The following is a 72,089-nucleotide window of genomic DNA, read 5'->3' on the forward strand; positions in this document are numbered from 1 at the left end:
CCTTGCATCTTGGATCCATGGATTTGGATGGATGAAAAGGTTTCTCCAAGTTCCCAAAATTGAGAACCTCTAAGTCTCCACACCAAGGTATATTGTAGAAGAAATGAGTGACCTAGAGGAAGTAAGATTGCTAGCTATTCCCCTCTAGATTGGCCAAAATTTTAGAGAGAAAGGAGAGCTTGTGTTCTCATCCTTTCCCCCAAAAAATAACCCTTAGTAAATTTTAGGCTATAAAGTCCTTTATATAGTCCCTTCAAATAAGTGACCTAATGGACCAAAAGCCCTATTCTTTTACACAAGGCTAGCCTATAGGTTTATTGGGCTTTCAAGCCCTTTGTTTTATTCAAGTTGTCATACAACTTGAGTTAATGGGCTTGACATTCAAATCCCATTGGGCCTTGCGGCCCAAAACTAACCCGAGGTCTTTAACGAACTTATTCGTTTGATTAATTAACATATTAATTAATCCTAGCCTTAGATAAATAATTAAACCATTTAATTATTCTTACTCATCTCCGTTGAATCTTCAATCTCTACCTTACACGGTGTACGATCCATTAGGTTCCTTTTAGCGAGGCAGTGGGCGATTCAAACTCTTTCAAATCGATTGTGAATTGAAACTTACTTTCAATTCTCCCGTTAGTGATAATACACTTTTAGGGCTTCCACAAACCATGAGTGACACCTAGCAGCATATCATGGTTACCCAAGCTAATCAGAAGAGGTGGAGAACCTATTCAGTTTAGGATTACAAATGCAATACGGTCTTTCTCTAATACAATACTCTTGACCACATTGTTTGGTTTGATAGTTTATTCATGTCTACTATCCAATGTGAATCTTGTGCTTATATGATTACCTTGAATGTGATCTGGAACGCATTCCAACATCTCATTCATACTCTGGCCAGAGATTCCAAATCATATCATAGAGTATTCTCCCTCAAACAGTTTGAAGGTTAGAGATCCCTTGTTGCGCATTCACTTGCCTCCATGGCTAAGTGGCTTAACCCCGACGATGCCGTGGACACCCTGATAGAGTGACTTTGACATAATCAAAGATTAAGGACCTAACCACAAGACAACTGTGATGCCTCAGGTCAAAAGACTAATTTGCATTATCCCAACCATGAGTTCTCATGTGACATGAATATGAGAACTCTTCGTTGATCGTGTTCAGTGAACTCATTCTCTATTGAGCACCTACGTACTTGTCTTGATGTCACACACACCAATGACTCGAGACTAGTCACTCTCCCTGAGAGAAGACATAGCACGTACTGATCTTAACGGACTGTCAATGCCCAATTGACAATCCTATGATCAGGAACGTTTAGGATGTGTCAACGAAAGAATGGTCTCATGAATCTAACTTCTTTAGATCGCATTCTTCCAATCACATATTCCTTGGACTTATCGTTTAAGCATATAACATTTATATGAGACGGCTCAAACAATAATGTTTGCCCTTTAAACTACATTAGTTTGAAATGTCCGTAAAGTATCATCATATGATTGGTTTTAGGGCACATTTCCAACAGAAACCCGGGGGTTGTCGGAATCCACTTTGTTGGGCAGGTTGTTGTGCATCTCTCCATCTGAAATTTGGGTGGTCACGCCATCCTTGATTGTAAGTATTGGAGAAAGGATCACCCCTTGGTTGGTTTTGATTCCCATAACCCACGGCATTGGCAGATTCCCACCCTCCATTCTCAATTAATTGAGGGCATTGATCAGATTGGTATCCTTGAATGGAGCATACACCACAGATTGTAGCTCCTTGCGCTTTGGGGCCTTCAACAAACTGCGACAACATAGACGTAAGGTTAGCCATTTGGGATTGTAACTCAGAAATAGAACTTACCTCATTTACATGATGTGGCCGTGGGGTGTCTCTCTGCCCAACACCTTCATATTGTTGTGCATTGAGTGCTCGATTAGCAATGAGAGTTTTGGCATCCCTGGGTGTCTTGTCCACTAGAGCTCCTCCCGCGGATGCATCCAACATTTGCCGTTCAAGTGGTAAAAGACCTTCGTAAAAATATTGAAGAAGTAGCTCCTCCTTCATTTGGTGCTGTGGACATGAAGCAACAAGAGTTTTAAAACGTTCATAATAAGTTGGAAAAGATTCACCTTGGTTTTGTTGAATTCCACTAATCTTCTTGCGAAGAAGAATGACTCGTGATGTTAGAAAGAACTTCTCCAAGAAGGCTCGCTTCATACTCTCCCATGATGTGACAGTTCCGGGAGCCAACTCATACAACCAATCTTTGGCCTTCTCCAACAAAGAAAAAGGAAAAGCCTTCATCTTCAATATGTTGCTGTCCACATTCACCGGTGTCATACTTGAGCATACTACTTCGAACTCCTTTAAATGCTTATTGGGGTCCTCCATTGATAACCCATGGAACTTGGGTATATGATGTAGCAAACTGGACTTCAACTCAAACTCATCGGTCTTCTCAGGGGCTGCCCTAGGGTATTGGATGCAAAGAGGGGCTGCATTGGCCAAACCCGAGGCAGAAAGCTCCTTGATGGTTCGATTGTCCGCTGCCATGGTTGGTACTTCCTCTTCAAACCTTGACTTGGCCTCCTCTTCAACCTCAACTTCTTGCTCTTCTACTTCAGGTTCGGGATTAGGAGGATTAGACTCTTGCAATTTCTTGTTCCTTCTCAAAGTCCTCTCGAAATCGCCGTCAAAGTCGGAGATATGCTCACGAACAGGTTGTGAGCTACGGGTCATAAACTAGTACCTACACACAAGAGCAAACAAGATAAATAACCAACTTAATAGACTCGGCACAAGTAAGAAAATAAGTTGCCACACACGGCACAAAAACAAAACACTTACATATGGTGCGAAAATTAAAACAAAACAGAAACCAAACAAGACTCAAGATAAGGGATTAGCAACTTTGTTAATCCCCGGCAACGGCGCCAAAATTTGGTGCGTTACGAATGTGACACACAAATTAAACCCTATTTGTGACAATTGTAGTAATGATGTAAGTAGGGATCGTTCTAACCGGGGATTAACTAGGGATTGCAAAATCACTTGGAAACTGACTCAGAAACGTAAAATAAAGTTTAAAACACTAAACTAGACTCAAAGAATGCAAACTAAACACTTAAAACACTAAAACAAACCAAAAGACTTAAACAGCACCCAAAACACTCAAAACTGCCTTAAAAACACTTTCTGGGCAGTTTTGAGCACTTTGACTACTTTGGACGAAATTGGGTAATAAAATGAATCAAAATACTTAGAAACACAAACTAAGACACTTTCTAACTAAGTTGGACACTAAAGCAAAGGGGGATTGAGTTCTCAACGCCCCAGATTAACCGTGAATTGCACTAATTAACCCTCAGATTTTACTAACGTTATTGAATTGGATGATTGCATACGACAACCCAAAGCATTCCCCACAAGTTCCCTACATGAATTGCATAATAAAGATACAAGCAAGAATCATTAAGTTCTTTGAAAACCATAAGCATTGACGAAGCATTCGTTACTATGAATTGCATGAAACTTATGCCAAGAATTTACTTAACGCAATTGAGGTCATCAACTTTTACTACTTGTGAATATAAGTTTGTAACGATTATGAGAAACTTCCTTATATCCTAGCATTAGATTTACGCATGATAATTAAGCGTGTACTCTCAACCAACACACACAAATCAGTTTAATTCAAATAGATAAGTAAATTGAATTCACAACTTATGAAACGCAATTAGAGGTAATCAAATCATATAGCAAGCATGATCATGGTTTCGAATCCCCCCTAGCCAAGGGGGGTTTAGTTCCTCATACGTACAAGACAAAGATAAGTAAATTTAACCATTGAAATCAAGGAGAGGAAACACCTAAAAATTCAAGCAACTCAAACTTGAATTGTATGAATGTTTAAGCCCTCTTCTCCTCCTCTTTGTTGCGGCACAAGGGTTTGTTGTGAGTTTTGGGGGTTATGGATGGTGTAGAATGATGTGTTTAGGATAGGGATGGATGTAGGGGACGGCAAGGCTTATTTCTGGGCAGAAAATATGAAGAATGGTGAAGTATGGATGTGTTAGAGAGAGGGGATGAATTTCTGGCGTGAATGGTGAATGAATGGATCCTTTGTGGCTGCAACAAGGATGTTTATTTATAGGTGGCTGAATGATTAAAGAGGGAATATGAATGGAATGACAGCTAGGTTGGTTGGTGGCTGCAATAATGAAGGGGGAAAGCTGGAATGTGTATGAATGCTGCGGCACAAAAGGGAAGTGGCTGGAATTGGTATGAATGCACGGCAAAGGATAGATTTAAGAGAGAATGTGGCTGATTGTTTTTGGAAGAATGATATTGAAATGGGAAAGCATGTGGCTGCCAACTAGGGTGAATGATTGAAATGGGAAAGCATGTGGCTGAATGATTAAAGAGTGAATGGAAGTGTCGGCTAGGGAGAGAATGTGGTTGATTGTTTATGGGAGAATATGTATGATGGTGGCTGAAATAATGAAGGGAATGAATGGAAAAACAGCTAGGGAGTGAATGATTAAAGGGTGAATGGAAGAATGTGCTGCAGTGATGAAGAGGGAAAGCTGGAAATGGAAGGGGAATGCACGGCACAAAGGGAGAGCATGTGGCTGATGAATGAATAATGTCATGGTGGCTGAAATAATGGGAGTTAATGAATGTGACAGCTAGGGAATATGGAAGTGTGCAGCTGCAATATGAAAAGAATGACTAAATAATGCATGTAGAGTGTGGCTAAGGTTGGAAAGGTGTGAAAGATGGCTGGAATTAGGAAAGGTTTAAATGTCCTAAAACTAAAGGAAACAAGGATCCCTTGCACGGCAAGGGATGATGATAAAGGGAAAGTTTGACATGGTGCACGACAAGGAAGAGGAAAGGTCAAGGGACCTTTGTTTTGTGTCCTAGAATGCATATGAAGTCTTCAAAGTGTTTGGGACATAAGGTCAATTAGAATTTAGGAAATGTCACACCAAGATAGTAAACCCTGGGCTTAACTTTCCTACTTCAAGTAGGAAACCTTCTTTGACTAGGATTCCTCATTTGATTAGGAATCCTCTTGTGATTAGGAATCCTCTTCAATTTCGTCCATTCCTTTTGCTCCAAACATAAGCTATCCATTCCAAGCCCAATTTTGCTCCAAAATGCACCTTTTTGCTTCCTTAGCCATATGAACCTAAAAACACACGAAAATGGCATAAATGACTAAAATAACTAAGGAAACACAACGTAATGCACGAGAACAAGCCAATTAAGTCGCATAAATATGCTCCTATCAATTTCATTCTTCCTCAAGTCCGGATAATAATGTTTTATTTCCATATAAGATTTCTTATGCATGTAATTCATGTTTTATTACTTCTATCTGAATCTAATTGAAACATGTTGTATGGTCGCATAGGATGGCGGTAATGTGAGTTCAATGGACGACTCCAGGGGCACCTTCAAGTTTCTAGGGTCTTTGGAGATTGCCAGTGGCCCTCCAAGAAATTAATATTTTAATGAACAATGCATGTATTTCTTACCATCTCCAACCAAGGAGCCAGAGGACCATAGGCCAAACATAGCTTTGTGATAAAAAATCATCTCCAACCGAGGGTCATAGGGCCAAACATAATTTATTATTTAAATTTAAAAACTACAACTACAGAAAATTTCATGTAATATAATTAAATATTTAAAATAAATTGTAAAAGGAACATGCTTATGGAAGGAACTACAACTACACCCATTATAATTGTCCCACATTGGTCATGGGAGATGAATGACCAAGGAAACATGCTTATAAAATGAATACCCCAACTTTGACCAAATCATGCTGACATCAGCTAGCTGTTGGTTTTGAATCTGTGGCCTAGCCCGGGGCTGGCTAGCTGGTTCCCTTGGGCCAGCTGGTTGGCCCTTTAGCCTAGCCCTCGATTGGAGATGGTTTTCGAGCTATTTTCTGCCCTCTGGTCCTCTGGACCCTTCAGTTGGAGATGGCCTAATGCTTTCCACTCTCGTTATTTGTTTCCTTTGTTTTGAATGTAACATAAAACAATTATAGCTTTATATTGAAAATATCAAATTTGTATAACTTGTGCTATTATTAATAAATATAGCTCAAGTTATTATAAATTGGGAATCTTATTCTTAGAAAGAAACCTATGTAAATGATTTTTTTATTTTACTTTACTCTGCAAAAGATGGTTGAATTGAATGTTAATGTACTAGATGCTTTGATTGTATTATCTCTGTTTTTCCATTGAATGAATTAACTGCTCAGTAACTTTAGTTGAATGCGTTGGGTTGTGACAACCATAAATTATCAACAACTACTATATTGTTAAGCAATGTAATATGGTTGTGCAATGTATTTGCTAACTATTATATGATGAGAAACATGAAGACTATGTATCCTTGTTATCTTGAGCACCTACCATGTCCGAAACTACCTTAATGCGAAGAGTACCAAATATGTAAATACGCACTATATATACTGTATGCACACGACATGCATACCATGTGTACTACGTGCACATGATATATATACACTATATGCTTAGTTTCCTGTCAAAACATACGTTTTCAGTGATTCTGCTTTGTTTTGGTTTTACTATGTATAACTGACCTTTCAACTTCCATATACATGTTAGGTCTTGGATTTGTAACTTCGATTACATTCATATTTCTCGTTTGGGTGCATCTGTCCTGGTTTGGAGAAATGATATTTTGTAACTTGATTATGTAACGTCCAGTGTTGAAAGTTGAAAGTATGATTAGGCTGGTAAAATGAGAACGTGCATTTGACAAGAAAACGTTGTTTGCATTTGTAAGGCAAGTATTTTGTGAATTCGAGTGTTGCATTTGTCATTCTTGTGTCTCTAGTGTATCTAACAAATTTTATTTGATTGCTTTAGGCAAACTAAGATCCACAGTATTGGGGCAAGACTTGCAGGTGTTGATAGTGTTGGCAATAAATATTATGGGAAGCTTGGCACTCAATATGCTTAGCGTTATCTACATTTCCCCCCTTCAAATTCACTACAATTCCAATGACATTTTTCTTATTCAAATTCTGTTGCAGCTTTTGATGCTAAAACCAAAGAGGTACGACATTGAACACACAGAAAATTTCACCGAGGGAAGGTAATGAATTTATTTACCATTCCAAGGGGCACAACCTCAATCCAGGGCAGAGAGACTGGACCACGTACTAACCTTGGGAACCAGCCAAGAAGAAGCAAGTAATTTCTAAGATACGTGCGTGCACAAACTTGAAAAAATTCGGCTGTATTGTGCTGTTATTTCATTCAGTTAACAAATGGAATATGATAACATTCCTAAACTCGATATGTAAATAACATTCCTAAACTCGATAGTTTAATGAAATGCTGGTATTTTGATTTGTCAAGGGTAAATTATCTCAGTTCAAGTCAAAAGGGTTGTGTTTCACACTTCAGTGTTTATACTAAGCGGATCGGTATTTGTCTTGCAATGTGCATGTTTACAGTATGCAGTGTACATGAGCAGTTATATATCTTTTTCGAATGATTATGAAACGACTCACTAAACATTGCGCATTTACCGGGTCGTGATTGCAATCACAGTGGCTTGAAAAGTTACAGAAATATTTTTTGGCGAACCAACATGGAAGGGGCAATAACCCATTTATATGGGAGGAGGCAATTTGGCCGTTGGCTTATGTTTTTCAAAATAAAGGATCTAACAAACCAACTTTTGAAGAAATTTTTTGGAAAAACTTACATTTGGATTATAAAAGATTAACTAATAAATGCACGCTTCATTACACCAACAACTTGCAATTAAATTCCAAATGCAAAGAACAGGGGAAAAAAAAGGTTTTCAAGGAAGAAGGCAATTAGTACCCTCAACTATGAGATAGTCAGTAAGTAATCCTTTTGATTTAAGCTTTCTTTGAAATATGAAACACATAAAGTATAACCCGCTTAGCAATGTAACTCCTTCAACCTGAAAGAAAAAAAAAAAAAAAAATATGAATTCTACCTTTTGCCTTTAAGAATTGCCATATAGAATTCATTTGGCCCAAGGTTAAGAGTTAGCTTTAGCATGGTGCATATGTTTCACTAGTAGGCCACCAGGAAGATAACAGTGATCAGAAACACATACCGAAAGGGTATTTCATTGGTCGGGATGCCTAATTATTCTCTGCAAAATCATTGTCCTTGCCTTCCTTATATTCCGGCTACACTTATCGGCATGTTGGCTCACATTATCAATGGTTTCCACAAACACATCAAGCTTTTTCTTGATCTCATCTATCCCTAGCTTCACAGCTACGCTCTCTTCTCTAATAGCAAAATCAGCATTGTGCAAAAGCGATTCAATCCCAATTTCAAATTTGTCAACAAGCACCCGGATGTTGTCCAGGTCCTTCATTGTGTGAACGTTCCAATCTGCATTGAGCTGATTATTGCCCTCTGTCCTTTCAGTCCCCTCTTGTAGTTATTCCAAAGCATATTACACCATTTTCCAACTAAACCTATTGGAACAGGCAATGCTCCTGCCAAGGCCGTTACAAGTAGTGGTGTAGCAATGGCAGCTGCCACTACAGAGAAACCAATACAGAGACGAATGTGGCAACAAAAATAACATTTGACACCCTCTTCCGAGCTTTCACTGATTTCAACTTCTTATCAAGTTCTCTTACGAAGTTGCAGTTTCTCAAACATTGATGCCTGGTTCTTATAAACAGCCTGAAACAGTACAAAGAACTCAACCGTGAAAAGATCCCCAGCTGCTTTAAATGCCCTCAATTCTTTTAAGGTTCTCGCACATCCGTTCTCATCTGCCCTGCCCCTACTTTTTCCTCAAACTGCCCAATTGCAGCTTGAATTATCAACTGGTTATTGAGCGCACGCTCAAGACATTGCTTGAGGGAAGTACAAAAGTTCAACATTTGAAGACTTCTCAAAGTATTCCTCCACAAGAGAGAACATTTGTTTACTGTTTCCATATATCCTTCTTGCATTCTAGAATCACATTGACACCACTTCCTGGTGTCCTTGAGCGAGTCAAGGGATGGAGACCAAACTTCTAGCCCAGCTGAAAGCGAGTTAATGACACGACTTGTGCGCTGCTGGAGATTGACATCAAACAATTGCGAGCCCGGATCGAGCTTACAAGCTACCACAACGAGATTTAAATTTAGCTAATTTAACATAATTTAAATGCACAATGGAAACTGGATCAATCTCTTATCGAAAATCAAAGACATCAAAGCTACTGAGGGCACAATAGAACACAGACATCCGAACATTGCACAATTCCAAACTGTTTATTCAAGAAAATCAAATGAAAAAAGTTAAACTCACAAACTTCAAGATCGCTGCTACAGAACTGATCGCAAGGAGGCTAGAGTCCCACTGAGCCGGACCCATAGGCTCACCCATCATGCTTCCGTACCCTAACGACAGCCCATCGGTGGTCCACGCGCACCCATTACCACCTTCATTCGCATGCCGCGATTTCTCCGGCGAGGCCTTGGCGGGCTTCTTAGGATCCTTCTGGTGCTCCTCAAATTGCTTGCTCAGAAGCAGGTTCGATTCCTCCTGGACATTGCTCACAGATTTTAGCTCAACCTAAAAATCCAGACTTTCTCTCTGTCGACGTCCCTCCTTTCTAACCCTAAAATGACCTCATCACCTGTGAAGTTTTACTAAATATATGTGGGTATTTTAATAATTTCAGTTTTATGCATAATGTATGCATGGTCGGTTTGTCTTATTTATGTTTCAAAGTTAGGAAAATATCCTATTTTTGGGTATTTCCCCCTTTTTACGTATAAATAAGCATTTATATATACGATATATAATAAATTTACTTAAATTCATCTGGTCCGTTTGAACACTAAGGCCTAGGCCGCCGCCTGACTAGCGCCTAGTGTCTTTTAGAATCTTGACAATAATATGTCAAAGTTCTAATATAAACAATTATATCAGTTATAAACATACCAAGTATAACATATATTTCACAAAGCCTAAACAAGACAAGTACCCCAATGATGATAAGTTTCTTAAGAAACCCCTACCTGAATTCTAAAGCTAAAATGATGGCCCATGTCACTATTGCAATAGCAAATTTCACATGCTTGAGCAAGCTCCTTAATTACTCCTAAATCACCATGTATTTCTTCTACTTAATTTCTTTTCCAATCCCTCTCCACATAAATATACATACATACATATATATATATATATATATATATATGTAGAGTAGGACTTTTTTCCTGTTACTATTGAAACTGTGGTTAGCATTTCCAAATTTTGGAGTGTTAACGCCGGGTTTCGCGCGAGCCTTCATACTTTTTAGGGCTAAGTAGCACCAACATCACCTCCTTAATGTGTCTAGTACCATTCCTAGTTTCAATTACCAGAGTTCCTTTTGCAGTAGCTTGCACAATTTGACCATTTCCCATTTTGATCCTTGTTGACACATTTCTTCCACATTAATCAGCAACAACTAATGAGAGGTCATGTGATTGCAAACCACTGTCAGTAAACCATACATGTTCATTCGTGATCATTGATGCTGAATTCCAGAATAAAAACACGAAGGCTTCTTCAACTTCCTTGGCATAATGCACTTGCTATATTGCTTTACTTCTGCAGTCCTTGGCAATATGTCCAAACACTTATGGCATTTTGGTTTGCCCTTGAACCAACGTTCTCCAAAGTGCAGATTACCACATATCCTGCAACTCTCCTTACTCCCAGTGCTTTTTACAACAACATTGTTCTTCTCACTTTCACAAACATTTTATTCTCCTTGTTCTTCCAAGGTTTCTTCCCTTTATATCCCCCAGCATGTGAGCCAAATTTTCCTTCGCAAGCCAAGATCACTGAAAGCCCTTTCAGACACCTCATTATCCTCAGAATGTCTAATCAACCTTTGTTCAAATCCTTTGAGTGTAGCTGCTACCTCAGTGGGATCTATTTCACTAATTTTTTTTGTTCCTTCCATCACATACACTATATTATCATAGGTAGGAGTTAAGCTAATCAACAATTTCTCTACTATCTTAAATCAAGCCATCCAATTGGCCTGCATTGAATGGTTGGAATTTGTGTTCGATTATTATGATTCAGCTTGATTAGTTGATATTTTTTCGGTTAACGATGTGTAACATTTTAGTTGGGTTAAAGCTATGGCATGGAATGTTGGGGGGAAGGGGGGGTTGAAGCATCAACACGTACACAGAATGAGTGTAGCGGAGATAAGAATGCTTTTTGGGATGTGTGGGAACACGAGAAAGGACAAGACTAAGAACATGGATATCCAAGGTAAATTAGGAGTAGCCGAAATTGAAGATAAGTAAGAGAAAACCAGTTAAGGTGGTTTGAACATGTGAAACAAAGACGTAAAGACGCTTCGGTTATAAGATGCGATTACGAGATAGAGGCTCAGGGCCAAAGGGATGTAGGAAGACTTAGAAAAATTAGGAAAGAGACTCTTAAGAAAAGACTTGGACTACTTGGATCTAAAGAAAGACATGACACAAAACTGAGCGCAATGGCGTTCTAGTATTCATACAGCTAACCCCACATAGTGGGATATGGCTTTGTTCTTGCTATTCTTGTTGTAAAGTTTTGGCATTTTCCCTGTCTCTGACTTGTAAGAAGTAACTGGTTTATTTTTACCTGAAAACTACCCTCTTTTGTCTCTCATCTCAACTCTCAACTGCTGGCGGAGAGAATCAACTGACTTGTCAAAAAATGCAATGATTTTTGTGGGATGCTTTTAATAACCGGATCCATCCAGCATGTTGCTGATACATAACGGCCGAGAGAATCAACTTGTTTTGTTTCGAAGTTGGTGATACATAACGGCAGCACTGTTCTTAGTTCGGCTCCATTCATCCTTCAAGATATTTCATAACCGGATCCATCCAGCATGTTGCTTCATTAGTTTCTTCTCAAGGGATATGCCGGATGTCATTTGCAACTTTTGATTGGCATCCCTTTTGTCATCCTATGTCACGTATCCGTTATTTGTTAACTGAAATTAGTTGGAAATCACTTTAGACTTGCGATTTTTTATTATTTTTTTTCACTTTGAAATGTTAACAAAATCTTAGGCTGATCATCAATGCCTCATAGACTGGCTTATTGTTAAAATCTTAGGTTTATATTATCTTTCCTACAAACTATTGTTTTTTGCCTACATCCATGAAATGGTTATGCAACGAGTTTTTTTTGTATCATGTTGCAGGGAATAGCTGTCAAAATGCTTGGTGCTGGTGCTGAACATACTGCAGCTGTCACAGAAGATGGGTCGCTCTATGGATGGGGCTGGGGCTGGGGCCGATATGGAAACTTGGGCCTAGGTGATAGGAATGATCGCTTGGTTCCGGAGAAGGTTTCTATGGCTAATGTAAGTCTTAAGATCTGGTGCTGTTTACTTTATTTTGATTTTAGCCATCATTCATGGTATTAAGTAAATGTAATCTGAAACCAAATATTGTTAACAGAAGGGTAAACTTCCGTTCTGCCCCTTGAACCCCCAACATCTCTAAGTATGGCTTATGCTGTCTAAAATTAGGGCAAAAATGAAGGGAAGAAAAAGAGGGAATTTGGAGATTTGGGGGTTGGGCAAGTTGGTGAGTAGTCAAATATTTGTCAAAAGTGAGTCTTGTGCCCATCATGCGACAGTAACTAACAGAATATTGGATGGTACTGTTAGAAATCTGACGGTAAGCCATACCTTGGAGTATTGTAATATAGTTTATGACCTTAAGGTACATCTAGAATATGCATAGGTTCATTAGATTGTTTTCCTTTCTTTCTGCATCTGTACTAAGTTGAAATTACAGAAGAGAGTTGAATCTTTCAAAGTGGCTTTGTCTTGAAAGTAGCCGGGGAGGTTTGTAAAGGATTAGAGACTAGGCATTGGAAGAGAGATAATGTGGTGCTTCAGCATCCGTGCTAGGGCTCCATCTAACGGATGTGGGTTGTTGTTTAGAATTGTCAAAGCAGGCTCTGCTTTTATAGGCAACAGAAACGTGAGTTGCCCCTTTAACTGGAAAGCTATATGATTTGGGATGGAGTCATTAGTGAGTATTGTTCCAGGCAGATTTCAACTGGATATCTTGTTTTGGAAGGTGACAACATGCCTTAGAATATACCCGATCACTGTACTCTACTCTATTCTTAAAAGGATTTGCTTATCAAAAAGTACACAACATTGAGGGTTTATTTTGAATTTATGCTACAATAGAGTGACCAAAAGATATGCTTGAGCCTATAACTTATATGAGGTGGCAGGCAATCGGTGAACTTCCTTTGGTTGGCCATTTCTCCGTTTTCTCTCTGCTGAAATCCACACGAACTAGAACTAAACTGTTTGCAGCTTTAGTATTGTAAAGGTTTAGCTTGAACTTGTAAAACTTTAATTTGATTTAGAGGAGTGCTTGATGCGAAATATATTAAGCACACAAATTAAACCCTCTTCTGACAATTGTAGCAAAGTATGTAAGTAGGGATCGTTCAAAACCGGGGATTAGGAGGGATTGCTAAACTCTTGAAAACTGACCTAAGAACTCCAAAACAAAGTTAAAAACACTAATTTGGACTCAAAGAATGAAAAACCAAAGTTAAAACACTAAAACAAAACAAAAACTCAAAACAGCAACTAGAAGACTCAAAACTGCCTAAAAACCACTTTCTGGGCAGTTTTGAGCACCTACACTAATTTGGACGAAATTGGTGGAAAACTTGACTCAAAACACTTAAAAACATGAACCAAAACAATTTCTAACTAAATTGAGACTTCAAAGTAAAGGGGGATTTGATTTGGACGAAATTAAAGTTGAGAAAACAGATTGCAAAGTAAAACTGATTTTGAAACGTTTTTGGGGTTTTTAATGGATGATGGACTAGTTAGGGGTTCTTTCTCCACACATGACAAGTATGCAAATGACTCGATTTCCAGTTATTCCTTCATAGAATTATGAATGACAATGCCCCAAATTAACCGTGACATCACTAGTTAATTCTCAAGTTTTCCTTGTGTTATTGAATTGGATGACATCATACAACAACCCAAAACATTCTTCAAAAGTTCCTTACATGACATCATAATAAAGATACAATCAAAGATCATTACGTTCAATGAAAACTATAAGCATTGACAAAGTACTTGTGACTATGACATCATGACACTTATGCTAGGAATTGCACTTAACGCGATTGTGACTAGCAACCTTCACTACTTGTGAATATAAGTGTGTGACAATTATGTGAAACAAACTTATATTCTAGCATCATATTCATGCAAGCCAATTAAGTGTCGACCCCTAATTAACAAACACAAATATGTTATTACTCGCACAGTTAAGCCAATTGCATTCACGATTCAAGAACTCTTAACTGGAATTTATCAAATCATCTTGCACACATAGTTATGGCTTCGAAATCACCCATAACCAATAGGGGTTTAGCCACTCATGTTCATAGCAAAATGAAAGGAAAATAAATTAAACATTGAAATCATAAAACGAATTACACCTAGAATGCACCAACGACGAAGCTTGAGCATCCAAGAGTCCTTCCTTCTTTCTCCTTGCTACGGCACAAAGGTGGATGGGATGGTTGGGATGTGTTTTAGGATCAGGGATTATGGAATTGGATGGAGGATAGGCACGGCAAGGTGTAGTGTTTGGTTGGAATTGTGTTTCTAGGATTTTAGGATGTGTAGAGTGGTGTGGCTAGATGAATGGACGAAAATTGGGTGAATGAGTGATCCCCTTAGTGCCTTGCTGCAAAGCCTTATTTATAGGGCTAGGAAAGGTTTAGAACTTAGTTGAAACCAAAAGGTTTTGTACCAGAAATTCTATACATGAAACACTTAAAGGATATATGTGTGTAGTTTGGACAAGGTAGGACGGCTTGGACAAGGTAGGAGACAAGATAGGACGGCTAGGAGACAAGGTAGGACGGCTAGGAGACAAGGTAGGACGGCTAGTGACAAGCTAGGACGGCTAGGAGACAAGCTAGGACGGCTGGGAGACAAGGTAGGACGGCTAGGAGACAAGGTAGGATGGCTAGGGGCAAGCTAGGACGGCTAGGAGACAAGGTAGGACGGCTAGTGACAAGCTAGGACGGCTTGTTCTTCCAATACAGAAATTAGGCACCATGTGTGAATAGATAAAGCCTTCTAGAAATAAGGTTTTTAGGCCCCCTTGCAGCTCCCTAACTGAATTCAAGCCTTCAAATTCGTCCATCCTCATGCCTCCATGCTTGCACTATCCAATCTTGGCCCAAAAATGCTCTAGAATGCTCCAAATTGCTTCTTTTTGCATACTTTGACACTAAAACCTGAAATTGCACGAAAATGACTTTAAACACTAAACTAACTAAGGAAAAACAACATAAATGCATGAGAACAAGCCAATTAAGTCGCATAAAAATGCTCCTATCAAATTCCCCCACACTTAGCTTTTGCTAGTCCTCGAGCAAAACAAAGAAATAAAACAAGACAAAACAAACAAACATAATCTAAACCTTCCAACGTTTGCCTCAGGGATTTCCAATGCACATGACATGTTAAAGATTATCATTCCCACATATTTGAGTCAATTTAACATTTAAGCACATGCTTAATCATAGTCACTACTTACTAGTTCACAATTAACCAATTAAAACAATGTTTTGAATGTAGTAACATGCCTTAGAGAATTCCCTCAATCCTTAATAGATTTGCACTCTATTTTCACTCAGATTTTCTAACTACACACCCTATACTAGTTATATGTGAGAGAATTGATGTAGATATAAAAACGAATGCTCACATATATGTATCACAAAGAACGCAATTTCAGGAGTTAATAGGCATGTTTAGATATGATCTCATGAATGGAATGCTACTACTTAGATGCGAGAACCAGTGACACCATATGCTCATACCAAATTCAAACTCAACAAATTGAAACACATAACACTCAAGATAGAAGTTTAAGGGTTGCAACGGGGCTTGGGGTATTGGTTAACAAAGAAAGGATAGGGAAAACAAACGTTCTTCAAGCATTAGTAAGCAAATTAATGAAATTAAGACTTAGAATTCACTTAGTTTGCAGAAATTAACTTAAAAACACAAGGGGAAGACTTTAAACAACTTCTTGGGGCCGAATTCAACTTTTTGGACCCTTTCTTCAACAAACAACACCTTGGAATTCTTTTTCTCATGTTGTTCAACTCTTTTCATACTTTTTTTTTTTTCATTTTTTTTTTCTTTTCTTTTTTCACGAATTTTTCTTTTCTTTTCTTTCTACCCGTGCTTATGGCTCATAATTCTCAAAATAAAAACTTCCCCCACACTTGGTTTCTGCCATAAAGGAATTCCATTTGAATCATGCTTACTATACTTTAAGAACGAGGGTATGGATAGTCCTAATCTAGGCTAGGTGAGGGTAATGTGGGTTAACAAAGAAAAGGCTAAACAAGGCTCAATGGGGTTAACACCTAAACATATAATGGAGTAGGGCACACGGCTTTTTGGCTAAAGTGGTGGTCACTACACAACTTCATCTTGAATATGTGTTATGCTAATCAATACCATGCTTTGAATGAAATGGGCATGACTTCTAGTGTTTGGAACTAAATGATGAAACGCCTTCTAAGTAGCAACCAAGCAAAGAATAATGAGATCATGCAACGATTTTAGAAAACAAAGAATGCACAGATTTTAACTCTCCAAATAAACGTTTAGGCTCAAGTCTCACAAGGTTGTAGCGTTAATTTGAGTTCCTTCCTTCAAGCATGTTACAAAAACTGATTTTTTTCTTTTATGATTGCATGTGAATTCATAAGTTATAACCACAACCAAGCATAAACATAGAGTAAATCAAACTTTCATCCATGTTAATCACTCTCTTTAACAGCCATGTATTTAAAAACCAAATCCTCATCATTGTGTTGGAAGGTACCTTAAGACACAAACACACACACAAAAACAACTCTTTTTTGGGTTTTTTTTTTTAAAAACAAATTTTTCAAATTTTTCTTTGATTTTCGGATTTTTACTTCAAAACATACTAAAACACACCAAAACTGCTTAAAAACACTTAAAAACAGCAAGGAACAAGTTTTGAAATAATGGGTGATAAAATCCCACGAATTTGCATGAAAAACACTTAGTTACCCCCCCACACTTAAATCAAACATTGTCCTCAATGTTTTAAGCATAGAATCACACAAAGAAACACACAAACAACAAGTAAAACAACTAAATAGGCAGATTAGAAAGAATCAACAAAGAGAAGGGTTTAGGAACGCAAATCTGGAATTGGAGTGCTTTCTAGGTCTTCCTTTGTTGAATGGCATGGGTTGCCTCCCAAGTAGCGCTTTCTTTAACGTCTTGCAGCCGGACGAAGAACACGTTCAGGCACCATTGGTGCCCACGGCATGGAGTGAGATCTCCTCCACAACCTGCCCCACGGCATTCTCATAGTATGGCTTCAATCTATGTCCGTTGACCTTGAATTCCACCCCATTCCTTAAGCTTTGGACTTGAACTGCACCATGTGGAAAAACATTAGTAACAACAAAAGGTCCAATCCATTTAGAACGTAACTTTCCAGGAAATAAACGTAAACGAGAATTAAAAAGTAAAACTTTCTGCCCAATTGTGAAGGTTTTGCCCCTAATCATCTTGTCATGAAACGCCTTCGTCTTTTCCTTGTAAATGCGGGCATTCTCGTAGGCTTCATTCCTTAGTTCCTTAAGCTCATTCAATTGGAGCTTCCGATGCATTCCAGCAGCATCTAAGTCCAAATTGAACGTTTTGATGGCCCAATGTGCCTTATGCTCTAGCTCCACGGGTAAGTGACAAGGTTTTCCATAAACTAGCCGAAATGGAGACATCCCTAGGGGTGTTTTGTAGGCAGTGCGATATGCCCATAGTGCATCGTCTAAACGCATGCTCCAATCCTTCCGGTTAGGCCCCACGGTCTTCTCCAAGATTTGCTTGACCTCTCTATTTGATACTTCGGCTTGGCCACTTGTTTGTGGGTGATAAGGTGTTGAAACCTTATGCTTGACATTGTACTTCTTGAAGAGTGCCTCAATGGTCCTATTGCAGAAATGTGAACCTCCATCACTTATAAATACCCGCGGCATCCCAAATCTAGAGAAAATGTTAGTCTTGATGAAATCTGAAACCACTCTAGAATCGTTAGTACGGGTAGCTTTTGCTTCTACCCATTTAGAAACATAATCAACCGCAAGCAAAATATAAGTGAAACCAAATGAAGAAGGAAAAGGACCCATGAAATCAATACCCCAAACATCAAAGATTTCAACATTGAAGATGGGTGTTTGCGGCATTTGGTCTTTTGCACCAATAGAACCTGTTCTTTGACATCTATCACATGTTAAGCAAAACATTCTAGCATCTTTGAACAATGTAGGCCAATAAAAACCAGATTCTAACACTTTACGAGCTGTCCTTTGGGTACCAAAATGGCCTCCACATGCATAAGAATGACAAAATGCTAGAATTGAGTTAAAATCAGAAGTTGGCACACATCTTCTAATAATCTGATCTGGGCAATATTTCCATAGATATGGATCATCCCACACATAAAATCTTGCATCATGTATCAATTTATCACGTTGGACCTTGCTTAGGGTATTAGGAACTTGCTTAGTCACCAAGAAATTGACCAAATCGGCATACCAAGGGGTACTTACCTCAATGGACAGAAGTTGTTCATCCGGAAACGTCTCAGAAATGGGGAGGGACTCTTCTTCACGCACCAATCTACTCAAGTGGTCAGCCACCACGTTTTCACAACCTTTCTTGTCCCTAATTTCAATATCGAACTCTTGAAGTAGGAGCATCCAACGAATGAGCCTTGGTTTGGCCTCCTTTTTGGTGAAAAGATACTTCAAGGCTGCATGGTCAGTGAAAACAATTACTTTAGTGCCAATAAGATATGATCTAAACTTATCTAAAGCAAATACAACCGCCAAGAGTTCTTTTTCGGTTGTAGAATAATTCAATTGAGCATCATTTAAAGTGCGGGAAGCATAATAAATAACATGTGACTGTTTATTTTTCCTTTGACCCAAAACAGCCCCAAGTGCATAATCCGAGGCATCACACATCAATTCAAATGGAATGGACCAATCCGGGGGAGTTATGATGGGTGCCGTGGTTAGGAGCTCTTTGAGATGCTTGAATGACTTCTCGCATGCCTCATTGAACTCAAAAGACACATCTTTTTGGAGGAGGCGGCATAGGGGTTGTGCAATCTTGGAAAAGTCTTTGATAAATCGTCTATAGAATCCTGCATGACCAAGAAAAGAACGAACCTCTCTAACCGAAGTAGGAGAGGGTAAGTAGCGTACAAGATCTACTTTAGACTTATCAACTTCAATTCCTTTTTCAGAGATTATATGACCCAAAACAATACCTTGTTTAACCATAAAATGGCATTTTTCCCAATTTAAAACAAGGTTTGTTTCAACACAACGTTTCAAGATTAAAGTGAGATTATCCAAGCATTTATCAAAAGAATCACCAAAAACACTAAAGTCATCCATGAATATCTCAATAATCCTTTCAACATAATCAGAAAATATGCTTACCATACACCTTTGAAACGTGGCAGGGGCATTGCACAAACCAAATGGCATGCGTCGATATGCAAATGTTCCAAAGGGACAAGTAAAAGTGGTCTTTTCTTGATCATCCGGGGCAATGACAATTTGATTATAACCTGAATATCCATCAAGAAAGCAATAAAAAGAATGACCCGCTAACCTTTCCAACATTTGATCTAGGAACGGCAATGGGAAGTGGTCCTTCCTTGTGGTGGCATTTATCTTCCTATAATCGATGCATACACGCCAACCGGTTTGGATTCTCATGGGTACAAGCTCATTCTCGGCATTCTCCACAACCGTCACTCCGGATTTCTTAGGCACACATTGGATAGGTGAAACCCAACGACTATCGGAGATAGGATAAATGACTCCACAATCAAGAAGTTTGATTATCTCCTTTTTCACAACTTCCATCATTGGAGGGTTAAGACGGCGTTGAGCCTCTCTAGTTGGTTTGGTCCCCTCCTCAAGAAATATGTGATGCATACAAGTTGTGGGGCTTATACCTTTGATATCGGCCAATGTCCATCCTAGGGCAGATTTGTACTCCTTCAACACATGCATGAGTTTTTCTTCCTCTTGTGCCGTGAGGGATGATGATATGATGGCAGGCAGTGTCTCATTTTCTCCCAAGAAAATGTACTTCAAATGGCTTGGCAAAGGTTTGAGTTCAAGGATAGGGGCCTAAATTATGGATGGAAGCAACTTGTTAGTCAAAATGGGAATGGACTCTTTGTTAGGAAACTTACCATCATGTATTGGTGATGACTCAAGGGCAGCAACTACTTCAAGAAAATCCTCACTAGGATGCACGGCATAGGATAGTGTATTTGTGTCGTGGGGTTGCATGGATGTTGCTCCCTTGGTTTTGACTTCTACACCACTTGTAATGACTTTTTCAAGCATATCATCATTCAAATCTTCAAGGTATCCCTGCGCCAAAGAGTCAACAGTATCAATAGAGAAACATGAATGATCTTCACTAGGATACTTAATAGAATCGGAAAGATTGAAATTAACAACTTCCCCATCAAATTCCATGGACAAAGTTCCATTAAACACGTCAATCTTAGTCCGGGCCGTTTTCATGAATGGCCTTCCAAGTAGAATGGGCAGCGAGGGTGCATGATCCGATTCATCCATCTCAAGGATATAGAAATCCGCCGGAAAGATCAAATGATTAACCTGCACCAAAACATCTTCCAAAACTCCCTTTGGATAGGCATTAGATCTATCGGCCAATTGTATGATAACACCATCCTTTTTCAATGCTCCTAGGTTCATAGATGCATATATGGAATATGGCATAACATTTATAGAGGCACCTAAGTCAAGCATGGCAGATTCAAATCTAGTGTTACCTATGACACAAGGAATGGTGAAACTACCCGGATCTTTGCATTTGGGAGGTAGTTTGCGTTGCAAGATGGCGGACACATTCTCACCTACTTTTACCACTTCCTTGGTCGACATCCTCTTCCTAGTGGTGCACAACTCCTTCAAAAACTTGGCGTATCTAGGGACTTGCTTGATTGCATCCAACAAGGGTATGTTCACTTGAACTTTCCTAAATGTCTCAAGGATGTCCTTTTCAGCTTCTTCCTTCCTTGTTTGCATAAACCTACTAGGAAAAGGAGCATTCGAAGGAAAAGCATTAGTAGAAACCGAATTAGACAGTTTTGGGGCACTAGGAACTTGTGGCAAAGACTCTCCCACCTTTGCCGTGGGTTTGCTTGATTCTTCCTCTTCAATTTGCAAGTTTTCATCACCTTTGGGACCTGATTGTGATGGTGTAGGATCTGCCCCAATCTCTTTTCCAATTCTCAAGGTTATGGCCTTTGCACTTTCGAAACCTCCCTTTGGATTTGGAACGGTGGAACTAGGGAGCTTTCCTTGTTCACGAAACTGCCCCATAAACTCGGCAATTTGTCCCATTTGTTTCTCCAATTGTTCCACCCTTTTGTCTTGGTTTTGCATAGCCTTAGCTTGATCGTCCTGCCCATTAGACAACTTAGTTAGTATCTTAAGAAGTGCATCATTGTCAAGAGACGTACCTGAGGCACTTGGGCCGGATTGGGCTTGATTTTGGGGTGGGCCGTAGGTTTTGGGAAAGAACCCAGGGGGTTGTTGCCTAAAGCCTCCTTGGTTTTGAGATTGTTGGGGCTCCCTCCATTTGAAATTTGGGTGGTCTCTCCAACCGGGATTATATGTGTTGGAATAAGGATCGTTCCTTGGTTGGTTTTGGCCTTGAAACCCAATTGCATTGGCGCTTTCCCATCCACCATTTTCAATCAACTGTGGACATTTTTCAGAGGCATGTCCATGCATAGAACATACGCCACATACAATTGGTCCTTGCATCTTCATGCCCTCGGCCAACTGAGACACAATAGAAGTAAGATTAGCCAATTGTGAATTAATGTCGGAAGTAGAACTTACCTCATGAACATGTTGCCGTGGGGGTCCTCTTTGGCCTACTCCTTCGTATTGTTGAGCGTTCAACGCTCGATTAGAAATCAAGGTCTTGGCAGCCATAGGTGTTTTGTCCACTAATGCTCCACCTGCCGAGGCATCGAGCATTTGACGTTCTAATGGTAGGAGGCCCTCGTAGAAGTATTGCAAAAGTAGCTCCTCCTTCATCTGATGCTGTGGACAAGAAGCAACAAGTGATTTAAAACGTTCATAGTATGCAGGAAAAGACTCACCTTCATCTTGTTGAATTCCACTTATTTTTTTACGAAGAAGAATGATGCGAGAAGTTGGGAAAAACTTCTCCAAAAACGCTCTTTTAATACTCTCCCATGAAGTGACAGTGCCAAGAGCCAACTCGTATAACCAATCCTTAGCTTTATCCATTAAAGAGAACGGAAAAGCTTTCATCTTCAAAATACTTCCGTCAACATTGACGGGAGTCATGCTTGAACAAACTACTTCAAACTCTTTAAGATGCTTGTTTGGATCTTCCATGGAAAGCCCATGGTATTTAGGAATGTGGTGCAACAAGCTTGACTTCAACTCGAATTCATCGGTCTTGCCTTGGGCAGCCGCGGGGTATTGAATGCATAATGGTGCGGCATTGGCCAATCCTGAGGCCGAAAGCTCTTTAATGGTCCGATTGTCCGCTGCCATAACTTCTTCTTCCACTTCTTCAAACTTAGATTCGACCTCTGAACTTGAACTAGGTTCACTACGTTCGGGATGCCTCCTCTTTCTTCTCAAATCACGTTCAAAATCGTCGTTAAAGTCTAAGATATGTGCATGCACAGTTTGAGAACTCCGCGTCATGCACTAGTACCTAAAAAACAAGAAACAAAAATAGGTCAGAAACTAAAACAAAATCAGAAACAAAGTGAAATAAATGAAACAAAAACAATACAAGGGATTAGCAAAGTTGCTAATCCCCGGCAACGGCGCCAAAAATTTGATGCGAAATATATTAAGCACACAAATTAAACCCTCTTCTGACAATTGTAGCAAAGTATGTAAGTAGGGATCGTTCAAAACCGGGGATTAGGAGGGATTGCTAAACTCTTGAAAACTGACCTAAGAACTCCAAAACAAAGTTAAAAACACTAATTTGGACTCAAAGAATGAAAAACCAAAGTTAAAACACTAAAACAAAACAAAAACTCAAAACAGCAACTAGAAGACTCAAAACTGCCTAAAAACCACTTTCTGGGCAGTTTTGAGCACCTACACTAATTTGGACGAAATTGGTGGAAAACTTGACTCAAAACACTTAAAAACATGAACCAAAACAATTTCTAACTAAATTGAGACTTCAAAGTAAAGGGGGATTTGATTTGGACGAAATTAAAGTTGAGAAAACAGATTGCAAAGTAAAACTGATTTTGAAACGTTTTTGGGGTTTTTAATGGATGATGGACTAGTTAGGGGTTCTTTCTCCACACATGACAAGTATGCAAATGACTCGATTTCCAGTTATTCCTTCATAGAATTATGAATGACAATGCCCCAAATTAACCGTGACATCACTAGTTAATTCTCAAGTTTTCCTTGTGTTATTGAATTGGATGACATCATACAACAACCCAAAACATTCTTCAAAAGTTCCTTACATGACATCATAATAAAGATACAATCAAAGATCATTACGTTCAATGAAAACTATAAGCATTGACAAAGTACTTGTGACTATGACATCATGACACTTATGCTAGGAATTGCACTTAACGCGATTGTGACTAGCAACCTTCACTACTTGTGAATATAAGTGTGTGACAATTATGTGAAACAAACTTATATTCTAGCATCATATTCATGCAAGCCAATTAAGTGTCGACCCCTAATTAACAAACACAAATATGTTATTACTCGCACAGTTAAGCCAATTGCATTCACGATTCAAGAACTCTTAACTGGAATTTATCAAATCATCTTGCACACATAGTTATGGCTTCGAAATCACCCATAACCAATAGGGGTTTAGCCACTCATGTTCATAGCAAAATGAAAGGAAAATAAATTAAACATTGAAATCATAAAACGAATTACACCTAGAATGCACCAACGACGAAGCTTGAGCATCCAAGAGTCCTTCCTTCTTTCTCCTTGCTACGGCACAAAGGTGGATGGGATGGTTGGGATGTGTTTTAGGATCAGGGATTATGGAATTGGATGGAGGATAGGCACGGCAAGGTGTAGTGTTTGGTTGGAATTGTGTTTCTAGGATTTTAGGATGTGTAGAGTGGTGTGGCTAGATGAATGGACGAAAATTGGGTGAATGAGTGATCCCCTTAGTGCCTTGCTGCAAAGCCTTATTTATAGGGCTAGGAAAGGTTTAGAACTTAGTTGAAACCAAAAGGTTTTGTACCAGAAATTCTATACATGAAACACTTAAAGGATATATGTGTGTAGTTTGGACAAGGTAGGACGGCTTGGACAAGGTAGGAGACAAGATAGGACGGCTAGGAGACAAGGTAGGACGGCTAGGAGACAAGGTAGGACGGCTAGTGACAAGCTAGGACGGCTAGGAGACAAGCTAGGACGGCTGGGAGACAAGGTAGGACGGCTAGGAGACAAGGTAGGATGGCTAGGGGCAAGCTAGGACGGCTAGGAGACAAGGTAGGACGGCTAGTGACAAGCTAGGACGGCTTGTTCTTCCAATACAGAAATTAGGCACCATGTGTGAATAGATAAAGCCTTCTAGAAATAAGGTTTTTAGGCCCCCTTGCAGCTCCCTAACTGAATTCAAGCCTTCAAATTCGTCCATCCTCATGCCTCCATGCTTGCACTATCCAATCTTGGCCCAAAAATGCTCTAGAATGCTCCAAATTGCTTCTTTTTGCATACTTTGACACTAAAACCTGAAATTGCACGAAAATGACTTTAAACACTAAACTAACTAAGGAAAAACAACATAAATGCATGAGAACAAGCCAATTAAGTCGCATAAAAATGCTCCTATCAGTGCTATAGATTGAGCCTTGAGTGTTGATGTAGGTGCAGGCAAGTAGTCAAACCACATACAAAGTTTCGTTTTCACGTGCTTTGATTGGACTCCTAACGGGACCATTATCGAATGTTTAGGTTTTTGGTTTTTAGTTTCCCTTTCTAGTTAACAAGGGGAAACACTCAAGAGAAAGGGAATTTGAGGGTGGGGAAAATAGAAATGAGGGAGGATAGTAATCTCACAGCTTTTTAGGTCACATACATTTTCTCCTCTCTCAATGACATCCGTCATCCTTATTCCCTCTCTCCTCTCACAGGTTGTAGTTGGAGGCTTCTATTCAGTATTTCTTTGACTAAACTCTAATGAAGCGACATGTAAAAATCCTCTCATCAAACCATAGGTGTTTTTTTTATGCTAGATTCTTATATTATAAAGTTAATATTAGCAAATGTCCTATTATCGATTGCATAAAAGATCAATTTGTTACTTCAAAAAATGCAGAGTGGGAAGATGGTTATGGTTGCGTGTGGGTGGAGGCACACAATATCTGTTTCCTCATCGGGTCGCTTGTACACATATGGTTGGAGCAAATACTGTCAACTTGGACATGGGAATTTTGAGGATCACCTTGTTCCTCACAAGCTAGAAGCTTTGAGTGACAAATTTATTCGTGAGGTGATCTCTTAGCTTTTAGGCTCTAATATAATTCTTTTTTGATTTGCATAAGATATAAGCAACTTTGGTATAGTTTTGAGTTAAGTTTCCTGCCTTGTCATATGTTAGCTTGATAGAATTGTTTTCTTATTCCTTTTTGGCATCTGTGGTTGTCTCGTATGGTATAGAGGGTCCAATAATTGTCTAATAGTCAATCTAACATAACAAATCCAGTATTACTAAAAGCTATCCCATTATACTTTAAGGAATAAACAAAAAACCTGCTCGAAAATATGTCCAGCGATGAATTCTAGCGCATTCAAACGAGTCCGATTGCCTTGAGGACATTTTTTTTCAGACTGGTTGGCATGGACATGTACTCAATTGAGCCGACATCTTTGCCCAATCGCAGATTTGAGACAACTCATTAGAAAGCAGGACGTAATTTTATCATCTATGTTGATCTGTATTATTTGATCACACTGCATGGAGCTTACTGAACAAATATATAATGCAGAGTAATGAAATGGTTTGGGCAGCAAGAGTTGAATAGGTGAAAGTTAAATCTGCAGGATGCTGCTGTAAAAGTAAACAATTCTTCTATATTCTAGTTTCTCCAAAAATAGGTATTTAGTAAAGAGGTGTCAGTTCTGCTGTAGAAGATATTCAATTTCATTTTTGGTTTTTGAAGGTCGATGGGTCTATGAGCTACTGACGGGAAGTATAAACCATTTAGTCCATTTCCCACAAGAAGATACTTCGCAGCTGGTTCGGCTAACATCTTCATTAAAGATATGCCTTCATGAGACTTCTTTGTGGTTTGTATCACAATCTAGCAGGATACCCTGTGTTGGTTTCAGATCAAGAGATCTGAACATGCCATTCAACATTATGAACCTTTTATAAATAAGAAAATCGAAACATTTCCAAGCTCCTTATAGGAAATAGGCTATTGGGCTCATTGCCAAATATTATTCTCTTATTGATCTTCATCTTTTTGGTAGGATCGAGCATGACACTAATCAACAACCTTCTTGTTTTAGATTTATCATTAACTGATAGAACATATCTAAACCCATTACTACGACTTGTATAGATGATTGAGCAGTTTCTTTCAAAAAAGTTAATGATACAACCAAATAAACTCTACATCCAGACAGGAGCCCCTTCTTTTAGGATGTTTGGGGACCTGACCACTCCGCAATAGTGCCCAACACATGCATCTCAAGCTGTATCTGTCCCTGGTGCAACTGCAGGAGAGGAGGGTCACAACGTTTAGGTTCCACAACCACTGCCCACCTCTTGTTCCTTGCTACCTAAAGAAGAATACAAAGAGTAAAGCAGTAGACTTTGTGTGTGTGTGTGTGTGTGTGTGTGTGTCTGTTTGCACATAATTCTGAATGTGTATTAATTTCATTGAATTCATTTTGGGTAATATATTTCCTCTGCTAGATTATGCACTGACTCATGTAAATGGACATATGAAGCATTGTTAAGAGTAATTGACGTTGGATAGATATTTGCTTGCATATGATAGATGCAACTGTTTATTTGTAGTCCTTTGTGTTTAAAACCTTTTTCGGCTTGTATCTTAACAGACAGCCAGCGGTTGGGGGCATACCATGGCACTCACATCTGACGGAATACTCTATGGCTGGGGTTGGAATAAGGTTGCTGGTTTCTGTTCCCTTAATTTCACCTTTAAATAATTTTTCCTGGTTCATGAATACTTTTTCTTTTCCTTTCCCTTTAAAGCTTTTACTTTTCTTTCACTTCATCTTATTAGCAAGTCCTGATCCTCATTTCCCTTCTGGTTCGTTAGTTTCCTTTTTATGTATTCCGAGTACAGTTTGGACAAGTTGGAGTTGGTGACAACATCGATCACCGTTCTCCTGTGCAAGTTAAATTTCCTCATGAGCAGGTTCATTCTGATTTCTGTAATATTCAGTTTGATGGACATTATCTTCTTTTGACACTATCTGGGAGATTTTTTTTGATAATGATACATCTTGCATTGGCAGAAAGTAGTTCAAATATTTGTGGATAGAGACACGCTGTTTCTGAAAGACAAAATGTGTTCTCCTGGGGGAGAGGTACAAATGGACAGCTTGGGCATGGGGAATCTGTTGATCGGTAATTTACATTTATTCGTTTGTATGTTCCTACACCACATATCTGTTTAATATATGTTAGAATTTGGGATAATATTTACTCTTCGTTGAACGAGTTTAAGCTCTTGGGAACATTAGTAAAGCAACAATACATGGTACTTATAGGTTTCTGAAGCACCACATATAGCATTCAAAGTTGGTTTATGAAATCATGAAATATAGATTCTTGACCAATTATACGCATTTAGCTTGTTAATCTTGTCGTTAATATAGGACTGGTAATACGCATTTAGCTTAATTAAGGCTGTTATTTGTTTCTTGGAATTCTATGTAACTGGTGCACTCTCAATAAGATTGCTCTTTTCTGTGTCTACAAAAATAAAATTCGTTTATGGAATCTCAAAATTGGTGATGTACAAACATTTTGGACTGAAGGAATGTTCCAAGGATTATAGTCTTTGAATGTTACTCCCTCCCTTGAGTGTCGCATCATCCTCACTTGAAATTCTCCTATTATTGATAGCTTTGGACTTTGTGTTTTTGTTCGGCTTCTGTTGAACAGGGAAAACTTGGGTGTCACTGTCGGAGAGATATGCAGTTGTTCCTGATGAAACTGTAAGTTTGTGTATCATAAATGTTCAACATCCAAGTGGATTAGATAGATACATAGTTTCCGGCAACGGCATAAGGAGAATCAGATTCCTATAGATTACTTACCCAAATAGAGAAAAAATAAACATGTTTTCATCAGATTCCTTAATCAACTGCGAAAGTTGATCACTTGAAGACGATCAACTTTGGTGATTTGTTTTCACTGTCATATTGCTTTCCACATATACAACACATCAAACAAAGTTTTTATTTTGTTGAGGGAACGTACTGAATTTCCCTTGTGTTAACTTACTACTCGGGTCAATGAGAGAATCTTCGGTACGGCTGCTCTCACAAAGGGGGTGGGATTAGTGAGCTCGGCTGGGGCCGCCAAAATACACAAAGTGTGTTTTGTTGAGCACTCGGATAGTACACGTTTCCTCAATTGTATCTACACAATTTTTTTTCTCTTTATACTAGCAATTGTACACAAGCTATGCATGTGCTCATCAAAATTTTAAAAATAAATTTTACAAAAAGAGATAAAAATAAAAATGGTTTTGGTCGCTAAATACTTTTTATGACGACCTTCAAATGGTTTTTGGTTGCTAAAGAAGCTGTTCATGCCCTTAGCCACCGTTTCTGGGTACCTATTTTGTCACCAAACATTTATTTTAGCGTTGTGTTATTAACACCCCACATTTATGTTGATTCGAACTTAAATTTGAGGGTCCTAACCCCTGTATTTCATCTGTGCATGAATGTCTATGCCCGGCAACGAATTTTGGCAATCGCCGTTGAGTTTGAAATTGGCGATGGGTCTGCAGTGCTTCTAATCTCCCTTTACCTTGACATTTATGAATATGAGAGGGTTTTGGGTTCACTAATCCAACTCTAACCCATGCATGCATTCTTGTCTCCGTTTCCGGTCTCCGGCAAGGGGAGGATGAACTCCAGCGAGTTCAAGGTCCACTCTTCCCAAAACCTGCTGCAGTGCATCTGGGAGAGTTCTCGAAGATTATTTCTGAGGCTTTTCTGACAAAATTCATGTAGAAACCTTTGTCTTAAGGCATGCATGCTTCTTGTTTCTCTCTATAGTTTCCGACGACATTTTCCAAGCAAAAACCGTCCAATCCGAGGTGGATTCGATCTCTCTTTCTCCTAAACCAGTTTTAGGTGAGTTCCTAATCCTCTGGGATGATTTTTAATCATGTTTTGGGTTAAAAATTAACGAATTTGGACCTAGAACTAAACTTGGTCGTGCTTTGGGTTTTCTGCAGAATCCGGCACCGGTGAACAGCGATGCCGTTTGTTTTGACGAAGGCGGCGACAGTTTCTTTAGAGATAACGAAATCTGCTGATGGAATATGTAAATTCCATTAACTCTTCACACTCTCACTGAGGACGACGAGTGCGAAGCGGTGAGTACGATGACGACGGCGGCGCATCTTTCCCTAGCTCGTGGCGGCACATGCATGAGGCCTAAGCCTAGGTTTTTCGGTGTTGTGAATCATATGACACCTTCTGTTTGTGCAAATTCTTTACCTAAATGGTAGTTTTTGGACGATTTTTCATTAAGCGTCAATTAAAGCTTAACTGAACTTTATACTTAATTCACAGGCTTACTTGAGGATAAAAAGAGTATATGTGATGACCCGTCCCTAATTTTATGTTTTTACAAAGTTTAAAAGCATTATTTTATGAAAATGCTCTAGAGGTGAGGGTATTGACTTTCGTTGACCAACGTTTGGTGAGACATACGACTTATTCTTTTAGCATATTTGCGTAGTATCTAGTGATACAAACACATAGACGCAAGAGGAAGTGAATTTGGAGCTACGGTTGAAGTTTTACGGAGCTACAAATCTGAAAACTACGTTTCTAAGGATTTCCATTTATTATATATATTTTCATAAGTATTATTATATGAGTTTGAGGTTATTTTGTGAAGAAAAAAAAAAATATATATATATATATTTAGAAACTGTCGAATGGCAGGAAGAGAAAGGAGGGGGAGTTTTAGGAGGAAAAAGGAGGGGAGATGGTGGCGAATCGGGAGAGGAGAGAGGAAGAAGGATGGCCAATCGGGGGAAGAACAAGGAGAGAAAGGAGAGGGTGAGGAGCACCCAAATCGGACTAGTGCACCACACACCCAACCCGGTTTCGAACCAGAGAAATTCCGGCTAACTTCCACCAATTTTTAGGACATTTTCACCTATCCATCACTTGCAAATTACTTCCACAACCTCCCCTCTTCCTATTCCACCCAAAAACAAAAGGAATTTGATTGTAGTTTGGTGAAGAAACACCCGTGGGTGCCGCAGTGAACCTTGCTCGAAATCCACCAATTGTGAAACGTTTTCCTCCAATTAGCACTACCAAAACACTCCCCTAGAACCCAGGAACAAAGCCCAAGAAGTGGTGGAGGCGTCGGAGCAAGTTTGGAGGTCGAATTGAATTACAACCAATTCTAGGGTTCTGGCGGTTCATGGGTAATTTCAGGTGTTTCCCGACCAAATTAGACTTGGCCACAGGTATAAAGTTTACTCTTCTCATTGAGACCTACAATTCTGTAAAATTTGGTAATTTTTGGAAATAGTTGGATTTTCCGGCGAGTCCTAGCGGCCGACCGCCACCCATGGCAGCGCGTGGCCAGGGGGTCGTCGATGTCATTCTTAGGCTAAATTAGATGTCTTGAGTTCAGTCTTGGTAATTTTATGAGATAGGTTGATGGTTGGAACATAAATTCTCTATGTTACGTTATTTGGTAAAAGTGTGAATCGATGATCCGACCGTTGGATTGTCAGCAAACTTGAATATATTGTAGTACGTAATATTTGAGGATCATAGAAACTTATGGATTGGGAATCCGACGTACGGATCTTCTCGAATTGGATTTGTAAGTTCATAAAATAAAATGTTGACCGCCACTTGGTTTTGGCAATTGGCGGAGATCCGACCGTTGGATTGTAATTAAACATTAGGACGTTGTTCTAGGAACATAATGTGGATCCTTGCAAGTAACGGATCATAAATCAATGATGCAGATCTTCCGAACTGAATTACGTAGGGATGTGTTTTATGTAAATTTATGTATTCTATTGGTAAGAACTCCGAGATTTGATTTGATAATTGTTCTAGGTGACGTTGGTTCGTGATGTCTCGATATTAGTGCTAGGGAGTCGTAGCACAAACCTTAGGTGAGTGGGTCTTTTCCTTTCTATCGTATATATACACATGATTGATAATTCCACAAACGTTTTAAGTTGACTTATGCATATTACCTACATATAATTACTGTGAATGCTTTGAAGTACTACTGCGAACTACGAATGGCTTGATCCCTGTTTAGGGTACGTAGGCAATCTAATGAGACGTTAGATGCAACCATACAATAAATGAGACTAAATAATTGAGAAAATAGCCTTGTTTGGGGAATTGAACAATGTGAGGGACATTGGTTGAAATGTGAGATTTAACCTTATGTTTTGGTGGTTAAATGTTGGTCATAAATTAATGTGTGAAGAATCAAGATATTGAAGTAAGGAAACGTAAGTAATGGTAGTTAATTAAACTAGTGTCTAGTTGGGCTTATCACCGATAATTATTCCCAAAAATAATAGTTCGGGAGTAGGGCCTTACAGTTTATGCATTTTATGCCATATTATGTATATGTATATACTTGAAAATGCTATGACATGGTTGAGTATTAGATGGCATCATGGTATATCCATATGTATATACCTGCACATAATTATTGTGAACGCTTTGAAGTGCAAAGGTGAACAGAGGACACCCAGGTAAGTTCAGGTGAGTTTATGGTATTAGTGGAAATGATGGAGTTATGGCATGACTACATGTATGTTTTAGGCAACTCCGACCTTGTCGTACAAGTTGCAATAATAGGCAACTCCGACACTGTTGTACAGGTTGCCCATGAGTCGTATATGTTATAATAGATGCAGTTAAGCTCATAAACCTACACCCCAGTGTTAGTGCTCCCACCCGTGGCCAGGGCATAGTCCTTCACGTGATGTTTACCTCCCGCACCTTACGCTCACCTTGGATCCAAGGTAGGTGCACAGTCTTGTCGTACAAACCACTATAGGTGGTTCCAACTCGTAGGTGACCCACAATTATTCGTACAGTCTTCATGTGATCGTAGCACTTGAGCGTACTTTTTTACACCCAGTCCTGTTGTACAGACCACTGAGGTGGTTTCAACTCGTGTGCAGGGATATGTGATGAGTTCTGGGTTTAACTGTATGGGCCACAAGAGGTGGATCCGGCTAACATATTACTTGGATATGTGATGAGCTATGGGATCAGCTGTACATGCCACAAGAGATGGATCTGGCTGACATATTACTTGGATATTGGATGAGCTATAGGTTCAGTCGTACAAGCCACAATAGGTGGATCCGGTTAACATATTACTTCCATGGAATTATTTCACCTGGTTTACTTATTTCATTATGTTGAGATGTTGGGCATGACATACATGTGGATTTTGCTATTCCGAGTATAGTTTCGATATCAGTATGTATTCTATTTTCTGAGAAATTATTCAAGTTTTTATGGCGAAGGGTTATTACTTTTGTTAAGTGTAATGGTTTTGAAGAGCTTGTTTTCGCCCAGTCTCATTTTATGTTCTGCGCCCTCCAGGTTTTAGTAGCAAAGTTTTCATATCTACGAGGATTCGTGGCACTTCTCAGTACAGGTGGCTTCTTATGATGGTATAATCATTATTTCTATTTTGCTGTACTTTACTTATGCTTTGTATCACGTGTGAATGGGTCCATAACCGCTCATCGTGCACTCGTTTAGTGAGGCACTTTTAGGTTTTAACTTTATTCATAGTTTATGCATTATCACACTTTATGGCTTTGTCACTAGGTGTCAGCCAGCATAGCTCAATTCGGAGTCCTAGTGGACATTCCGGGTCGGTGTGTGTTAGTATAGGCAATGAGCTTATTGACGAAGGACGCTCTGCTTACCTGTGAGTGAACCCCTTCGAAAAACTAAATGTTTTATGTTATCTATTTATATGTTGATGAATATTATTAGCATTCTCTTTGATGAGGCTTACAACTTATTTAACTTAAGTGATATCTTGAGATCATTGGTGATTTATTTTCACCACATGCATACATATTGTATTGCTAGCTATGGTTGTGGGGTTATTTTAACACATTTTTTATTCTAGTAAAGGCTAGAATTTGCTAGTAGATGCTTGATTAGACGTCATTCCACCTACTTCCTATACATTATATTACTTGTGATTGATTTACTTTCTTTGATATGACAAGCAAGATTGAATTGATCTTCATTGCCATTATTATAGGATTATTATGTATGTTGTTTTTACTATATATGTGATTTCAAATCAAGGTTATTATTTTCAAATGATTTTGACGAGACAAACTGGTGCACTCACATTCTGTTTTGTCAACCCCTCAGGACATAGCGAGAATAAGGAGAACACTGGTGGTGATGAGTGGGCTTGTCAGTGAGGCTTTCATCCTCTAGACTTAGGGTGCTGGTTCATTTACTACAATTTTATCAGTACTGTAATAATTGCATGATTGTACTTTTGATTATGCACAACACTACACTTTTATGTGTTTACTGTTGTGAGTGAAACTAGTTGTTCTGATGTGATGTGATAATAACAAGATTGAATCCCATGATTTTGTGTATCCAAGTGGGGCGGTTGACAAGTGAACTTTGTAGCAACTTTAGATTTTATTAATAATGAACACTTTGTTCAAATTCTTGCAAATCATAAATATCTTGCTATGGCTTTCATCATTGAGTTGGCTTGTGGCGTCATCTCCCGATGGGGTCATATAGTTAATTTAGTGACAGCCAGCACACCACAGCCTAGTAACTTGTGTTATTGCGGTCGGGGTTTGTCAGCTAACCTTCAAACCTTTGAAGGGGACTACTTTATGATATGATTAAGAGTTTATGACCATAGCACATGAATACAATTTAGGTGTCACTCATGGCTTGTGAAAGCCCTAAAGATTAGCAATCACTAATCTATATTAAAGGGAGAATTGAAAGTAAGTTTCAATTCACAATCAATTAATAAGAGTTTTAATCCCCACTACCTCGTTAATTATAGCCTAATGGATCATACACCGTGTAAGGTAGATATGGAAAAAAACAATGGAGTTGAGTAAGAACAATTAAATGGTTTAATTGTCCATGGATAGGATTAATTAATCAAACGAATAAGTTCATTTTAAACTTTAGTTTGCTTTAGGTTTCAAAGCCCAATGGGCTTTAAATAGTCAACTTAAATCACAAAAGGGCAAAAGGCCCACTAACACCATATGGCCAACCATGGAGGAGAGTTTGGTGTAATTTCAATTATGTCACTCAAATGTAAGTGACTATAAAGGGAATTATAACACAAAACTCATTAGGGAAATTGGAGAGAATAAAAGCTCCCCTTTTATCTCTAGGAGGCCGGCCACTTGGGGAGATTACACTAACATCAAATCCTCCCTAGGTTACTCATCTCTTCTTCAAGGCATTTCCTTGGTGTGGAGACTCAAAGGTTCCGTCTTGTTACAACCCGTTCCTTAAAATATGGTATTTTATTCTTAAAACTTGTGAAATGACTATTTTGCCCCTGAGTGGGTGTCCTAATTAATTATTGAGCCTTGACTTGAGAAACAATTTATTATACTTTCTTGAGTTTTCCTAACCATATTCATGTACATGAATATAATGTTGAAAATGAAATTTGAAACGGAGCCTCGAGGACCTAATTGTAAGTTTATAATTAAGGGAGGGGTAAATTTTTAATTTCACTTAAATAATTATAAATGGGTTATACCTACTCCAGTCCTCTCTCTTCTCCTTCATTTCGAAAACTCATTGTCTCTCTCTCTAACTCTCGAACACTCTCTTTCTAAGCTCCGAGAGCTTCAAACTCCATTTCTTTCCAAACCCTTGACAAATCGTCAACCAAAAACCCATATTCTTCATCCCTGAGGCATGAGGAACCCAAATATATCTTTGCATGTACCATCATAGCACTAGGCAATGTTTTGTCATGGAAGCCGAGAGCTTCGAGCTCTATTCTTGAACCCAGGTGAAGCTCTTGCTTATCCTTTGAGTTTCTGGGTTTAATTAAGTTGTGCTTCATTGTGATGGTGTTATGTTGAAACTGCTTTAAATCCAACATCGTCGACGAATTCTGGTAAAATGCCGTTGAGTTTGAAGTCAGCTGGTGTTTATGATGCCTCTATTATCTTTCTTTTGTATCTAGGATGAAATGGTTGAGGTTTTGGAGCTTAATGTTTGAGTTTTAACTCCTGTATGCAAGCCCTAAGCATATTTTTCCAGAATCCGGCGAGGAACTCCGACCAACTTATCTGAGGTGGATTCAACCTCTTATCAACCTCCAAATTGTGTTGGTAAGTTCCTGCATAAATTTGTGTTGAATTCGTTGGATTTACATATGCTAATCTATCAAAACTAAGCTTGGAGGAACCCTAAACCATTTAAGGGTTTTACTGCAGTCTTCGATGATTCACGGTTGATGGATGGCGGTGAGCGGCGATGGTCACTATTAGAGTTAACGGCGATAGCTACTATTATGTTAAAGGTAACGGAATCCAGAGGTAGAAATGGTATATTCCATTAAAACCCTATAAACCTCACTACATTAACACATGGTACCAGCGAAGGCGACTGCGGCCCTTACTCACTAAATCGTGGTGGTGCATTCGTCGACAACAGCAACCACACAGTGGCGCGTCTTCTTGGAGCGTGATAGTGTGTGACGTGACACACCCCAACCGAGGCCAGGGCATGCTGGCCGTCACGTGGAAGTGACGTAGCCATGTGCACAGTGCGGAAGCTAAAGGAAATAATATAAAAGTACAAATAATTTAAAAACTAGCATATATAATGTGATAAAATAAGTGCTAGCGTAAGTGAGACGCTGAATTCAGAGCCTAAAGCCTACAGCAGTCCAAAAGAAAAGATACAACAATAGTGCGCCCGAAGGTGACCCTACATCGGTGAGTGTCTGTCAGAAATGCCGGGACGTCCTCTGGGAAAACCACCGAACCCGCTAAGCTACTAGAACCTGGAGGGGCGCAAAACAAAAGCGTGAGTGGGCAAAAACAAAGCTCTTTGAAAACCATTTCATAAAATATATTCTAACCCCTCGCCGTAAAACCTGTATACTTCCCAGAAAATAAACATATATACGTATGTATAAATATGCCAATCATGCTCACGAATATGCTATGTCAAAACCTCATAATGAAAAGCAGGTGCTCAGGTATAAATCACATCAATAGCATAACATCTGACAGCCGGAGTCCCCTAAGTGACCTGTACGGCTGAATCTAGAGCTCAAATCTCAATCTCAATAACTAAACCTGCCCACGAGTCGGAACCACCTATAGTGGTGTGTACGACAGGCCTGGGTGTAAAACATATAAACGCTCTAGTGCTACGATCACGTGAAGGCTGTGCGAATAATCGCGGGTCACCTACGAGTCGGAACCACCTATAGTGGTCTGTACGACAGGACTGTGCACCTAACTTGGATCCAAGTTGAGCGTATGGTGTGGGAGGTGAACAACACGTGAAGGACTGTGCCCTACTCTGGGCGGGAGCACTAACACCGGGGGTGCAGGTTATGAGCTCTCTAAGCCTCTTGAACCACTATTGAATGCAAATGTTAAACAACGCTTACCTGGCACTTACCTGTGCCTCCACAGCACCATTATATATATATATATATACATACACATAACTGAATTTATAAATAAACGTAGATGCAACTAATCATGCATAACCACCAATTATATAAAAGAAACGGCATATAACGAATAAGCATTTATACTAATTTCTGGGAATTAATATGTATATAGGTATATACGGAAAACCAAAAGCCCACTCACTGGTATGTGGAAGGGTCGTAGCCCCCCTGCCTCGAGTGTGCACGCTCGTCCTCGGGATACGTGTCACCTATATGCGAATTAACTATAAAAACGTTAACTTTAAAGCACATAACCTTCCGTTCAAAATAACTTCTCATACATTGCTCAAAATGGACAAATGAATATACCAACGTGCTCTACACAACCTCAGGATCACAACCATATTTTTAGAAAAATTTTCCTCTGCCGCACGCGCCGGCCACGTGTGGCGCACACTGACGGCGTCAACTGACGCCGTTAGGAATATTCCGTCAAAACTGACAGATTCCGTTAACGGCGTCAGGAATATTCCGTCAGAATCCTGACGGAATATTTCGTCACCTTCTCCGACGAGACTCCGGCGCCGTCGCCGGAAAACCTGCAACTTGGGTTTTCTCGTTCGTTTTTCAACCATTTTTCACGTTTCTTGCACCAAAATCAACCTTAGAACTAGTAGAACATGTCCCAACAAGTTTTAAGGCCTAAAACTATAAGGTTTTACCTGTACAAAAACTCCATAGCCAGCCAAACTCGAACCAGGCTATCCCTACGTCCAACCTCGTCTAACGATGCACTCCCAAGCTCCTGGGAACCTCACAAGGACATCTAAGAGCTCCAAAAGTCCAAAAACAAGCTAGAATAAGTTTGCATGAACAGTGACTAAAACGGACCTTATGAAATTGACGTGAAAACGTCGAAGTTCTTACTTGAAAAAGATATGATTGTGCTCCCCTCGACCTCACGATCACGACTGTGCCCTTGGTTTCCTCGATCTGTGTGAAATAGGGTAGGTGTGTGTGTGTCCGTACCAGTTTAAGGAAGAGGAAGAAGAAGAAAGGGAAAGGGAAAGGGAAAGGAAACACGGGAGAGAGAGAGGCAGACAGGGAAAGGGACAGAGAGAGTGAGTGTAAGAGTGTGGGTGTGTGTGTGTGGCCCAACACATGTCCACACCACACAAAACAACCACTAAACGTACACGAAACGAACTAGGGGCAAAGTTGTAATTTCACACGTACGTTAACATGAATTTTGGGACGGGATGTCACAACCTACCCTTCTTAATAGAATTTCGTCCCAAAATTCAAAACAACCAAAAACCACCCCTAGCAACCAAAGAACAATCTAGGATACAAATCCCTCATCCGATCTTCTGTCTCCCACGTAGCTTCCTCGACTGAATGATTCCTCCACAAAACTTTCACTAAGTTCACTGTCTTGTTCCTCAGAACCTTCTCTTTCCAATCAATGATCGTCACCGGTTCCTCGTCATACGTCAAATCTGGGTTAATCTCCAAGGGTTGCGGAGGTATCACATGAGATGGATCAGCAACATAATGTCGAAGCATAGACACGTGAAAAACGTTATGCACCCTGGCTAGCTCCGGAGGCAACTCCAACCTGTAAGCTACCTCACCAACTCGCTCCGTGACCATGTAAGGTCTGATGTACCTGGGATTCAATTTGCCTTTCTTCCCGAATCTCACTACACCTCTCCACGGTGAAAGTTTCAGAAATACCCAATCTCCAACCTCGTACGCTCTGTCTGTAGCATGACGATCCGCTAAACTCTTCTGTCTGTCCTGGGCTGCTTTCAGGTTAGATTTGATTACCTGAACATTCTGAGTAGTCTCCTCAACAATCTCCGGACCTACTAAGACTCTTTCTCCTACCTCTGACCAACACAACGGTGTGCGACAAGCTCTACCATACAATGCCTCAAAAGGCGCCATGCCAATACTCGAATGAAAACTATTATTATAGGCAAATTCCATCAAATCCAACCGCTGGTGCCAAGCATCACCAAATTGCAACACCGAAGTTCGCAACATATCCTCCAAAGTCTGAATAGTCCTCTCTGACTGCCCGTCTGTCTGAGGATGATACGCCGTGCTATAGAGTAGTCTCGTACCCAAAGCTTCCTGGAAAGCCACCCAAAACTTAGACGTGAACCGTGGATCACGATCAGAGAATATACTCACCGGGACACCATGATATTTCACAACCTTCGAGATGAACAACTCCGCTAAACGACTCAAAGAATACTTCTCTCTCACTGGAATAAAATGTGCGGACTTAGTGAGTCGATCAACGATCACCCAAATGCCATCAAAACCATTTTGTGTACGCGGAAGCTTGTACACGAAATCCATGGTGATATTTTCCCATTTCCACTCGGGAACGGGAAGCGGCTGCAACAACCCAAACGGCTTCTTCATTTCCGCCTTAACCTGCTGACAAACAGCGCATCTACTCATGTACTCAGCTATTTCCCTCTTCATACCCGGCCAATAATAAAATGGTCGAATGGTATGATACATTTTAGTAGCTCCTGGATGCATGGCGTAAGCCGAGATATGTGCTTCATCAAGAATTCCCTTCTTCAAATCCACATCATTTGGCACGAACATTCTTCTCTCCTGCATCAACATGCCATCCGATTCACGTACCCTGAGGTCTCTCCTCCTTCCTTGTTCTCGAGCTTGGATTAATTCTTGAGTCTGCTTATCAGCTACTTGAGCTGCAAGCACCCGATCAACTAAGATGGGCCTAACTTGAAAATTAGCAAGTAAAGCCACATCTCGATCTTCTGCTTCTAACCTCACTCCCGTAGCACGCAAGTCCGCCAAAAGGGGAATGCGACTTGCGTACAACGCATTAATGCGGCCTTGAGACTTCCAACTAAGTGCATCAGCAACTACATTCGCACGACCCGGGTGATAATCAATCGTGCAGTCGTAATCGCTGAGCAACTCCATCCACCTTCGCTGACGAAGATTAAGTTCCTTCTGAGTAAAATGATACTGGAGACTCTTATGATCAGTAAAGATCCTACACTTCTCACCATAAAGGTAATGTCTCCACAACTTCAACGCAAAAATGATAGCAGCCAACTCCAAATCATGAGTAGGGTAATGCAACTCATGAGGTTTTAACTGACGTGAAGCATAAGCAATCACCCTACCATGCTGCATCAATACACATCCCAGACCATTCAAGGAAGCATCGCTATAAACCTCGAAATCACCACTATCGTCCGGGAGTGCCAAAACAGGTGCATGAGTGAGACAATGCTTCAACTGCTGAAAACTCTGCTCACACTTATCATCCCACTCAAATTTAACGTCCTTCCTCGTCAATCTCGTCAGTGGTAAGGCAATCACGGAGAAATCCTTAACAAATCTCCGATAATACCCCGCCAAACCAAGGAAACTCCTCACCTCGGTGACGGTTCGCGGTTGCTCCCAATTCTCCACCGTTGCAACCTTCTGAGGGTCAACTAGAATACCCTGAGCAGAAATAACGTGCCCCAAAAACGCTACTTGGTTTAGCCAAAACTGGCACTTGCTAAACTTAGCATATAATTGATGTTCCCTCAACCTTTTCAGCACCAAAGTAAGATGTCGAACATGCTCCGCCTTCGACTTAGAATACACCAGAATATCGTCGATAAAAACAATGACAAATCTATCCAAATAAGGCTGGAACACCCGATTCATTAAGTCCATAAAAGCTGCTGGTGCATTCGTTAACCCGAATGGCATAACCAGAAACTCGTAATGACCATAACGAGTCCTGAACGCCGTCTTAGGAACGTCATCCCTATTAATCTTCAACTGATAATATCCAGACCTCAAGTCAATCTTAGAGAACACACAAGCACCTCTAAGCTGATCGAACAAATCATCAATACGTGGCAACGGATAACGGTTTTTAATCGTCACCCGATTCAATTGCCTGTAATCAATACACAGCCTCAAAGTTCCGTCTTTCTTCCTCACAAACAAAACTGGAGCGCCCCAAGGCGAAGTACTAGGTTGAATGAAACCCTTATCCACTAATTCCTGCAGCTGCACCTTCAATTCCCTTAATTCAGCAGGTGCCATACGATAAGGAGTCAAAGAAATAGGATTAGTACTTGGAAGCAACTCAATAGTGAACTCCAAATCTCGATCTGGTGGTAACCCAGGCAAATCCTCGGGGAAAACATCTGGAAAGTGTCGGACTACCCTCACATCCACAACACTACTAGGAGGAGCCTCATCCAACACCACATGGGCTAAGTACCCTTGACAACCTTTAGACAACAACTTTTTCGCCCGTAAAGCCGAAATAACGCCATGTCTCACCCCACTCTGCTCACCCACGAAAGTAACCACAGGTAGTCCAGGACGGCGAAACGTAACTATTTTCCCGTAACAATCAATATTGGCACGATTGGGGTGCAACCAATCCGCGCCCAAAATCACATCGAAATCAACAATATCTAACGGGATAAGATCAGCTGGCATAACAACACCCTCAACTATCACTGGACACCCTGGGTACACACAATCTACCGTACATCTCTCCCCTCTAGGCATAGCGAACTCTAAATCATACCCTAGAGGTGTGGGGCGAGGTTGCGTCACTTGAGCAAATGTATGAGAAATCACAGAATGTGTAGCTCCGCAATCAATTAAGACTCTAGCAAAATAACCAAGAATATTTAACGTACCCATGATCAAATCCGGGTTGTTCTGAGCATCCTGCAGAGAAATGTTGTGAATACGCCCCTGGCCCTGCTGCCGTCCGCCACGACCTCTGCTCGCCTAAGCACCACGACCCTGCGTACCACACCCCTGACTGGGCTGACCGGTCTGTCTCGAAGACCCTACACTGCTAGTAGCAATCTCTCCTGACTGAAACTGTCCTCCCTGATACCATTAAGAACCGCCGGCTGGAGTTGGAGGGTACGGCATATAGCCACCCGAATACTGAGGGTAACCACCCTGGGAATAGGGGTCCTGAGGATACTGATACTGTCCCGGGGCATAAGGAACAGCATCACCCTGGTAGTGGTAGGCACCACCCTGACCTGCCTGTCCATAACTACTCGGACCCTGAATCTGCTGGATAGGGGCAGGTGGTGGCAGGAAAGTCTGCTGCGGTCTCTGCTGCTGACTCTGGGGACATTGCGCGGCTCATGTCCCATCTGCCCGCAAGTAAAACAACCACTACTGCCCTGCCTACACTCGCCAGTGTGCCGATTATTACACCTTCGGCAAAATGGGGCCCTACCTCGACCACCATCACCCTGTCTCTGGCCTCGAGCGCCATCAGTAAATCTACCTCCTCGTCCCTGACCAGTGGCACTGAAACCACCACTAGAAGAGCTAGAGCTATTACCACCCCTCTTGAAGTTTTGAGTCTGACGAGGCCCGAGCGACGCTTGACCTTTACCCTTGACATCTTTCTTCTGATTACCATTCTTCTCATCGTCATCACTCTCGCTCGTCATGTTCTCAGAGTCCTCAACTCTCAGCAAAACCTCGTAGAACTCCTAATAAGTATCACAATGAGTGGAGGTCGACATCGAACGCCACTTCTTCTTAGTGCCAATGCGAAAACGACGAAGCATCTCTGCTGGATTACCAGCAATCCAAGGGTGGTAGCGAGTGATAGGAGCATATTTAGGCGACTTACTTAGCTTGTTTTCGTGCATCTATGTTGTTAATTCATAGTTGTTTTAGTAGTTTAAGCCATTTTCGTGTGTTTTTAGGTTCATATGGCTAAGGAAGCAAAAAGATGCATTTTGGAGCATTTTGGAGCAAAATTGGGCTTGGAATGGATAGCATATGATTGGAGCCAAAGTGTTGGACGAATTTGAAGGCCTTGTATTCATTTTGGACATAAAACAAAGGGCCTAGCCCATTCTCTCTTAAACCAACCCCAAGGCCATGCATTTCCTTCTAATTCCAAAGCCCACAATCACTTCAAAAGCCATGCAAAGAACCATCCATTCCATCAAAAACAATCCATCAATTCACATGCAAAACCACCATTAACACACATGCACCCAAACAAAGCCAACCTAGCTAACCCTACATGCATTCTTTATGCAACTCTTCATCATTCCACCATTCATTCTTTATTCCACAAACATCTCACATGCATTTCCACCTTCCTACTTCATCATTTCACCACATTCTCCCTCTTTAACTCATTTCATTATTCATTCACTTTGCATTCATTCAATTCCACCCCACATGCACCCTTTATTCTTCATCATTGCAACCATGGCACATTTACACCAACAAAACAACTCCCATGCAGTGGCCTACTTATATTCCCATTTCCTTTCCAACATCTCACATGCATTTCCACCTTCCTACTTCATCATTTCACCACATTCTCCCTCTTTAACTCACATGCATTCATCATAATACACAAACACATTAAACAAATAGCCATATACACCTCCACTCCTCCTATAAATACCCTTGCATTCATTCATTCAAGCATCATCTCATTTCATACACAACACACCACAAACACTTCCATCTTCTCCCTAGCCGTGAGTTTCTCTCCATTTCCCTTCCATTTCTCCTCCATTTCTTCCATTTCCATAATCCCCCAATCCATTCAACACACCAACAACATCCCTTAGTCCTTGTGCCACAATAAAGAGGAAGATAAGAGGGCCTAAACGTTCATACAATTCACGTTTGAGTTGTTGGAATGTTTACGCGTTTCTTTGATTTCAATGTTTAAATTCAATTCTCTTTGTTTTGTAATATGAGGAATGGAAGAGAAGAGTGCCTAAACGTTCATACAATTCAAGTTTGAGTTGTTGGAATGTTTAGGTGTTTCTTTGATTTCAAAGTTATGAGGAACTAAACCCTTTTTGGCTAGGGGTGATTTCAATACCATGATTATTTATGTAATATGAATTGATGAATTCCGGTTATGAACTCTTGATTCGTGAATGCAATTGGCTTAACTATTTGATGATTAACTTATTTGTGTTTGTTGATTGAGGGTCGACACTTAATTAGCATGCATGAATATGTGGCTAAAGTTTAAGAAGGTTTCACATAATCGTTACTAACTTATACTTGAAAGTAGTGAAGGTCGCTTGTCACGATCGCGTTAAGTTTAATTCTTAGCATGAGTAACATGATGTCATAGTTGCAAATGCTTTGTCAATGCTTATGGTTTTCATTATTCTTAATGATCTTCGATTGTATCTCTATTATGATGACATGTAGGGAACTTTTGAGAATATTTTGGGTTGTCGAATGATGCCATCCAATCCAATAATATAAGGAAAATCTGAGGGTTAACTAGTGATGTCACGGTTAATTTGGGGCATTGTCGTTCATAATTCAATGAAGGAATAACTGGAAATTGATTCATATGCATAAATATCATGTGTGGAGAAAGAACCTCTAGCTAATTCACCAACCATCTTATTTCATCAATTACATTCTGTCTAGTTATTAACTTGTTTCGTTATTTCAATTTTCATCAAACCTCAATCCCCCTTTTGCTTTAATGTTCAATATAGTTAGAAATCAATTTAGTTTGTGTTTTTAAAGCATTTTGATTCTTTTGGTTTGTCTTAGTGTTTTAACGTTTAGTTTCACATTCTTTGAGTCTAGTTTAACGTTTTATATTGTTTTTACGTTTTAGTTTAAATTCGTCCAAATCCAATTCCCCCCTATTTCGTTGAAGTCTTAGTCTTAATCTTTCTTATTTTTAGTTTTGCTTTCTTCAAGCATTAAATAGTGTTTTATATTGTGTTTTTATGTTTTTAAGTCAATTTAGAAGGTTTTAGCAAGCCCTCCTAATCCCCGGTCTAGAACGATCCCTCACTTATCCATTCTACTACAATTGTCAAACGAGGGTTTAATTTGAGTGTCAAGTAATTCTCGCATCAGCGAGATACATCGGTGAACTTCCGATAGTACTCGTTCGCAGTCATCTTCCGCTGTTTCAACTCAGTGAATTCCTGCTTCTTGCGATCGATGTACTCAGGGGGCACAAACCTCCTCTTGAATAACCTAATGAAAACATTCCAGTCAGTCTGCTCGGCTGAAGTCAAACGACGAAGCTCCTGCTCCCACCAGGATGCAGACTCCGTACCCAGAAACCATGAGGTCGTCTCGACCCATCTCTCAACAGGAAGATTCCCCTCATTATTCAATACTCGGAAAGTCTTCTCAATATGCTCTAACCAACGCTCTGCTTCCTCGTGCCCTTCATGACCGTGGAACTTATCCAATTTCAGATTGTACATAGTCTCCAGAGGAGTCCTCTGGGGAGGGCGAATAACTGCTTGGATAGCGGTAGCAATAGCTTCCCCCAGCTGAGTAATATCGGGGAAACTAGACTCATCGGAGCGACGTGGTTCCCGACGAGGCGGCATAATTCTGACAGAAGGCACCAAAACCATTAGAATACTCACAAAAGACACAGGACTGCCAAACCTAAGCTCTGATACCAAACTGACACACCCCGACCGAGGCCAGGGCATGCTGGCCGTCACGTGGAAGTGACGTAGCCATGTGCACAGTGCGGAAGCTAAAGGAAATAATATAAAAGTACGAATAATTTAAAAACTAGCATATATAATGTGATAAAATAAGTGCTAGCGTAAGTGAGACGCTGAATTCAGAGCCTAAAGCCTACAGCAGTCCAAAAGAAAAGATACAACAATAGTGCGCCCGAAGGTGACCCTACATCGGTGAGTGTCTGTCAGAAATGCCGGGACGTCCTCTGGGAAAACCACCGAACCCGTTAAGCTACTAGAACCTGGAGGGGCGTAAAACAAAAGCGTGAGTGGGCAAAAACAAAGCTCTTTGAAAACCATTTCATAAAATATATTCTAACCCCTCGCCGTAAAACCTGTATACTTCCCAGAAAATAAACATATATACGTATGTATAAATATGCCAATCATGCTCACGAATATGCTATGTCAAAACCTCATAATGAAAAGCAGGTGCTCAGGTATAAATCACATCAATAGCATAACATCTGACAGCCGGAGTCCCCTAAGTGACCTGTACGGCTGAATCTAGAGCTCAAATCTCAATCTCAATAACTAAACCTGCCCACGAGTCGGAACCACCTATAGTGGTGTGTACGACAGGCCTGGGTGTAAAACATATAAACGCTCTAGTGCTACGATCACGTGAAGGCTGTGCGAATAATCGCGGGTCACCTACGAGTCGGAACCACCTATAGTGGTCTGTACGACAGGACTGTGCACCTAACTTGGATCCAAGCTAAGCGTATGGTGCGGGAGGTGAACAACACGTGAAGGACTGTGCCCTACTCTGGGCGGGAGCACTAACACCGGGGGTGCAGGTTATGAGCTCTCTAAGCCTCTTGAACCACTATTGAATGCAAATGTTAAACAACGCTTACCTGGCACTTACCTGTGCCTCCACAGCACCATTATATATATATATATATACATACACATAACTGAATTTATAAATAAACGTAGATGCAACTAATCATGCATAACCACCAATTATATAAAAGAAACGGCATATAACGAATAAGCATTTATACTAATTTCTGGGAATTAATATGTATATAGGTATATACGGAAAACCAAAAGCCCACTCACTGGTATGTGGAAGGGTCGTAGCCCCCCTGCCTCGAGTGTGCACGCTCGTCCTCGGGATACGTGTCACCTATATGCGAATTAACTATAAAAACGTTAACTTTAAAGCACATAACCTTCCGTTCAAAATAACTTCTCATACATTGCTCAAAATGGACAAATGAATATACCAACGTGCTCTACACAACCTCAGGATCACAACCATATTTTTAGAAAACTTTTCCTCCGCCGCACGGGCCGCCACGCGCCGGCCACGCGCAGGCACGTGTGGCGCACACTGACGGCGTCAACTGACGCCGTTAGGAATATTCCATCAAAACTGACAGATTCTGTTAACGGCGTCAGGAATATTCCGTCAGAATCCTGACGGAATATTTCGTCACCTTCTCCGACGAGACTCCGGCACCGTCGCCGGAAAACCTGCAACTTGGGTTTTCTCGTTCGTTTTTCAACCATTTTTCACGTTTCTTGCACCAAAATCAACCTTAGAACTAGTAGAACATGTCCCAACAAGTTTTAAGGCCTAAAACTATAAGGTTTTACCTGTACAAAAACTTCATAGCCAGCCAAACTCGAACCAGGCTATCCCTACGTCCAACCTCGTCCAACGATGCACTCCCAAGCTCCTGGGAACCTCACAAGGACATCTAAGAGCTCCAAAAGTCCAAAAACAAGCTAGAATAAGTTTGCATGAACAGTGACTAAAACGGACCTTATGAAATCGACGTGAAAACGTCGAAGTTCTTACTTGAAAAATATATGATCGTTCTCCCCTCGACCTCACGATCACGACTGTGCCCTTGGTTTCCTTGATCTGTGTGAAATAGGGTAGGTGTGTGTGTGTGTCCGTACCAGTTTAAGGAAGAGGAAGAAGAAGAAAGGGAAAGGGAAAGGGAAAGGAAATACGGGAGAGAGAGAGACAGACAGGGAAAGGGACAGAGAGAGTGAGTGTAAGAGTGTGTGTGTGTGTGTGTGGCCCAACACATGTCCACACCACACGAAACAACCACTAAACGTACACGAAACGAACTAGGGGCAAAGTTGTAATTTCACACGTACGTTAACATGAATTTTGGGACGGGATGTCACATGACGTCACCGCGGTGGCGCATAGTGGTGAGTAGCCGAAGCAAGACGGCGCGTGCAGGACCTAAAGCCTAACCGTAGGTTTTTCAGCGTTCTAAATCACATGGTGCTCTCTGTTTGTGCTAATTCGATACCTAAATGTTAGTTTTGGACGATTTTCCATAAAGTGTCGATTAAAGCTTAACTTAGCTTAATACATAATTCACATGCTTACTTGAGGATAGAAGGAGTATAGGTGATGAGCCTATTGACGAAACACATTCTGCTTACTTGTGAGTGGACTTCTTCGAAAAACTAAATGTTTTTACACTACATATTTATATGTTGATGCATATTATTAATATTATTATTATCGTTAGTCTTTGATGAGGGTTACAAATTATCTAACTTAAATGATATCCTAAGATCATTGGTGATTTATTTTCACCACATGGTTATCATACATATCACATGGCTAGTTACAGGCATTAAGTTTACTGCAAGTACATTTTATATTCTAGTAAAGGCTAGAATTTGCTAATAGACGTTAGATTTCGATTAGGTAGATGCCACTTCACTTGCTATACATTATATTATTTGTCATTGATTTACTTTCTTAGATATGATGAGCAATATTGAGTTGATCTTCACTAATATTATTATAGTATTATTATGTATGTAGTTTTTACTATATATGTGATTCAAAACAGGAGTTATTATATTCGAATGATTTTGATGAGATAAAACTAGTCTACTCACATTTTGTTTTGCAGATCTCTTCAGGACTTACTGAGAATAAGGAGAACAACGATGGTGACATATGAGCTTGGTAGTGAGGCTTTCATCCTTTGGATTTAGGTTGGTGGTTCATTTACTGTAGATTATATTTACTTTTACGTGTTTATTGTTATGTGAGACTTCTAGCTACTCTAATGTGATGTGATAATAACATAATTTAATCCCAAGATTTTGTGTCCCCAAGTGGGGGGGGGGGGTTGATAAGTGAACTTTGCAGTAGCTTTGGATTTATTAATAATGAATTTTGGTTCAAAATCTTGCACATCATAAATATCTTACTTTGGTTTATGTCATTGAGTTGGCTAGTGATATCATCTCCTGATGGGGTCATATGGTCAATTTGGTGACGACCAACACATCACGAGCTCGTAACTTGTGTTATTGGGGTCAAGGTATGTCACATCTCTTGGGAACTTGGAGAATCCATTCATCCATCTAACTACAATAAATCCATATGGTAAAGAATCAAGGAATGAAGGCCCTCAACTCTTTTCTCTTTGATTTGGGTTGAGTCGTGGTTCACAACTACTAGGCTTTGAATTTCATGGATAAAGATTAGATTTTGAGTGCATATTCTTAAGCTTTCACCATTTAATTGTTAAATGTTATATATATGTTGCTCAAATCGACTTAGAATAATCAAATTTTTTCTTCAATCCTTTACTCCGAACTTAGTATAATGTATTAGCAGGATTAAGGGTGAGAAAGTTGATAAGAGCATATTTAGGCGACTTAGCTGGCTTATTCTTGTGCATTTGTGTTATTAGTTCGTAGTTAATATAGTATTTCAACTCATTTTCGTGTGTTTGTAGGTCCAAAGGGTTAAAGTACCAAGAAAGTGCATTTTGGTGCATTTTGGAGCAATTTTAGGCACTATGTGGATAGCTTGTATATGGGCCAACATGGATGGATGAATTTGGAGTTCAAGAGGCTAGAAATATGATGAGAAGATGAAGGAACTAAACTCAAGACAAAGTGGATAAGGAAGTAGCTCAAAAGAGGAAACCTTATCCAAAACCTCATCCAACATTATCCAAAACATTATCCAAAACCTTATCTCATCTTATCCTATCCTAACCTTATCATGTCTTAATCCTAGTTGCAAGGGGACCTAAATAGATATTTCTAGAACCTCTTTCTAGAAGCAATCTCTTCTAGAAGCCCCAAATCAGCCACAAAGCTCATTCTTTCTAGAAACCCTACAAATGTGGCACCTATTCCTTTCTAGAAGGCCTTGCCTTGCCTTGCAAGCCATTCCATCCTTCCCTCCAATATGTGCCGCACCTTCTAGGCCTTATCCTTGATTGAATCTGATTTTTAGGGCCTCATTCCTTATGGATTTGGGTTACACAAATCCTTTTATGAAACTAAGTGGGCCAAACCCCCTCCTAAGTGGACTTAATCACCTATGGCTGAACCCTAGGGCCCTAATCCACTAAATCTGCTAAGTGTAACCCTAATCTAATTAACCCTAGGACTATATAAACATAATTTTAGCCACAATTTCATACCACCCTTTATGCTATTCAGAAACCTTGTTCCGCAACACCCTAGCCTCCATTCTTCATCCTTCATCCACTCCATACACCTCCATACACCACCTGCCGCACCCTACCACCATAATTAGCCATTATTCATCCCCCTAGACGAGAACACACCATTCACAACCCCCAAAACCACCACCCACAACTTGTGCCACAGCAAGGAAGAGGAAGGGGAGCCTAGCTGTGCATGCCATTCATCCTGGAATTGTTGAAACATTTAGGTGTAATCTTTCTTGTGTTTTCAATGTTTAATTTCAAGAATCTTTGCTTTGCGAGTATGAGGAACTAATCCCCTTTTTGGCTACGGGGGATTTCAAAACCATGGCCATATTTGCATTATGATTTGATTACTTTCAGTTGTGATTTCATGAATTGTGAATTCAAATTACTTATCTATTTGAATTAAAACTTGTTTATGTATGTGGGTTGAGAGTGCATACTTAATTTGCATGCATAAATCTGATACTAGGGTATAAGGAAACTTCACCTAATCGTTGGGAACTTATATTCATGAGTAGTTAAGGTTGTTGGTCACAATCATGTTAAGTAAATTCTTGGCATAAGTATCATGCGCTTTCATAGTTACGAATGTCTCGTCAACACTTATGATTTCCATAGAATTTAATGATCCTTGATTGTTTTTCTATTATGCACTTTCATATAGAGAACTTTTGAGAAATAATTTGATTGCAATGCGCTAATTCCATTCAAATCAATGACCTAAGGGAAATCTGAGAGTTAATTTAAGTGTACCTAATTAACATGGGGTGTTAAGGTTCATGATTCATTGAATAAGCAACTGGAGATTGTTTTGTATGCAAGTATGCCATGTGTGGAGAAAGACCTCTTAGCTAAACCATCATCAACTTAATTCCATCAAATTCGTCCAAATCTGCCTAGGTTAAAGTCTTGTTTTGTTTATTTTATTTTCGTCCAAAACCAAATCCCCATTTATTCTAGAGTGTGTAAATAGTTAGAATATGTTTTAGATTGTGTTTTCAAGAGTTTTGAGTCAAGTCAAAACCAAAATTCGTCCAATATTGTGTTTAGAGTCAAATCTGCCCAGTTTGTGTTTTTTAGGCAGTTTTGAGTGTTTTCAACTCATTTTGAGTCTTGTGAACTTGTTTTGCGTCTTTTGAGTTGAGTTAAGTGTTAGAAGCTTTGTTTTATTTATTTGAGTTAGTTTAAAGTGTTTAGCAATCCCTCCTAATCCCTGGTTTAAGAACGATCCCTACTTAGTTATATGCTACAATTGTCAAAAGAGAGTTAATTTGTGTGTTAAGTTAATTTTCACATCAAAAGTATCAAAAAGTGTACCTGGAACGGTCTCTAGGTGTCCTCCTGAATTTCTTCTTTCGGTCATTTTATGTGACACCCGATCCCAATAACACAAGTTACGAGCCCGTGATGTGTTGGCCAACACTAAATTGACCATATGACCCCATCTGGAGATGACATAACAAGCCAACTTAATGATGAAGTCATTGCAAGATATTTATGTCTAATAATTAATAATAAATTCCAAAGCTGCTATAAGAAATCACTTAACATCCTCCCCACTTAGGGACACAAATTATCTCGGGTTTAACCCCGTTATTATCACATCACATCAGAGTAGCTAGAAGTTTCACACAATAGTAAGCACAACAAAGTGTAGTGCTATGCATAATCAAAAGTATGATCATGCCATTATTACAACTAAGATAAAACTGCAATAAATGAACCATCACCCAAAATCCAGATGATGAAAGCTTCATTGTCAAGCCCACTCGTCACCACAGGTGTTCTCTTTACTCTCGTTACGTCCTAAAGGGGTTGATAAAACAAAACGTGAGTGGACTAGTTTTATCACAGTTATAAAATCATCGTTAAACATAATAACCCCTGTTTTGAAAACATATATAGCGAAAACTACATAATAGTATTTAGTACCATAATAGTAAAATCTCAAACTACATAATAGTATTTACTACCATAATAGTAAAATCTCATCAATCACTACAATCAAAAGCATCATTCCAAGTTCAAAGATCATATCTTACATCAATCAATCATGCTAGCATCCACTAACGTAAGTATAGCAAGCAGAAAAATACTAGCGTCAACTAGCTAAACTCAATACCAATAATAATTATCAACCCTAGCATATACTAGGATAAATATCACCTACAAGTAATCTACTGCTGAAGATAGCTATACAAAATATTATATGAAGACCATGTGATGAAAATAAATCACCAACGATCTAACGATATTGTCAAATATCATCAAAAGTCTCATTAGAGACCAACATATTTGTATGCATCCGCATATAAGGCGCGCGCGCACACACACACACACACACATATATATATATATACACAAAAATGAATTCAAAATAGTGATGCTAATATAATTTGAAAATAAGTTTTATTGCAAAACTTACATTGGGACTTACAATTGATTTACTGACGATTGAGTCAGCAAATAAGAAAATGATTGATGAAAAGGATATTGGTGCATGCAGACATCCTTGATCTTAAAACTAAAAGTATTTACAATTTTTAACTGGGATATTCCAAGCTGAATATTGCTTTTGTTCTATTGAGTGAGAATGTGCAGAAGTTTCAGCATGTAATATCCCACTGAAAAGTTGTAAATACTTTTAGTTTTAAGATCAAAGATGCCTGTGTGCACCAATATCCTTTACATCAATCATTTTCTTATTTGTTGACTCAATCATCAGTAAATCAATTATAAGTCCGAGTGTAAGTTTTGCAATAGAACTTATTTTCAAATTATATCAGCATCATTATTTTGAATTCATTATTTTCATTATGAATATTTTCATAACAACTGATTTTGAATGGCTTAAAATTCTTACCAACAGTCAATTCATCGAATATCTTAAGTTCAAGGTAAACGCAAATCAATCATTTGTTCAATTCTTTTTATTCATTTATAATAGTTGGTTCCATGGTTTATTCAATCTTGGTTATCCTCCACATCAAATTCATAATTCACACAATTATCATCATTATTGTCCTCATTCTCATCGTCATTAGTTCCGCGTTATTTGGAACCAACTATTACATTAAAACATCACACACACACACACACAATATATATATATAGGGATAGGATCAAGGGACAAAGATTTTGACAAATATTGTTACACTTCTTCCCAACCTTTAGATCTAGTTTAATATAGCAGTCCCTAATTAAAACTTAAATTGTTCTCGTTGACATGGCAGTGACATGGAAACAGATAAATAAACTAATTTAAGTAATTTTATTTTTGCCCGAAAAAAAAAAAAAAAAAGAATCATGTAAAGAGAAAAGAATCAACAATCCTTCTTCTTCCTCTTCTTCTTTCAATTTCCGTATCTCTGAAACGCCATATGCCGTAAATTATAATTGGTTAATGTGTGTGTGTGTGTGTGTATATATATATGCGCAGTGAAACCAATAGATTTTTCTTAAGAAAAACATAATAGTAGAATTTAATTATAGAAGTGCTTATGGTTTTAACTCTTGAATTGCAAGAGAACAATCCAAAAATTACTAAGGATACAACTTGTTCATCAAAACCTAATCCCAATGTCATGATAAACAAGTTTCCAACACCTTCACTAAATTCTACTTTAGTTCGATTCATGCAATATTATGAAGCACACAAAGCATATCAAGCTATCACTCGATCTCTTGAATCTTTTGTTAAATAAACAAAATTAAACCCTAAATTAAGTCTTCATTCTTAGTATCTTTGGGTGAGAATTGGGTTATGGTAAAACTTTGATATCTTCAATTTTAGACAGTTCTTAAGTTGTAGTTATCACCCTTTATTCCTTTTGGTCAAATCGTCATGAAGAAAGACCAAATTCGGTTGTTCTGTGCAATCACGAAATCAATGGAGGTCTTCATCCCTCCCTCCTACGTTTTGCAGATTTTATTTATTTATATTCCATGTCATCATTCATGTTATTTATTGATTTAAATCCTCCACATTGCTTTTAATTAGGCCCATTGGATGATATAAAATCTAAAGGTTAAAAAGAAGTGTAAAAATATGTCAAAATCTTTGTCCCTTGATCCTATCCCATATATATATATATAGGAGTCCTTTAACAAGAGGGATCCCCATTTTTCTAAAAAAATGGGGACACCCTCTTGACCGTTGGATTTGACTTTAATGAAATTGTGTGGTTGAGATTGTGTGGCCTGTGATTTAATCTCAACCACACAATTTCATTAAAGCCAATCCAACGGTCAAGAGGTTGTCCCCATTTAGGCTTTGAATTTGCACAAACAGCGGGTACCATGATATTTAGAACGCCAAAAAACATAGGGTTAGGTCTGGACAATTTCACACGCCGTGCTCTGGCCATGCACCACAACGTACCACTATAATGGTGCCACGCATTGGGAAAGACGTGCTGTCGTGGACCACCGTCGCCGGTAAACATGCTGCTGTACTTGTTGCTGCGGTTCGACGAGTAGACGTCACACTCGCCGTCGCCGGAGCCACGCGTTGGTGTAGTGAGGATTAAAATAAGTTAATGAAATATACTAGCTCTGTTAGTAGGTTCTGTTAAAGTTAACGGAATCTCAATTCTTGCTGTTAAAGTTAACAGTGACCGTTGTTGATCGTCGGAATTTGCAAAGAAAGCCAAGAATATAATCAGGGCTCTCCCGAGCTAGATTTATCGATTTCAAGGCCAAATTTTTAATAATTTAGTCCTAAAAATCACCAGGAACTCACCTATAACCCTTTTAGGACGAGGAGATGTTGAATCCACCTCGGATGCAACGGTTTGAGCTCGATGCACCTCGCCGAATTCTAGAAATAGGAAGAACAGGTGCATGCAAGTTAATCTTGGTGATCCACAACCAAAATCCACATGCAACAAGGTATTAATTACCTGGATTTGATTCTAAAGGGGCTCGTGCACCTATGCTCACGAACTCACTGAAGTTCGTCCATTCACATCGCTGGGAATTGGAAAAAAGAGATTAATATGCATGCAAGGGTTAGGGCTTGAATAAGTAGTTCAAAACCTCATCCAAATTATCATAGAGACAAAACGGAAGAGATTTGTTGTACTAGAACACCCACCAACTTCAAACTCAATGACATTTCACCAGAGTTTGTTGTTGGAGTTGGGTTCAAAGCACATAGAGTAGTAGAGGTCAAAACCCTCGAGTTTTAACATAACACCAACTTCACAGAGTGTAGAGCAACATAATTAACCCAGAAATAATTAGAAACGCAAGTCTCACTTGGGTTCGAGTTTCAGAGCTTGAAGTTCTTGGCTTTAATGGTATATTGTTGCTAAGTGCTTCGATCTTACATGTAATGGTACCATTGAGTTCCTCTCATCTCAAGGATTCCATATGTATGGTTCATTGTCTTGAATAGTGATAGAAAGGGAGAGATTGAGAGCTTCTCCTCTCGATGTTAGAGATAGTGAATTCGAGAGAGAGAAAAAGAGTTTAGATAGAATGAATTTAGAAAATAATGAGAAAAGAGAGTGAAAGTAGGCTGGATATGGGTCAAGTTCCACTTAAAATTATTTAAGTGAAATTACCCAATTACCCTCCAGATAAAATTTACAATTAAGCCCTCGTGGTCTCAATTTGTGGTTCGTTTTCGATGTAAAACTAACGTACGAAAAATAAAGTAATGAAACTTAAGAAAGTACAAGGATGTAATTCTCGAGTCGAGGCTCGATAAATTAATTAAGACAGGGGCAAAATAGTCATTTCACATGTCTCAGGAATAAAATACAATATTTCCAAGTACGGGTTGTAACATTATGCCTATTTATTCATTCAGCTTGCTCCATTTTGGGTGTGGAGGTTTTAATAGTCACAACGTGCTACCAGGAAAGGGCTTCATTCCCAATTGAATGTTAAAGTTTGGTCACATATTAACATTTCCTTAGGTGGTAAACTTTCCAACCCAATAGTGTTTGGTCACATATTAACATTTTCTTCAATGGTAAAATTTCTTGCCCAATAGTTTGTGGTGAATCTAAAAGTATATGTCATGCACAATATTTTGGTGTCCGCGAAAATCCTTTTTGACGATTTCAAAAAAAAAGCCTCACTTATTTTACTCAAATGTGATGAATTTTTATGTGGCATAAAAAATTTTCGTCACCTAATCTATATTTCTTTTTATAGCTGAGTCTTAAGCACCTCGTCAACTTTCCTCTAAGAGACCCCAGAACTCCTTTCCTCAGCGGATTTCTTCTTGAGTGACATGTCTTCATCGATCTTTTTCAAGACATAATTGGACTCCTTCCTTCTCATCTTGTTCGCTAGGGGCACCTCGAGGGCCCTGATCCAGTAAATCCCTTTCTTAACATCCTCCACATCAATCCAAAGAGCTTCAGGGATTAAGAGTTCTGAGTAGTATCTGATGACGGTGTCCCTCTCATGCTCCCTATTCCACTCAGGGGCAATGAGTTATCTCTAGTTGCAGTGCTACACAGGGATAACCTAGAATGCTCAGTCAATCAATTCTAGCCGACATAATCTGATTTTCTAAACATCATTGTCACATTGTAGGTTGACGGAAGGAGTTAAAAATGTTAACTTCCCAGTTTTAATCAACTGCAAGGACATTTGTGTATCAGTCCTTGTCATACCGGGGCAAATCAATGATGTAGGCACCCTATTGAAGACTTGGTCTAGATTGGAAGAAGTAATGTGTCTTTGAACTCTTTTGCATGGTACACAACATGCAAAATTCTTGAAGCCCGAGGTCAGCCCCATACCACTTATTGGAACCAATTTCACGCACCTCCATAAGTGGTGGTTAAGCACAAACTCGAGCAACCAACAAAATAGTAAACAACCATAAGCAAACCTGAGACTGGGGAGGGGGAGGAAATATGCCAGACAAAGGCTCTCTGATGGTCAAGTTAGTGTGATTTTATACTTAAGCAGTGGGCAAAAGCACTAAAGTGTTTAGGTTAACCTTAGATGGGTGTATTTATATTGTGAAGAGAAAGACCTTTTTAGGATAGAATCATCGTTCTAAGCTGGGAGAATCCTAGAGGATATTTATAAGAACTCTAAGACTTATATATATGTATATATACATCCAAATCAGATCTCATGTCTTGCAGAATAAGTATGGTCAACTAATGAAGTCGCTTAAGACTTCGCCTATTGCCCTGAAGTAGAGTGCTGGTGGCACCACTACTTCATCTGATACAGCATTGCCTAAAGCTAGTGAGTCCATGACGGGACTTCCAAGGTAACTGTAATCTGATCAGCCATACTCTGGCCTTGGAAAATCATGGTCCAACACCACTCGTTCAGTAACTCAAATGATAATGCAATAAAAGACTGTAGTGAGGTTGCAAAGGAAGATGTTATAACATACCAGAATTTTGTTCAGAAGTTAGACAAAGGAAATTTTAGAGTTGCATGGATCTTGGTTCATGGGCACTTTGGATTAAAAGGTTTAGGCAAAGTTCCCTAGGTATTGTGGTCGGCTCCCACCAGACATTGCACTCATCCAACAGATCCCAAAGATGGCGGACAAAGGTTCCCCTTCCTCTTCGATGTGCACTCTGTCCATGGGAGGATCATAGTGTGACTCGTAATTGGTTGTGATAGGAGCATATTTAGGCGACTTACTTAGCTTGTTTTCGTGCATCTATGTTGTTAATTCATAGTTGTTTTAGTAGTTTAAGCCATTTTCGTGTGTTTTTAGGTTCATATGGCTAAGGAAGCAAAAAGATGCATTTTGGAGCATTTTGGAGCAAAATTGGGCTTGGAATGGATAGCATATGATTGGAGCCAAAGTGTTGGACGAATTTGAAGGCCTTGTATTCATTTTGGACATAAAACAAAGGGCCTAGCCCATTCTCTCTTAAACCAACCCCAAGGCCATGCATTTCCTTCCAATTCCAAAGCCCACAATCACTTCAAAAGCCATGCAAAGAACCATCCATTCCATCAAAAACAATCCATCAATTCACATGCAAAACCACCATTAACACACATGCACCCAAACAAAGCCAACCTAGCTAACCCTACATGCATTCTTTATGCAACTCTTCATCATTCCACCATTCATTCTTTATTCCACAAACAAGTCACATGCATTTCCACCTTCCTACTTCATCATTTCACCACATTCTCCTTCTTTAACTCATTTCATTATTCATTCACTTTGCATTCATTCAATTCCACCCCACATGCACCCTTTATTCTTCATCATTGCAACCATGGCACATTTACACCAACAAAACAACTCCCATGCCATGGCCTACTCATATTCCCATTTCCTTTCCAACATCTCACATGCATTTCCACCTTCCTACTTCATCATTTCACCACATTTTCCCTTTTATTTCCACATGCAATTCTTCATCATTGCAACCACAAACACCTTAAACAAATAGCCATATACATCTCCACTCCTCCTATAAATACCCTTGCATTCATTCATTCAAGAATCATTCAATTCACTCTCCATTCTCACACCTCATTTCATACACAACACACCACAAACACACCATTTCCCAATCCTTGCCGTGAGTTCTCCCCTTCCATTTCACCACTCCCCATCCTTCCAAAACATTACACAACCATTCCCCAATCCATTCCACATACAAACACATCCCAAAACCCGTGCTTAGACCTTGTGCCGCAACAAAGAGGAGGAGAAGAGTGCTTAAACGTTCATACAATTCAAGTTTGAGTTGTTGGAATTTTTAGGTGCTTTCCTTTCCTCGATTTCAATGTTTAAATTCAATTCTCTTTGTCTTGTACGTATGAGGAACTAAACCCCCCTTAGCTAGGGGGGGATTCGAAATATATGTTTATGCTTGCAATATGATTTGATTACTTCTAATTACGTTTCATAAGTTGTGGATTCAATTTGTTTAACTATTTGATTGATAACCTATTTATGTATGTTTATTGAGAGTGCACGCTTAATTTTCATGCATGAATATGACGCTAGAATATAAGTGAGTTTCACCTAATAGTTATGAACTTATATTCACAAGTAGTGGAGGTTGCTTATAAACAATCGCGTTAAATAAATTCTTGGCATAAGTTTCATGCAATCATAGTAACGAATGCCTTGTCAATGCTTATGGTTTTCAAAGAACGTAATGATTCTTACTTGTATCTCTATTATGCAATCATGTAGGGGACTTGTGGGAAATGTTTTGGGTTGTCGTATGCAATCATCCAATTCAATAACGTTAGGAAAATCTAAGGGTTAATTAGTGCAATCACGGTTAACCTGGGGCGTTGAGAATTCACGGTTTATTGAAAAGCAATTGGAAATCGTTTTATATGCAAGTATAACATGTATGGAGATGAACCCCTTAGCTAGCTTCCCATCCATTCATTTCCGTCACATTCATCTTTACAATCTATTTTGTTTCCAAGTATCCATTTTATTTCAATTTTCGTCCAAATCCAATCCCCCTTTATTTTGTTTAAGTTTTAGTCTTAATCTTTCTTACTTTTAGTTTTGCATTCTTCGAGTTTAGTATAGTGTTTTAAACTTGTTTTTACGTTTTTGAAGTCAAATCCAAGTGGTTAACAAGCCCTCCTAATCCCCGGTCCAGAACGATCCCTACTTATACTTATACTACAATTGTCAAAAAGAGGGTTTAATTTGTGTGCGCATAATTCTCGCATCAAATTTTGGCGCCGTTGCCGGGGATTAGCAACTTTGCTAATCTCTTGGATTGTTGTATTTTCTTTTGTTTTTATTTTATTCCAGATTCTTAATCTTGTTTTGTTTCTTGTTTTAGGTACTAGTTTATGACTCGGAGTTCTCATCTGATTCGTGAACCTATCTCGGTCTTTGACGCCGATTTCGAGCGAGAATTGAGACGAAAGAGAAAGAACCCAGAACCTAGCGAATCAAGTGAAAGCTCCGAGTCCGTTTCTGAATCTGAAGAAGAGAAACCTAAGACAACAGAGGGTGAAGTAGACATGGCAGCAGACAACCGAACAATCAAAGAGCTTTCCGCTTCGGGATTGGACAATGCCGCACCCCTATGTATTCAATATCCTAGGGCGGCTCTAGGCAAGACCGATGAGTTTGAATTGAAGTCAAGCTTGCTGCATCATATTCCTAAGTACCATGGGCTGTCCATGGAAGATCCAAACAAGCATTTGAAGGAGTTTGAAGTTGTATGCTCAAGCATGACACCCATTAATGTTGATGGGAATATTTTGAAGATGAAAGCTTTTCCATTCTCTCTTGTGGAAAAGGCTAAGGATTGGCTTTATGAATTGGCACCCGGGACAGTGACTTCTTGGGAAAGCATGAAGAGAGCGTTCTTGGAGAAGTTTTTCCCTACTTCAAGAGTCATTCTCTTGAGGAAGAAAATTAGCGGAATCCAACAAAGTCAAGGAGAATCTTTTCCGGCATACTATGAGCGTTTTAAAGCCCTTGTTGCATCATGTCCTCAACATCAAATGAAGGAGGAGCTTCTCCTTCAATACTTCTATGAGGGCCTTCTTCCCATTGAAAGGCAAATGCTCGATGCTTCGGCGGGAGGTGCATTGGTGGATAAAACTCCTATGGCAGCCAAGACCCTAATTGCAAACCGTGCTCTAAATGCACAACAATATGAAGGACTTGGACAAAGAGACCCCCCACGGCAACACCAAGTCAATGAGGTAAGTGCCATAACCGAACTTCAAAATCAAATGGCTAACCTTACTACGTTGCTTTCTCAGGTGGTGGAAGGTCCAAAAGTCAAAACCGTAGCTTCTTGTGGAGTATGCTCCATGCAAGGACACCCTACGGACACGTGCCCACAATTGATCGAGAATGGAGGGTGGGAGACACTCAATGCCGTGGGATATAGCAACCAATACCAATCACGTGGTGATCCGTTTTCTAATACTTACAATCCCGGTTGGCGTGATCATCCGAATTTCAAATGGCGAGATCCCCAACAAGGTCAACAACAAAGCGGATTTAGGCAACAACCCCCGGGTTTCTATCAAAAGCCGTTGGCACCACCACAAGCCCAAGCACAACCTGCCCAAAGCAATGTAGGTAATTCAAGTGATAATGATAAGATTTTTCAATTACTTACTACTTTGACGCAGGAAGTCCAAACTCAAAACAAAGAGAGGCAAATCCAAGACAAGAGGGTGGACAACTTGGAGAAGCAAGTGGGACAAATTGCCGAGTTCATGGGGCAAATTAGAGAACAAGGCAGATTACCTAGTTCAACCGTTATGAACCCAAGGGGAGGATTTGAAACCGCTAAAGCCATCATGTTGAGAAGTGGAAAAGAGGTTGGCACCACATCTACACCACCCACAACAAGTCCTAACGAAGAAGAAACGTTGCAACATGAAGAGGAGGTTGAAGGGACACAACCTCCTTTGCCGCAAGCACGCAAGGACCCAAATTCATCCAATGCATCACATTCGGCCACCAAAGGTAAGTTGGGTTCAAATTTGATTAATTCTAACCTTGTTCCACCCAATGTTCCTTTTCCTCACAGATTTTTGCAAACAAAGAAGGAGGAGCATGAGAAGGACATTCTTGAAACGTTTAGGAAAGTTCAAGTCAATATCCCGCTCCTAGATGCCATAAAGCAAGTGCCCAAATACGCTAAGTTCTTGAAGGAATTGTGTACTACGAGGAAGAGGGCGTCACACAAAGAGGTAGTAAGGGTAAGTGAGAATGTTTCCGCTGTTTTACAAAGAAAGTTACCACCAAAGTGCAAAGATCCAGGTAGCTTTACAATCCCTTGTATTATTGGTCAAACTAAGTTCGAACATGCTATGTTAGATTTAGGAGCTTCAATTAACGTCATGCCATACTCTATTTATGCTTCAATGAACCTTGGTGAATTGAAAAATGATGGTGTGGTTATTCAGTTGGCCGATAGATCTAATGCCTATCCCAAGGGCGTATTGGAAGATGTCTTAGTGCAGGTGAATAATTTGATCTTCCCGGCGGATTTCTATGTCCTTGAAATGGAGGAAACCACCCATGCTCCATCCTTGCCGATTCTTCTTGGGAGGCCATTCATGAAGACGGCCCGAACGAAGATAGACGTGTTTAAAGGCACTTTAACAATGGAATTCGATGGGGAAGTGATTGATTTTAATATTTCTGAAACTATGAAATTTCCTAATGATGATCACTCATGTTTCTCTATTGATATTCTTGATTCTTTGGCGCAGGCACACCTTGATCAATTACATGGCGATGCACTTGAAACGGTCATTACAAATGGCATCGAAATGAAGGACCACATAACACCCCTCGGCACACAATTGAATACCCATGCCGTGGCCTTTGATGAAGATGTGATTGAGATCGTGGCAGCCCTAGAGTCATTGCCACGGCTCCAAGGTAAGTCCCCTAGTCCAAATTCAATTCCAATTTCGACTAATAAGTTGCTTCCTTCTATAGAACAACCACCTACACTTGAGCTCAAACCATTGCCAAATCACTTGAAGTATGTGTTTTTGGGCGAGCAAGACACATTGCCCGTCATTATAGCTTCATCACTCACGGCACAAGAGGAGGAGAAATTGGTGAGGGTTCTCAAAGAGCACAAAGCAGCCATTGGGTGGACTTTGGCTGATATCAAGGGTATAAGCCCTACCACGTGCATGCATCGAATTCTCATGGAAGAAGGCGCCAAACCATCAAGGGAAGCCCAACGTCGACTCAACCCACCAATGATGGAAGTAGTGAAGAAGGAAATCATCAAGATGCTAGATTGTGGCGTCATCTATCCCATCTCGGATAGTTGTTGGGTTTCACCGGTCCAAGTGGTTCCCAAGAAGTCTGGAGTCACGGTGGTGAAGAATGAAGAAGATGAACTTGTGCCTACACGCATTCAAACCGGTTGGAGGGTGTGCATTGACTATAGGAAGCTCAATGCCGCAACAAGGAAAGATCACTTCCCTTTGCCATTCATTGATCAAATGCTTGAAAGGTTAGCTGGTCATTCTTTTTATTGCTTTCTTGATGGTTATTCGGGTTATAATCAAATTGTCATAGCGCCGGATGATCAAGAAAAGACCACCTTTACTTGTCCATTTGGTACTTTCGCATATCGTCGTATGCCATTTGGTTTATGCAATGCACCGGCCACTTTCCAACGATGCATGGTAAGTATCTTCTCTGATTATGTTGAAAAGATAATTGAAGTATTTATGGACGATTTTAGTGTGTTTGGAGACTCATTTGATGCTTGTTTGCATAATCTCACTTTAATCTTGAAAAGATGCATGGAAACTAACCTTGTTTTGAATTGGGAAAAATGTCATTTTATGGTTAAACAAGGTATAGTTTTGGGTCATATCATCTCAGAAAAAGGGATTGAAGTTGATAAGTCTAAAATAGATCTTGTACGTCACTTACCCTCTCCTACTTCGGTTAGAGAGGTCCGTTCTTTTCTTGGCCATGCAGGATTCTATAGGCGATTTATCAAAGATTTCTCAAAAGTTGCACAACCTCTTTGCCGCCTCCTACAAAAAGACGTGGCATTTGAATTCACTAAGGAGTGCACGGCATCATTCAACCAACTCAAGGAGTTGTTGACCACGGCACCCATTATTGTTCCCCCGGATTGGAGCCTCCCGTTCGAGCTTATGTGTGATGCGTCCGATTATGCTTTAGGGGCTGTTTTGGGACAAAGAAAGGACAAGAGGCCGCATGTCATCTACTATGCCTCACGGACGTTGAACGATGCCCAGTTGAACTACTCCACTACGGAGAAAGAACTTCTTGCCGTTGTCTTTGCTTTAGATAAATTTCGATCATATCTAATTGGTACTAAAGTAATTGTTTTCACTGATCATGCAGCTCTAAAGTACTTGCTCACCAAAAAGGAGGCCAAGCCCCGGCTAATTCGGTGGATGTTGTTACTTCAAGAGTTCGACATCGAGATTCGTGACAAGAAAGGAAGTGAAAACGTGGTGGCTGACCACCTAAGCCGAATGGTGCATAATGAGGAGTCCCTACCCATTGCAGAGACATTCCCCGATGAACAATTGCTGTCCATAAAGGTTAGTACACCTTGGTATGCCGATATAGTCAATTTTTTGGTGTCAAAACGTATTCCAAGTGAGTTCAATAGGCACCAACGTGACAAACTTAGGCATGATGCACGGTTTTATGTATGGGATGATCCTTACTTATGGAAATTTTGCCCCGATCAGATTACACGTCGTTGTGTGCACGATTCTGAATGTCATTCAATTTTGAGTTTTTGTCACACATATGCATGTGGAGGGCACTTTGGCACACAACGCACAGCCCTCAAAGTGTTACAAAGTGGATTCTATTGGCCTAGTATTTTTAAAGATGCTAAAACTTTTTGCTTAACATGTGATAAATGCCAACGAATGGGTGGAATTAGTGCAAGGGACCAAATGCCGCAGGTTTCTATCCTAAATGTCGAAATTTTTGATGTTTGGGGTATTGATTTTATGGGTCCCTTCCCTTCATCGTATGGTTTCATGTATATTTTGCTTGCGGTTGATTATGTGTCAAAATGGGTGGAAGCCAAGGCCACCCGGACTAATGATTCTAAAGTGGTTACAGATTTTATTAGAACTAACATTTTTGCAAGGTTTGGAATGCCACGAGTAATCATTAGTGATGGAGGGTCACACTTTTGCAATCGGACCATTGAAGCGTTATTGAGGAAATACCATGTCACCCATAAGGTTTCTACACCTTACCATCCTCAAACGAATGGCCAAGCCGAGGTTTCCAACCGAGAGATCAAGCAAATACTTGAGAAGACCGTTGGGCCAACAAGGAAGGATTGGAGCTTACGGTTAGATGATGCACTTTGGGCGTATCGTACGGCGTATAAAACCCCCATTGGGATGTCCCCCTTTCGACTTGTCTATGGCAAGGCGTGCCATCTTCCCGTGGAGTTGGAGCATAAAGCTCTTTGGGCCGTCAAGAAGTTCAACATGCACTTAGATGAAGCGGGAAGCCATAGGAAATTCCAACTGAATGAGCTTGATGAAATACGGCACGAGGCGTACGAGAATGCAAGCATTTACAAGCAAAAGACCAAAGCTTTCCATGACAACATGATCCGTGGGAAATCCTTCTCCATTGGGCAGAAAGTGCTATTGTTCAATTCCCGTTTACGTTTGTTTCCCGGAAAGTTACGTTCCAAGTGGATTGGACCGTTTGTTGTTACTAATGTTTTTGTTCATGGTGCAGTCCAAATCCAAAGCTTGAAAACGGGACATGAATTTAAGGTGAACGGGCATCGTTTGAAGGCCTATTATGAGAACTTTGTGGAGCATACTGTGGATGACACCCCCTTGGGTGCCGTGGGCTCCAATCTAGAGTGATTGGGTTCTTCGTCCGGCTGTATGACGTTAAAGCAAGCGCTACTTGGGAGGCAACCCATGCATTCAACAACGGAAGACCTAGAAAGCACTCCAATTCCAGATTTGCGTTCCTAAACTCTTCTCTTTGTTGCTATTTCGTTTCTGCCATGTTAGGTTGTTTAGTTGTTGTTTTGTTTGTTTACTTGTTAATTGTGTGAGTCTATGCTTGAAACATTGAGGACAATGTTTGATTTAAGTGTGGGGGGGGTAACTAAAGTGTTTTGATGCAAATTCGTAGGGTTTTGTCCACCATAACTTCTAATGTTGTTTCTTGCTGTTTTTAAAATGTTTCTAAACTGTTTTAGCGTGTTTTGACTTAAAAATTCGAAAATCCCATAAAAAATTTGAAAAATTGTTTTGAAAAACCCAAAAAGAGTTGTTTTAAAGTTGTTTTTGTGTGTGTGTTTGTGTCTTAGGGTACCTTCCAACACAATGATAAGGATTTGGTTTGTAAGTGCATGACTATTAAAAAGAGTTATAAACATAGAGAAAAGTTTGATTTACTCTTGGTATATGCTTGGTTATGGTTATAATGTATGACTTCACATGCAATCATAAAAGAAAAATTCGTTTTTGTAACATGCTTGAAGGAAGGAACTCAAACAAACGCTACAACCCTGAGAGACTTGAGCCTATAACGTTCTTTGGAGAGTATAATCTGTGATTTCTTGTTTTCTAAAGTCGTTGCATGATCTCATTATTCTTTGCTTGGTTACTACTTAGAAGGCGTTTCATCATATAGTTCCAAATGCTAGAACTCATGTCCATTTCATTCAAAGCATATTATTGATTTGCATAACACATATTCAAGATGAAGTTGTGTAGTGACCACCATCAAAGCCAAAAAGCCATGTGCCCTTAACTCATTTTGTGTTTAAGTTTAACCCCATTGAGCCATGTTAGCCCATGTTCTTTGTTAACCCACTTTATCCTCACCTAACCTAGAATATGACCGTCCTTACCCTTGTTCTTGAAGCATAGTAAGCAATGAATTCCTTTTGATTAAGGTATTGCAGAAAATAAGTGTGGGGGAAAGAGTGTTTATGTGAGTTGATGTGCCATAGGCACGGCCAAAAAGAAAGAAAAAAAAAAAAAAAAAAAAAAAAAAAAAAAAAAAAAAAAACGAGAGTTGAAAAGTATTGTTGGTTGAAGTAAGGGCCCAAAACAATAAATTAGGCCCTAAGAGTTGTTGAATCTCCCCCTTATGTCTAAAAGTTGATTTCTGCATGCCAAGTGAATTCTAAGCCTTAATTTCATTACTTTGCTTGCTATTGTTTAAAGAACTTTTGTTTATCCCTACCTTTCCTTGTGAGCCAATATCCCAAGCCCCGTTACAACCCTTGACTTCTATCTTGAGTGTTGTGCATTTCAATTGTGGAGTTTGAATTTGGTATGAGCATATGGTGTCACTGGTTCTCGCGTCTAAGTAGTAGCATTCCATTCATGAGATCATATCTAAACATGCTTATTAACTCCAGAAATTGCGTTCTTTGTGATACATATATGTGAGTGTTCGTTTTCATGTTTACATCAATCTTCTCACATATGACTAGATTAGGGTGTGTAGTTAGAAAATCTGAGTGAAAATCGAGTGCATATCTTGTAAGGAATTGAGCAAATTCTCTAAGGCATGTTACTACATTCAAAACATGGTTTTAAATGCTTAATTGTGAAATAGTATGTGGTGACTATGATTAAGAATGTACTTAAGTGTGAAGATGACTAAAATCTGTGGGAATGATGATTTTTAACATGTCATGTGCATTGGAAATCCCTAAGACGGTTGTTGGAAGGTTTAGGTTGTGTTTGACGTGTTTAGTGTCGTTTTGTTTATTTGTTTTTATTCTGTTTTGCTCGAGGACTAGCAAAAGATAAGTGTGGGGGAGTTTGATAGGAGCATATTTAGGCGACTTACTTAGCTTGTTTTCGTGCATCTATGTTGTTAATTCATAGTTGTTTTAGTAGTTTAAGCCATTTTCGTGTGTTTTTAGGTTCATATGGCTAAGGAAGCAAAAAGATGCATTTTGGAGCATTTTGGAGCAAAATTGGGCTTGGAATGGATAGCATATGATTGGAGCCAAAGTGTTGGACGAATTTGAAGGCCTTGTATTCATTTTGGACATAAAACAAAGGGCCTAGCCCATTCTCTCTTAAACCAACCCCAAGGCCATGCATTTCCTTCCAATTCCAAAGCCCACAATCACTTCAAAAGCCATGCAAAGAACCATCCATTCCATCAAAAACAATCCATCAATTCACATGCAAAACCACCATTAACACACATGCACCCAAACAAAGCCAACCTAGCTAACCCTACATGCATTCTTTATGCAACTCTTCATCATTCCACCATTCATTCTTTATTCCACAAACAAGTCACATGCATTTCCACCTTCCTACTTCATCATTTCACCACATTCTCCTTCTTTAACTCATTTCATTATTCATTCACTTTGCATTCATTCAATTCCACCCCACATGCACCCTTTATTCTTCATCATTGCAACCATGGCACATTTACACCAACAAAACAACTCCCATGCCATGGCCTACTCATATTCCCATTTCCTTTCCAACATCTCACATGCATTTCCACCTTCCTACTTCATCATTTCACCACATTTTCCCTTTTATTTCCACATGCAATTCTTCATCATTGCAACCACAAACACCTTAAACAAATAGCCATATACATCTCCACTCCTCCTATAAATACCCTTGCATTCATTCATTCAAGAATCATTCAATTCACTCTCCATTCTCACACCTCATTTCATACACAACACACCACAAACACACCATTTCCCAATCCTTGCCGTGAGTTCTCCCCTTCCATTTCACCACTCCCCATCCTTCCAAAACATTACACAACCATTCCCCAATCCATTCCACATACAAACACATCCCAAAACCCGTGCTTAGACCTTGTGCCGCAACAAAGAGGAGGAGAAGAGTGCTTAAACGTTCATACAATTCAAGTTTGAGTTGTTGGAATTTTTAGGTGCTTTCCTTTCCTCGATTTCAATGTTTAAATTCAATTCTCTTTGTCTTGTACGTATGAGGAACTAAACCCCCCTTAGCTAGGGGGGGATTCGAAATATATGTTTATGCTTGCAATATGATTTGATTACTTCTAATTACGTTTCATAAGTTGTGGATTCAATTTGTTTAACTATTTGATTGATAACCTATTTATGTATGTTTATTGAGAGTGCACGCTTAATTTTCATGCATGAATATGACGCTAGAATATAAGTGAGTTTCACCTAATAGTTATGAACTTATATTCACAAGTAGTGGAGGTTGCTTATAAACAATCGCGTTAAATAAATTCTTGGCATAAGTTTCATGCAATCATAGTAACGAATGCCTTGTCAATGCTTATGGTTTTCAAAGAACGTAATGATTCTTACTTGTATCTCTATTATGCAATCATGTAGGGGACTTGTGGGAAATGTTTTGGGTTGTCGTATGCAATCATCCAATTCAATAACGTTAGGAAAATCTGAGGGTTAATTAGTGCAATCACGGTTAACCTGGGGCGTTGAGAATTCACGGTTTATTGAAAAGCAATTGGAAATCGTTTTATATGCAAGTATAACATGTATGGAGATGAACCCCTTAGCTAGCTTCCCATCCATTCATTTCCGTCACATTCATCTTTACAATCTATTTTGTTTCCAAGTATCCATTTTATTTCAATTTTCGTCCAAATCCAATCCCCCTTTATTTTGTTTAAGTTTTAGTCTTAATCTTTCTTACTTTTAGTTTTGCATTCTTCGAGTTTAGTATAGTGTTTTAAACTTGTTTTTACGTTTTTGAAGTCAAATCCAAGTGGTTAACAAGCCCTCCTAATCCCCGGTCCAGAACGATCCCTACTTATACTTATACTACAATTGTCAAAAAGAGGGTTTAATTTGTGTGCGCATAATTCTCGCATCAGGTTGCTGAGACCAAAAGAACACTAAGACCATCTCCAATGGTGACCTAAAACCTAAAAATATTTAGCCCAGAAACAGCTTTTCTACTCCAACCCTTCTGGCCTAAAATTTTAGCCCTAGATTATCAAAGAATGAATTAAGGCTAATTTTTTTTAAAAAAAAATTAACTTTAAAAAAAAAAATTATGTAGACTATCCTAATTTAATTTTATGAACATTTTAGCCTAAAAATATTTAAATTCCGATAAATTTTGAAAAGTCACTAAATCAATACATAAAAATCATGATAAACCACATAAACTTAATACCAACAACATTTAATAAACCACATAAACTTTAAAAAGAAAAAAATACAACTAATAAACCACATAAACTTAATACAATCGAAAACTTATAGACTAGATAAACTTAATAATGATATCCACCATCTTGACTTGGTGATAGACTTGGGTGATAGTCTTGAGATGAATCGTCATCTTGAAACATACTCCTTGTGGCATTCCTTCATAAAATTTCCTTTTGCTTACCACGTAAGTATTTCTTCCTCTCTGGAGTGTATTTGTCGAGGTCCTCCATTATCAAATTATTTTCGTACCTTTCTTGCTCCCTATCCCCTTCTTCCTTCATGGCCAAAAGCATTTGGGCCGATTCTTCTTGCTGACGGCACTAGCTATTGTTCATTCTTGCCATTTCGCTAGCAAATTGTGCACGTATTGGATCTTGGGACTTCCCTTTTCTCTTTGCTTCCTTTTGCTTATCTCTACCCAGGGGCCTTGGAAAAGAAGAAGTTGGGCTCATTTGGTCGAGACCTTCATTGTCTGTAAAATTCACACCTTCTTTGACATCATTTGGGGGTGGGGCTTCGTTATGAAATAATCTTCCACATTGTTGATTTGCATCGGTTCCCCACCTCAGACAATCCTTGAGGATGTTCCAAGCATGATGCAACTTAAAAGCTTTATTTTTTGGTGTAGTTCTTGTCTTGTAAATTGCCATTGCTTTGTCACCCTATGCAACAAATACATAAAAACAATTAGTTGCAAAATACTATTATGTACATGACAACTAAAATATCAACAAAGAAACTCACAATTTATGAGGCGCCCCTTCCACTAGGCATGTCAACCATGGCTCTCTCCAAGCTTCCCTTCCACAAAGTGCACGCTTTGTTGTTAATCTTCCACCGATCATAAACACCACCAACTTCCCTTCGACCGGCGTTGGAGTTTTCATGGAACTTATCAACGATTTTACCCCACAAAACCTTTCTATTTTGATTGGTGCCGACGACACCATCTTCGCTAACAGAAATCCATGCTAAACATAAAGCAATATCTTCATCAAAGGTCCAATTACGACCTCTAACATACTCTTTTGCCATCTTGAAAATTTTGGAAATGGGAAGAAATGGTGGAAAGAAAAATTGGAAGAATTGTAGGAGAAAAGTGAGTTTTGTGTGGATGTTTGAACAAATACATAGGTATTGATAGAGTTTTTGGTTGAATCTTAAGTTAAATAATTTTTTAAAATTATTTTAACCGTTGGATTTAAATTTGGACAGTTAGATTTATTTATTTATTTTTTTTTACCGTTAGATTTGATTATATTTGATCTAAGTTGTTGGATTCCATAAATATATAAATATAAAACTAAAAAAAAATAATTTGAACCTGGACTGTTGGATTAACCAACGGCCCATTTAAATATGGCCGTTCGAACGAAAAAAAGTAGCCGTTAGGCTACTGACGCCATCTAACAGCAGGGGACACGCCCACGTGGGTGGGGTCCCTGTGGGAATCCAACTGGCGCGTTGGGTGATTAGCTCAAGCATCTGGGCTTCATAGCCCGTGTTTCACTTGCAACAGGGAGCTCTACTTCTTGACAATGATATGCCAAAAGCAAGATGGTCTGCCTTTCCAAATTGGCACCCTTCGCACACTTCTTTGCTGGGAAAAATTGTAAAGTTTGGCAATCCATGAACCTAATTTTTCCTAACCATTACTTTCAATTTACCCATGTTAACATGGCCTAATCTAGCATGCCATAAGGAAACATTTTCATTGCAGCTCACTTTACCAATATAAGACGAGGAAGCAAATAAAACAAAAGTATCTTTTACCCTTCTACCAGTGTGAATAACATTTGCCTTTAAAAACTCAAGATTCCGAAGGAACTTCACATCTTTGGGACCAAATAAAACAAAGTTATCAGCATCTACAGCGTTTGGAACAGAAAATAAGTTTTTCTTCATGCCCGGAACATGAAAGACATTTTTAAGAGTAATAGAATCATTACCATCGCTCCTAAGTATAACTGTTTCTTCTTTTTAAACTCGGTGAATAGTGTTTTCTACTGTCACCATAGATTCATCTCCTATGTGTGCTGGAGAATTTAGACTCATGACTCGTTAAATGATGGCCACAGCCAGAGTCCACGATCCATTCATCTTCTAAATTACGGTAGCCAAAGCATTAAAAGTTGATGTTTATGCTAGAAAGCATTTCCTCCAATTTTCATCATTTTCAAAGTGGACAGAGTAGTGAGAATTTTCATTTCTTTGTGATGCATTACCTTGCATGAGTTTTGCACGAAAAAGCTTTTGAACAT

The 72,089-nt window shown here is 39.5% G+C and overlaps 2 pseudogenes; one reads left to right on the plus strand and one right to left on the minus strand.

The window, feature by feature from the left end:
* Positions 1-7,784: 7,784 nt before the first annotated feature.
* On the minus strand, positions 7,785-10,459 carry LOC103939995 (annotated as a pseudogene).
* Positions 10,460-12,243: 1,784 nt separating this feature from the next.
* LOC103953185 lies at positions 12,244-32,728 on the plus strand (annotated as a pseudogene).
* Positions 32,729-72,089: the final 39,361 nt, after the last annotated feature.

This window comes from the organism of the source record quoted next, unplaced genomic scaffold, assembly GCF_019419815.1.
Source record: "Pyrus x bretschneideri cultivar Hongxiangsu unplaced genomic scaffold, Pyrus_bretschneideri_v1 Contig134, whole genome shotgun sequence".
NCBI classification, from domain to species: domain Eukaryota; kingdom Viridiplantae; phylum Streptophyta; class Magnoliopsida; order Rosales; family Rosaceae; genus Pyrus; species Pyrus x bretschneideri.